We start from the raw sequence: 72,089 nt of genomic DNA, 5'->3' as shown, positions 1-72,089 counted from the left end.
TGTAAATTGAGAGTAAGTTGGGCACTGTGATGCCCTGGCGGTCCAGCCTGCTTGCCGGTGGTGGGACTCTTACAAAGTCATATCTGTCACAATGACTGTTTCTTGGAGTACTGAATAAATACTGCCACAATATTACTCAAACACAACAGTTCTTTTATTGAAGAAACAAGTTGGATACACTGGTTTCTCTTTGGTGGAAACAACAGATTGGACTTGCTAAGCTTGACATTTCATTCGGTTCTGACCACTTAGCAGTCACCCCCTCGGCAACTCTACTCCCTGAGCATGCAACACTTCCAGAAAATAGGCAATAGTCAGCACTCTTTACAAAGCTTGATTTGTTTTCCTCTCACCAAGCTCCTCCTCGTTGAATATGTACTGCGATAGTCTAAGACTCGGCGCTTCCTGCAAACACACTGCTTTATGACACAACAACCAACATGAGAACCCAAACATCGCTATATCACATCGCACTACAAAACCTGGTCCATCATACTCTTAGCCATGTCTGCCCAGTCATTAGTGGATCAATATGTCAGTATGTCCATACATGCTCCTCAACCTTACACACTGTTGACTTGCTCATGCAGGTGCCATCTGGGAATAGCAAATATGAACATTGGGTCCTGCAAAGTACCATTTTCATATCACCATCAGATGCTACTACACAAGGGCCTTTAGCTTGTTCCCCCATCCCTTGAAGAGCAGAAAAGAAGCTGATCCTACTGTTTATGGCTTTCCAATGTCATGGTGCCTATGGAGAGTGGAAAGGGGAGTCCTGGGAATAATAAATAAATTGAGCCCCTCACTCTCCATGGATCCCAAGGACATGTGTTTCATAGAGTCTATACAGCTGCTACTTGGTCTCTTGAGAGATCAGGTTAGCTGCATAGCTTATTCTAATGAGTGGTAAGAACTTGAACAGGGATCCCCTCTCTATATGTCCTACAAGAAAAGGGGGACAGACAAGTGCTTAGCGCTCCTGCTCCAGGTGTTTAGGGATGGGTTAGTGTAAGGGGGTACGGTTACTAATGATGGCATGATGTTGTTTCTCTTTTGTAATTGTACTGTCTGTTTAAGAAGGGGCACGGACAGAGAAACAAAGCTGATCAGGAACAAAGGACAGGAAGTAGTTGAGAGAGCTGCTTTGCGCAGAACAGAGGTTGAAGCAGGAGTCTCTCCTGGTGTACTGGAGGTTGAAGCAGGAGTCTCTCCTGGTGTGTTGCAGATACAGTCCTAAGGACGGTTCCCGCTGAAAAGAAAGATATACAGCTATTGAGAAGATTGCAGAGTGTGCAGAAGAGCAGCAAAGCTGTAGATGAAGGGGAAAAGGAATCTCTCCCAGTTTGTGCTGCGGTGTAGCAGTTACAATCTATGGAGAGTGTCCTCTAGGAAAAAAAATAACAGGTTGGTCAGAAAAAGTCAAGATGTCTGAAAGGCTCAAGGTGCAGTTCCTCTGTTCCCTCCCCTCTGACGACACTGAACTTGTGCCAGAGGGCCTGGAAGAGAGTCAGCCCCGTCATCCGGGCGTAGAGTTGCTACAGGTAACCTGGATTAATGGACCTAGAAACTGTTTAGTAAGACAATTATCATTTATTGCTGGTCAACAGGGCTAAAACTCTGATTAACAACCCTTCATATAGATTCTTAAACTTTATTGACAGACTTAGATACCCCAGAGTACCGGGTTACAAGTTACCTTCTTCCTGTTTTACAGTTAATAAAACGTTTGCTTAGGAATGGTGACTCCTGTGCCCTACTGTATGTCCATCAGGTTGACATCAACCCAGAAAACTGGAAAAGTCCGAATACGCTGCCTGCAGTCCTTCACAATAGTGTTAATCAGCGCCAAAAAGGGGTCACAATTTCAATATTTGCTATGGGGCCCCTTCATCTGCATGTATGCTGCCAATGAACCCCACATCAGCTCCAGGGAAATCTTTACATTCTCTATGATTCATAAACCCTTGACTGTGATTTTCTTTGTTTGAGATGGGAGTTAAATGACTAATGTAGCTCTTTTGTTCATTTTTCCCCATCTGGCTTGTGTCAAAAACTTCATTTTTGAGGGAGAAATGGTCCTATAAAAATGGAGGAGCCTGAGTTTCCTCTTAATTGTCTTTGATGGAAAAACACTACAACTGTACACCAAGCTGTATAACAATGTTTACTTAGAGTGAAACAATGCCCTTTCTGTTCGGCTTTATTCCTTAAAAAGTCAGATTTTCTTTGGTTTCTATGTTCCTGCGTAGGGTAATTTTCTATTTTCTTTTCTTTTTTATATGCAGTTATGACTCAGAACAGATAATACTTCAATTTCTCCTTATTTTATTGAATATTCAAAACTCCAGAAATCAGACAGGCAATGGGGAAACTACATGAAATGTAATTACCAGGACAGTGTATTTAAAGGGGTTGTAGCAAGAACGACGAGCACCTATCCATAGGATAGACGATAAAAGTTTGAATGGTGGGGTTCTCATTGCTGAGACCCCACCGATCCCAAGAACCGAGGTCCCATGTGCCCACTGCGCCTCCCCACTTGCTCAGTGAACGCCCTGCAATGAGGAGGAGATTGAATGGAGCAGCGGTCACGCATGCGCCGAGCCGCTCCACTCATTTTCAATGGCACTGCCATAGATAGCCGAGCACTTGCACTCGGCTATTTCCATCAACTCTATTAAACTAACTTAAATTAACGGTGAGACCCCCATCTATCAGACTTTTATCACCTATCTTGTGGATAGTTGATAAAATTCATTCTTGGTACAACCCCTTTAATAGGTTACTTCACTTTTAGCAAAAATAATGAAAAGTTACACAATATACAACTTTCCGGTATAGGTACTGTATTCATTTCACATGGTTTTCAAGATCTCTGCTTCTTGTCATTCCATAGGAACCTCTATTATTTACTTCTATTGGATACAAATGTGTCCTGGACATGTGATGGACAAACAGGTGCATGGTAACAAGCCATGCACCTATGTGATCGTCACATGACCATGGACAGATTTTTATTTACTTGAAGCATAGTTTTTTTCTGCATTTGGCTTTTCATTATAACAAGACATTACCTGCTGCACCTAGCGGTGAGGTCAACATCCCTCGGCTTGTGCCACAGCCACCGCCAGGCTCCCCACAGCAGCACATGTGTGAATGACATCTTAAAGGGACAGGCACATGTCAGCTGATGGTGCTCTGCCTTTGGCTCAGAATTTACACATCTTGCCTAAACAACAGGATTCCTTGATGTTGGATTTGATCCAGGCTGCTTTTTGACTATGCATTTGGATCACTGTCTGCCTTGACCAACCTGTATCTGTTTATTCTAGGCATTTCTATAGCGCATGCACAATCTGCAGCGCTGTACAGTCATCATTTAGAGTTCTTTTTTACATGGGCCGATAGTCACTCGAGTGATCACTCAAAAAAGCGATTATGGGTTACTGTCATCCCATTAAACATGGGACCTGACAAGGCAAGTGAGTGAGAGTCGCTTACTTCTTGGAGCTCACTTAAACTATTGGCCCGTGTAAACTCTGCCTCTATTCACTGAATGACCATCGCTTCAGTATGGAAACACAGGAGCGATAATTGTTGGTATGGTCATCGGGGCGCTTAAGTGTCCAACAGTCGCCCCATGTTTCAGTACCTTTACATTGGGTACTGCAATCTAAATTCACCTATTAGTATGCTTTTGACAGTATAGGAGGGAAACCCAAACTCCAAACTGATGTTGCCCTTTGTTGGACTTGAATCCAGGACCCCAGTGCTCTAACCAACAGCGCTAACCACTAGGTCATGTTGCATGCATTTTGTAAGTCTTAACCTTGGCTTTGTATGACCACTCTATATTTATTGATTCTGATACCACACTTTGAAAATATCGTCTCTAAGCTATCAGAAGTTGCTATTAGAGACTACTCTAGTGTGGTAACCTGGGAACTCTCTGTAAAGAAAAAGTTCCACAAACTAGATCACAGCACCCCACACCTCTAGTTTAGTTCTAAGCCAAATCTAATTCTCCCAACACATACTTTCAACATAGGGCAAATACAATGGGGGACATTCATAAAACTTTTTACAACAGTTTTTAGTGTAAAAAGTCGCAAATTCTTGTGCAAGTGAAGAGTTGCACAAAAATTGGCAACTTTTTGCTTTCTGCGTTGCCATCTACCACTTTCTTGTTGGTAGGTGGCATGGCCCCCCGGAATGACTCATTGATCACATCTGGCATTCATTTCTGTGTAGGCACATGGAGGTGCCAAGATGTGCCGAATACATGGAGAGCTGTACGCCTCATCATGTGTTAAACTCATTGTGTGCCAGCAGAAATATTATTAAAACCTACACTTGAGATGCTGGTCTTAATTTCCCCCAATGTGTGAGCAGAGCCTTATCTAAAAAGTTCTTCTGATAGACACTAAGGGGGAAGTTTAATAAGATTGGCATTTCAAACACCGGTTTTAATATAATTTCCGCTGGCTTACGATGCAACTACTAAATGAAGAGGTGCACGCCTCTTCATATATTAGTCACATCTCGGCTGCTCCATGCACGGACATAGAAATCTACACCAACTAGGAGCTGCCGTAGATTCCTGCTATCATTTACACCAGTTTCTGGTGTAAATTAAACATAAATGTGTCAGTCTGGACCGCCACGCCCTCTCCTGTCAAGACCCATCAACTTCTTTACAAAAGTGGTGATGGTGGCGCAGGAAACAGAAATATCTGACATTTTTTGCGCAATTTGGACTTTTCTATGAAAAAAAGCCCTTCGTAAATGTTAGGCATGTGGGTAGGTCAGATGGCTATCACTAAGTAAGGACTTGTTCCTACTAGCGCAGCAATCGCTGAGCTCTGTTACTGGCTGCTGCCCCTGTGATGTCCCCTAAACTGGGTATGACTGCGGCCCTAAACAGAGAAAGAGCGGGGGGCCAAGCTGTGGCGCGGGAGACAATGGGAGTGGGGAGCGGTGAGTATAGCACTAATTGTTATGTTAGTACAGGGGAAAGGGGTTGTGCCGAGATGTTACAACTGGATCAACCCCTTTAATAATGAAGCATATCCTGATCTTGCCAGTTCAAAAGATTTGGGCTCTTTGGACTTTACCAATACCTATCCAAAATGGGCTATTTTTTTCAAAAGTCTTCAGTCATGGTGGGGTGTACTTCAGCAGTAGATGACTCCTGCTATCAGTCATGGTGGGGTGTACTTCAGTAGTAGATGACTCCTGCTATCAGTCATGGTGGGGTGTACTTCAGCAGTAGATGACTCCTGCTATCAGTCATGGTGGGGTGTACTTCAGTAGTAGATGACTCCTGCTATCAGTCATGGTGGGGTGTACTTCAGTAGTAGATGACTCCTGCTATCAGTCATGGTGGGGTGTACTTCAGTAGTAGATGACTCCTGCTATCAGTCATGGTGGGGTGTACTTCAGTAGTAGATGACTCCTGCTATCAGTCATGGTGGGGTGTACTTCAGTAGTAGATGACTCTTGCTATCAGTCATGGTGGGGTGTACTTCAGTAGTAGATGACTCCTGCTATCAGTCATGGGGGGGTGTACTTCAGCAGTAGATGACTCCTGCTATCAGTCATGGTGGGGTGTACTTCAGCAGTAGATGACTCCTGCTATCAGTCATGGTGGGGTGTACTTCAGCAGTAGATGACTCCTGCTATCAGTCATGGTGGGGTGTACTTCAGTAGTAGATGACTCCCGCTATCAGTCATGGTGGGGTGTACTTCAGTAGTAGATGACTCCTGCTATCAGTCATGGTGGGGTGTACTTCAGCAGTAGATGACTCCTGCTATCATGGAATCACTGTTATTTCTTAGCTATGACTATATTTTTGTAATTTTTTTTCCTTCTGCCATTTCATTTTGTCGGGCATACGGAGCTAATTGGGAAGAAGAGATATGGTGGACGAATACACAAATGTGAATGCTTATTTGATATTCATGGTGGGTTTTTCTTTTCCCTAGTGTTTCGTTGGTTGTTGCATTGTTTAAGCCACAGCAGCGGTCAAAAATATTCAAGAGTTTGGAATTTTGTAGGTCGAAGGCAGACTTGCCAGCCAGGACAAACCGTGACACATCGCTTTGACTGAATGGAATGGTGTATACCTTTAATGGTAGCGCAAACTGATTTTGAATAAAGCTGTGGCTGACCCCAATACACAAAAAAATCACATTGTGTCTTTATTTAAAATGCCATGAGCAAATGTTTGGTTAATAGGTGTTGGGTCCCTGCAGTCTAAAAAGTCCTTAGTCATGGTGGGGTATACTTCAGTAGAAGGAGACTCCTGCTATAACAGAGTCTCTATTACTTCCTAGCCTTGGCTATATTTTTCTAAACTTTTTTTCATTCTGCCATTTCATTTTATCGGGCTTACTTGTGTGTTTTGAAGAAGGAACCAAAAGCAGCGATAGATTAATGTAGCAGGAATGTTTAGCCTAAAGACAGATTTTTAGACGTCTCTAGCTTGTGGTTGTATTGCTTGCAAAATATAACTTTCAGCGAGTGTGTGGTTCCATGGATGAGATGTGCTGTGGAGATACTGACGGCACATTCATGTGACCCAAACTTTCCTTTTTATGGCAATAAGTAAACCTTGAAAAAAATGATAAAATGTAAAGGAGATAAACAGAAATTAATATTCTTTGAGATTCATGTCCTGAATTTAGGCAGGGCCGGGTCAGAGTCTACAGAGGCCTCTGAACAAAACATTATGTGGAGACCCTTAACCTTTTTTTGTAAGTAGATGAAAGGAAAAAGATCAAAATCAACAGGACAATCACAAAAAATAGTGAGCAAAAATGACCAAGGAAGAGCAACATGGAGAATCCAAAAAATGCTACCACTATGCCCAAATAATTCTACAGCGCCCTAGGAGACACAGATAGCAATGCTCTTGTCCCATTTGTTAATCCAGGCATCAGAGACCAGGAGTTGGGCGCTCACGTTAAAGTGACAGTTCGGTCCTGAACAAACTAAGATGTCCGCACCAGTTCTCTGACTACTTGGTGCACACTGTACATTAGTATACATCACTAGTAGAGATGAGCGAGCATACTTGCTAAAGGCAATTGCTCGAGCGACCATTGCGTTTAGCGAGTACCTGCCCGCTCGAGACAAAAGGTTCGGGTGCCGGCAACGGGCAGGGAGCTGCGGGGGAGAGCAGGGCGGAACGGAGGGGAGATCTCTCTCTCCCTCTCTCCCCCCGCTCCCTCCTGCTGACTGCGGCTACTCACCGCTCCCCCGCGCCGGCACCCGAACTTTTCGTCTTGAGCGGGCAGGTACTCGCTAAAGGCAATGCTCACTCGAGCAATTGCCTTTAGCGAGTATACTCGCTCATCTCTAATCACTAGTATTAGACACTACACTCTGCTTTGATTGGCCAGTGCTGCCCATGTGACCACAGCAGCAAGTAGTGTCTTAAGGTGCATTTAGACACAAAGGTGATCGCTCAAAAGATGGCTTTTGAGCAATCATTTTCTACTAATTGGTACCAATGCCTATTAGTACCAATTAGTAGCATGTGAGCAGCCAGGAGCTGAATTTATTAAAAGGACCACCCGGTGTTGACTGAATAAATTCTCCTTGTTCTGCTGCACTGATTACAGCTGAGACAATGTAATCAAATGATATCAGTGCTTCCTGGGCAGAACACAGCGTGCGGTCCATCTTATCAGCTGTTCTCCTGAACGATGGATTTCAAGCCGAACTGAAATCCATCGTTCGGCAGAAAACCGAAAGATGGGCACATTTACATGCAACGATTATCGCTTAAAAGATGGCTTTTGAGCAAATTGTGAGCGATAATCGTTGTGTCTAAATAAGCCTTTAGACTACCCTTTCCCATTGCCACTGAATTTTAAGTTAGCTCACTTGCCACAAATTACGCCTTTGGGTGCTTCAGCGGCACATCATGTGACCTGTATTGTCTAGTGGTCACATGCGCTTATAGTAGATAGTCCAAGCACAGGAGACTCACTTCAGCTATCAAACGATATCACTACAGCAGCCAATATAAGCAAAGGCCAGAGGTCGGAAAGTAGCGACGGCACTGAATCACCAGGCGTTATTTCAGGTAAGTAGTTTAAAAAATATATATTTTATATCATTTCCTGCCATGGCTACTGGTGTTTAACAAATCGGACAACCCCTCTAACGCTGTTTGATATCATCATACCGGTAGCATTAACCTTGACAAACTACATGTTCTATCATATTCTTGCTGGGAGTTACTGTTCTCCAACAACCTCTGAAGATCTCAAATTGCTGTCTGAGACCATGCTAAGACCCTGCAACAGATGTTGAGCCACAGGTTGACTGAGTTTCTGAACTACTGTGTGATTTATAAATCCCGATGATTTAAAGTAGGGGGTTACATTATCCTATTAAAAGATATTTATTCTAAGCCGCCATGTCAGGGACACAAGACAGTTAAGAATCCCATGTCCCCAAGTAGGTTATTAAAGAAAATAATAAAACCCTATAAAGGGTAATATATCACCGCGCTCCGCGCACACATACAGCACTGTACATACAGTATAGGAAACGTGAGCACTTACTGGGCTGGCAAGGTGTTGAAGAGGTAATGTATTATACACGTAGGCTCATTTATAACACTGCTTTTTTTAACTGATACATATGTGGCCTTTTCATCTCGCTCGACCTGCGTTGCTTTGAAATGCGTTTCATGACCCTTTGGGATTTCAGAGGTTTAGCTGAAGTGCCAGAGAATAGTGCGAGTCTTAAGAGCAAGGGGCATCCCTAAAGGGGCTTAGGCTGAACAGATTTTTCTGCATATCGCTCTGTCCTGTATATATTTTTATCTACTTTTTTTACCTTATTTAGTGTTTTATGGCTTTGAACATTTATGTAAACTACATAAGTCCAGAATTCTATACTGATTAGATTAATTTCGTAATAAATCCTTAAAGCAGTCGGAACTTCTTTTTACTGATAAGGAGCTCCGCATCCCCTGTATCGACATACAGTTACAGCGACTCTCCGGTAGTAATATTACCTGGTGCCCCACATTTGTGCTTTTTTGCCACAGCTCCACCAGATCTTTATAGCAATCGGAGTTTCTTTTTACTGATAAAGAGTTCCAAATCCCATCCATAGACATACAGTTAACCCCTTAGTGACATGTCCAACTTTGGCCATAAGGACGCAACAATTTTAGGGGGGTTTTCGGCTCCACATTTCAAAAGTTATAACTTTTTAATTTTTCTGTTTTTTGTGTGGCAAACTGTAGTTTTTTGTTTTTTTTACCATTTCGTGATACATATAATGTGTTGTAAAACTTTTATAAAATTTTTTGTAGGGCAAGGAGAGAATACATCAATTCTGCCATTGTTTTCTTTTTTTTTTTACAGTGTTAATCATGCAGCATAAATGATATATTTTGTCTGCGGGCTGCTACGATTATGACAATATAAAAATTTATTTTAAAAGTAATCGACTTTTGCAGAATTAAAACTCTGCTTGGAAAAAAATATATTTTTTTTTTACATTGTTGCATGCAAAGTCCCATAATTTTTTATTTTTTCATGGGCAGAGCTCTGTGAGGGCTTGTTTTTTGCGTGACGAGCTGCAATTTTTATTGGTACTATTTTGGGGGTACATGTAGCTTTTTTAATCACTTTTATTGCATTTTTGAGAGGCAAAATGAATAAAATAAGCATTTTGCCGTAGTTTTTTTAGTTTTCTTTTAATGGTTTTTATCATGCAGGATAAATAGTATTTTTAATTTATTTTACAGGTCGTTACAGATCTGATGATAACAAATATGAGTTTTTTTGAATCTCTTTATTTTTCTCATACAAACAGGGAAAAGTGGGCAAAAACGTTTTTTTACATTATTTTTATTTTTCATATTTTTTATGTCTCTGTAGGGGACTTGAATCTTAAAAACTCTGATCGCAATAATAATGCATTGCAGTACTTCTGTAATGCAGTGCATCATTGCTGATGGTAGAAATCACAGGCCACGGCAGGCTCAGACACCAGTGTATGGCATTAGGTTACCATAGCAATCCATTGGCCCTCCATGATTAAATTGCGGAGTGACAATGATGTCACAGAAGAGGGGCTCAGTAACTGGTGGATCCATGACAAAATGGCACAAACGAAGAGCACTAGGTAGCATCACTTCTACCCCAGTCGCTTTAAATTATAAAAGTCAGCCTGCCTGCAGCCACCACTAGGGGAGCTTAGGAGCTAACAGTATACAGTTCTTCTCTTGACCCTATGATCATGATAGAGGATTTGGAGCTCTGTATGAGGAAAACGTATATTAAAAAATTAATCTGCACAAAATTTTTGACCTGTTTAGATATTAATAGAAATGGTGGACATTGCCCTTAAAGGGGTTGTCTGGGCTCATTTCAGCTGATGACCTATCCTCTAGATAGGTCATCAGTAGTTGATAGATGGGGGTTTGCCACTTGGGACCTCAGTCCATCAGCTGATCGTTCTGTACACAGTCCAGTGTAGCAGGCCAGACCTCATCCTCAGAGGACAGGGGTGGAAATGGGGACGCGGGCTGCACTCCTATTGAAATAATTGCTCCTGTTACTGACATCCTGTCCTGGGCAGGAAGTGCAGCAGCAGCACAGCCCTCCCATTGATTTCCATAGTAGTGAAGCCGATGCCCGCACTTCCTTCCTTGTCCTATGATGACAACGTCTGGCCTGCTGCACTGGACAGTGGGCTGTATGATCAGCAGATGCACCTGACCATCATTCCAGTAATAATCACTCTGGTGCTTTCACACAGGAGCAATCATCGCTCAGTGAATGGAAGTGGAGCGGGCCAGAAATCATTCCAGCCACCCATCTCCATTCAAAGTAAACAGGCAGTCATTCATAGATGAGCTACTGCCTGTTTACATGGGCCAATCGTTGTGCAGTTGTTATAGATGCAGAAACTGAACGCCAAATGAGAACCAAACATATTATCGTTCATCGTTCAATAGCCGCATGCATTTATACTGGGCGATAATAGTTTAGATTTCCACGATCCAGCGAGAATCTCATTGGTTGTCAGCCCATGTAAAAGGGCCCTACGTGTGTCATTAGTTAGGCCTCCTTTAGATGAGTGGTTTATTTTGCCGTGATAAAATGCTAGCTGAAAATGGCGACCATCTGAAGCATTGGATTCCTATGCATCTGTTTAGATGGCCGATTTTCCAGCACGTAAAATCAGCTGGCCGGAAAAGATAGAGCATATGGCGCGCATTTCAACCAGATATTTTTACGCGCGTCTGGAAAAGATAACACTTGTCACATTTTTTGCCGGAATACAGCGGCCATTTCCAGAGACTCCTATAGAAGCCTATGAGAGCCGTCAGAAAAGGTAAGTGGGAGGGAGTTTAGCAGTGGCTCACATTACTAAAGTCCCTTCCTCTCCCCTTGCCGGCAGCTCCCATACACTGGGGGGAGATTGGAAGGGATTTAACATGGCAAGCATTGCTAAAGTCCCTTCCCCTCTCCTTGCTGGCAGTTCCCATAGGCTTCTATAGAATCTTATATTGCCGCAATCAGTCGGCGAGGGGAGGGGGAAGGAGAGAGACTTTAGCAGTGCTAAGGTCTCTCCCCCCAGCCCACAGAATTCTGGGCTACAGCGTATATACACCGCAGCCCGGCTGTGTGAACGGGCAAAAAAACGGGAGATTTAGCCGCGACTTAGTCAAAACTTCTGTGTGAAATAGCGCTTAGATAGTGTTTGTCTATAATTGTGACTAAGCTAACAATCAGACCATATTTTATTAGTAATCAATGCAGAAGTCCAGGTCATTCAATAGGGGTTGCATACATTTCTTGCAACTGTAGCTCTGTCATTGATTAATACTGTCTATATAGTCAGACTGCATTTTCTTGCTGTAATCATTTATTTTTCTTTTTTTTACTGCATTTATACTGGCAGAGTCAGGAAAATGTAGTTGCTACTTGGAAATCATTAATAACCGGGCTAGTTGCTGTTGATTGATCTTATTATAAGCTTACAGCGTGCATGAATACTCAAGAGAGCTGCATTCTCACTGAGTAGGGCTGGAGGCGGTATTAAGACCCGGAGCACATTTACAGCATAATGCATTAAAGTACTCAGTAGAGACGTATGCAGTAATATGAATATGATAGATCTATCAACAGCAGCTTCCTGACAGTTTCCACATAGAAACAGGATATTGTTTTTTTTCTACTTAAAGTGACCCTTTAGTTTCCGGGCAAAATTCTGTTTCGGTACTGGAGGGGTATATTATCTGCAGTTGTTCTTTTCCGTCCCTCAGATCCGTCATTTCCGAGTTCTACTTCTGGCCTGAAACAGAGGCACTGCGGCAGAGTCCTCCTCCCCAGGATCGGGATCGGCTGATGGGTGTTGTAGGGGGATCAGATGGTCAGCATAATTTTCACACTAACTAATCTCCACATTGGTAATGTTAAACTACCAATACAGGATACCTGCTCTCCGATTGGCCAGACTTGCTCACGAGATCAGCACTAGCCAATCAGAGAGCAGTGTACAGTGTGCATTAGATAGTCAGAAAATATCTCCAGCCATTTTTGACAGCTGGAAATAGGGTCCAGAACTGGCAGATTGGAGGGGTGGAAGAGAGGAACTGCAGTAATATACCCCCCTCACCTCCTGTCTCGGGACAAAATTTGTAAACCAGAGGGTTGATTTAAGACTAGAGATGAGCGAGCATGCTCAGATAAAGCAGTTACTCGAGCGAGCATCGCTGTTCTCGAGTAACTGCTTACTACTCCAAGCAGGCTCGGAGGGGCGGGGGGAGAGTGTACATTTTTAGAAGCAGCATGCATAGTAGCCCCAGTTACAGGTGAAAATATCCCCTGTAGTGACAAAGTGTCAATAGTCATGTAAAGAAGGACTGGCAGCATGTCAAGATGCATCTTGACATGCTGCCAGTCCTTCTTTACATGGCTGAATTTATTGGAGGCGTTGGTTTGAAGCTTCCCGCTGGCGACTGCATGCAGGTCTGACCCTAAATAGGGTAATAGCAAAATGTCAGAAAAAATATCTGCGCTCAAATGGAGAGAAGAGGTAGTAAAAGGAAAGTGTGTGAATCACACACACAGAACAATAACTCGACACTTACTTAAAAAGGAGGGGGGCATGATGCACAGAAGCCCCCTCCTCCGAGTGTCATCCACGAGTAACCGTGCACATGTGCTTCAAGGTATACAGTAGACGGAATACTTTATTCTGGCGACGCGTTTCGGTGCAAGATACAGCACCTTTCTCAAGGCAGGCCTTGAGAAAGGTGCTGTATCTTGCACCGAAACAAGCCCCACTCACTTTTCAAAAACGTGGTGGAGCCTGCGCAGGAGGCTGAAAAGTTGCAAAATCTGTATGCAAGCAACCCTTGTGCATAATTTTGTGACTTTTCTGCACCAGAAAACGGACATATGTAGTGGCCCGAATGGGCCCTAGAAAAGCGCCTTGCCTTTCATATTTGGTATTAATAATCTGCCAGGTGGACAGCTAATTTTGATTGGTTGTCAGCAGATTGAACTATGATTGGCTGCAAGCCAGTGGAGGGATAGTTGGGAGGCAGTTGATTGTGCAGGTCTGGGGCATGAAGGGAGAGAGAGGTAGGAGAGGAGTCGTGTCGTAGTAATAGTGAGACATGAGGCTGAAAATAAGAATAAGCTCACCTGTCCTGGACGCTGCGGGTCTCCCCTCTGTTGCGGGCGAATCTTCTTTCTTCGGCCCGGCCAGGTATTTAACTACCTGCGGGTGTCTAATGCATCCCTATGGGGCACGGATCCGCGTGAGGGAAAAACGCTGCGGATTTTAAATGTTAATTATGCAGTGGACATGAGGTCTTAGTCAGTGTGATCGTGTTTGTAGTCGAGAGGAGTTAGTCAGACAAGTGAGAAGGTTAGATAGTGAAAGTCTGCGGGTGTCCATCAGAGAGAGAGTGAGGGACAGTGTTAGCGTGTATAGAGATTGAGTTAGGATTATCGGGAGAAGAAAGATCCCTGTCAGTATTGCAGTCAGGGAGCTGCCAGAAGCTTCCGGAAGAGTTGTTGGATCCGGAGGTGAGTTGTAGCTTGTCACAGTAGAGTCCCTGCGAGGTGGCCGAGACATGAGGAGTAAAACACAGAAGTATACATTTTACCATGAGGAAAGGGCCCCAAATACAGAGCACAATTATAATTGCGGACACCAGAGCCACGGAATACCCTCATAACCTGAGCCAAAACAAAGGTGTATACTGCTCACAGTTCACGCCACTGATGAGCCATTAAACTGGCCCAAGGAAAACTAACAGCACCGCCATATGTCACCCAGAGCATCATCTCTGTCTGTAACCTGAAGAATCTATGTACATTATTCCTGTTAATGATACTCCTAACATGTAAAGAGAGTAACCACTTTTAATGAGAGGCTTGTATGTGTGCACTGATATATGATCGCTGCTGGCATCAACAAAGAAATGGAAAAGAAACTTATTACGTTTTAAACCCTGGTTCTTGTGACTTCTTCATTGCATCATATTTAACATTCTTGTGCCAATGGAGCGCTGGCGTCACGATTTACTACTAAAACAAATAAAATCGCAATAACGCCACAAATCGCTTCATAGCACCTAAGTAACCGCCTCTTACACATAAAGCCTTAATAAATGTCCCCTATATGCCCTAACAGAAGACCAGAAGTTGCCTACGCTACTTGTGGTTCAAATTTGCCCAAAAAATCTACAGTACTTCTACTTGAAAAAAACCATCAGCAAGCAGGCTATTTGCTGTTGACGGATCTAGTCATAGATTTATTTCTTTTCGACTTACTTTATCAAACCTATTAGACGTGTTTGATACTTTGATAAATAGGATCCACATTTGATACGCCATACTTTTTGCGACGATTGATGCGTGAGCCTCCTTTCCTAGGCTCCACATCTCTAATTGCTTTCATATTTTCCTAGCAGCGTCTAGTCACATAAAACTCAATATAATAATGGTTATAAATGACACGGTGACGTTACCATTCCTTTATATTATACTGTGGTTTTCACAGACTGCTGTTCTTAGCGCTATTTGCAAATTTGCGTGACCCGGGCCTCATACTTGTAATGGTGCTGGGGATTCTGTCAAGCGTAAGCTTACTGGTAAATTCATTTTATACGCTGGGCCCGAGGAGAGGAACGATCCTTCAAGAGGGGATCGGATTTCAGAAAAAAACATGTAATGTTCTGTCCATTTGTCACCTGGACAGGCTGAGCGCTCTCTACATGAGATCTGCGCTCTTAAAAGCAACTTTGAAGGTATTTTATAAGCACTTGTGGGTAGGAATTCCTTTTGCCATAGTGTGCTTTCCTGTTACGACTCCCCGTCGTGCAATGTCTGTTTTGTGAAGCTCTGTGTACACACTTACATACCAACCCAGGACTGCAGCCAGTAGTCTCCGGCTTACAATAATACTGCCCTCGGCCCCTTTAATGCTTTTATAGGGTGAACCACTGCTGTCCTGATGGAGTCCATCTAAGCATGAGGTAGTGCTGTTTCCTTAAAAATAGAGTTTATTAAAGAACATTTCCCTTTAAAAACATAAAAAAATCCCTTTAGACTTAGTTCTATCCCTTTCTTGGAAAGCTGGATGAAAGCCATCATGGCTGCTACGGTATTACAGCTACCACTAGAAATTGGCCTTTCAGGAGTCTAGGACAGCACAGTGAGAACAGTAATGGCAGCCATGTTGGTTGTGATCCAGCTTTTCCAGGAACAGAACTGAATGTTTATAAGGTATTTGTGACCTTGTACATATCTTGTTAAAATAAAAATAAATCTTGTTATTTCTATAGGGCCAACTTATTCCGCAGTCCTTTCAAGCAATTTATTTATTACCCCCCCCCCCCCACCAAGCTGGGTACTCTTTTTACCGACCTCGGAAGGATGGATGGCTAAGTCAACCTTGAGCCAGCTACTATGCGGGGATTAAACTTACAACCTTCCGGTCATGAGCGAGAGCTTAGGACTGCAGTCTGCTGCCTTAACACTGCACCACACGGGGATCAGCTGAAAATAAAAGTGCTGTGGTGCTCTAGTTTATGCTGTGGCCTTTTAGTTGGCATCACTATTTGATTCCCATTTCTACCAGTGAGCCATTAAAGTGGTTTTCTGAGCAAAACTATTGATGACCTACCTGCCACTTGGGATCCCTGGCGATCAGCTGATTGCCAGGCCCACTATCAGTGCAGCAGGGCTAGACGTCATCATCGAAGACGGGTGGCAGAAGTGCCATAGCTGGTTTCACTCCCATTGAAATCATTGGGAGCGAAACCAGCTATTACACTTCTGGCACTTCCGCATTCAACTCTGAAGTCGTACATGGAAGGTAATAGGAGGCTTCAGTTCCTGTCCCTAATTATGACGTCCAGCCCCGCTACACTGAGAGCAGGTCAGGCAATCAGCTGATCACCAGGGATTCAAAACAGCGGATTCCCGGCAATTAACTATTAATGACCTATCCTGAAGATAGGTGATCAATAGTTTTTACCCAGAAAACTCATTTAAAGGGATTTTCCCACCGCACTGCCTGTGATGATGACACATGCTGTCTGTGTAAGAAAGGAGTTGCTCTGATTTCCGCCAGGAAAAGGACATTTAGAGGCCATCTCTTCCTGTCCTCCAGCTCCACCTCCGGCCGCTTGGACTGTCCTGCTGCGAAAGTGCAAGAGTTTCCAGTCAGTAACTGCACATGGCGAATAGATTCTCAATGAATTACCAGCCCCTAATGTGGCCAGTACAAATTAAATACCGGCATCCCGGTTAAAAAAAACGGTTGAGCGTCATTTACCGGCCAGACACCAACCCCAAAAATCGTGAGAGCAGCGGTAGGCGAGTCTTCTCTGTGAATCGAGCAGCAGTGTAAGTGTTTGCTATCACTTCATACATGTATCCCAACTCCAGTCCTCAAGGCACCCCCAACAGGTCAGGTTTTCAGGATTTCCTCAGTGGTGCACAGGTGATGTAATTACTGTCGGTGCCTCAGACATTGCCACAGGTGTTCTTACTATAGGATATCCTGAAAACATGACTCATTGGGGTACTTTGAGAACTTGAATTGGGAAACACTGCTCTATAGCGATGGACACTGCATTTAGCTATCTCCAGCAGTCCCAAAGTAGTCAATGGAGTGGTGGTGACATATGCACACTACTGTTCTCACACATGGAACTCTGGGATGGCTATTCTTGTGATCGGTGCAGATCGCAGGGGTCGGACCCTGAGTGATCCTCTGGATAGGTGATAAATGTAAGTAAGGGAAAAAATCTCTTTAAGGCCGCCTGCAGACAGCCGGGTCGGATCCGACCCGAGCGCCTGCAGAGAGCAGCACGGCACTCACCCGCTCCCGCAGCTCCAGCTCTTTCATGTGCCGGTGCATGCGCAGACCGGAGCCGGCGGCCGGGGAGTGACATTTCTGCGATCCCCGCACAGAAATAGAGCATGCCGCGGTTTGTTTTCTGCGCGTGATTTCACACAGACAAACCGCGGCCGTCTGCATAGGATTGTGTATTGTAATGCAATCCTATGCAGGCATGCACAGGGGGAAATTCTGTGGGGAATCCCGCCACGGAATTTCCGCCCGTGTGCAGGGGGCCTAAGTGTTCACATTGAAATAAATGGAAATGTATTGCCCCACTATCTTCCCTCATTGAAACCTCCAAGTGAAGCTACCTGAAGTCAATGAGGCATGCAGCGACTTCATATTGGCTATCAGTGCTAGTAGCGGCATAGCAAGAGGAAGTCTGGCAGAGCCTGGTGGAAGGGATGTTTTTTGTTTATTGTGTTTTTTCTTACTGATTGACCCGATGTTCGCTATGCCAACATAAAATGTTTGGAAAAATGGTTGTAAATGTTTTAAGAACTGTTGAGCTGAGGATTCGGCTTGAACTGTTTGCCGTCCACGGCTTGGTCTTCCACGTTTTGGGGACATGGCAACAGTCAAACTGGTAAGCACTTGATATGAATGGTGCTGAGCAATGCTTGACTCTCCCTAGCGGCACTGATGGCTGAAGCACAACAGCGCCGCTAGACTTAAAGGAACTGTGACCTGGCCTGAATCAATGTATCAAAGTCACATTTTATGATTTTACAGCGGTTGTGAGGATGTCACAAATCTAATGACACCAAAATCATCCACCAAAGGTCAGGCGAAGGGGTCAAGAAAAAGCCTGCAAGCTTTTTTATATTAGAATGACAGGGTTCCTTTAAGAAGGGAATCACCAAGTAGGTAATGGAGGCATGCAGCTGTACAGAGACACAGGGCAGGGCTCTAACGAGGATGGCCTCAAGGAGACATAAATGTTCTGTGTAGTAGGAGAGTGACATGGCAAAGAAAATAGAGACTAAAAGACTCTTATGAGCTGCCGCTATGTAGATTGCTAAGGTCCAGCAATATATAACAAGTAACAAAGGAAGTGCCCAAAAGGCATTCCTATAATAGTTAGCTGCCATCCACCATCGGTTGCATTTCCACCAACCTGAAGATGAGTGTACCAATAGAACTGTTTCTCAAATAAGTTATTTGCAAGCATGTGACCTGTTCCTGATCCCTTACCGCCTCATCGCCTGATACCACCTTGCAACCACGATTTCTTCAGGCTATAACCAGTAGGCAGTAGCAGTCCCAATTTCCAAAGTGGAACATGCACAAACCCCACCTTCCTCCTTCCAAGTAAGTCCATGGAAGAACCTGCCTGAGTTTTGCTCTTCTACCAAGACTATACATCAGTGTTTCCCAACTGCAGTCCTCAAGGCACCCCAACAGGTCATGTTTTCTGAATTTCCTCAATATTATACAGGTGATGTAAGTATTGTCAGTGCTTCAGACATTGCCACAGGTGTTCTTACTATTAGAATATCCTGAAAAGACTACCTGTTGGGGTGCCTTGAGGACTGCAGTTGGGAAACACCGCCCCACATGCGCATCAGGTGCTGCACACAGTTTGCATTGGCCAGAATTAGAGATGAGCGAACGTACTCGTTTAGAGCGATTTTGCAATGGAGCACCGCTTTTTTCGAGTAACTGAATACTCGGGCGCCGGGGGTGAGCGGGGGGTTGCAGAGGGGGGGGGGGGGGGAGGGAGAGAGCTCCCCCCTGTTCCCCACTGCTACCTCCCGCTCCACCACGTCGCCCCCCGAATCTTTTTGCCCGAGTAGTCAGTTACTCAAAAAAAGCGGTGCCCGATTGCGAAATCGCCCTAAACGAGTACGTTCGCTCATCTCTAGCCAGAATATTTACAGGGCACTGAACTGAATCTTTGGCCTGGATGAAGTAAACCAAGCTGGGTGCTGGTCCTGGCTCATGGAACCCAACCAACTCAGTAGTGTCAGAAAATGCTAATATCAAAAGTGTGGGACGTGAATTCTTAAGTCTATCACATTGACATTTTTTAGTTGAACACAGTCTATTGCTCTCTGTTGTCAGTCATTTCATCTCTAGAATTACTAATAAGAGAGTTTCCGCTCCTTTAATACTTCATCACAACTTTATCTCACTCATCTCCTATTGGGAAAACCTTCAAAAACATTTACATAGTGATGTATGAATGACGAGGACAACTTTTGGTATATTATAAGGGTTAGTGCTTCTTTAAACCCCGCAGGCTTATGATGAGTACTCATGTACATTCCCTGCCAATTAGCTATGAGACGTACGTGAGTCATGTATGTGTTACTGATCTGACACTCCCACCTCTTTTGACGTGCATGAAAAGATGGTCGCTAACCCAAGTTGATCCTCAGAGACCCCTGGCATTCCTGAATGGGTGAGTCTCCTCTTGGCTTAAACCTACCGAGACCCCTAGAGAATGTTCCAGAAAGTTGCTTATGGCAAAGAAGAACAACTGGTTCTCACAAAGAAAATAAATATTTCTCTTTCATTTACTCGATGTAACTTCCCATTACCTACAAAATACATCATGTTCTTTGATACCAAATATGTTCTTTCTTGCTCATTTGTGAGACGGAACCTCAGATTTTTTCCACTTGCATGGCGGCATACAGCGCTCCACTCTTATTACATCAAACAATAAAAAAACAAAGACATCCAAATCGGTCCAAGGTCAATTTTTTTTAGCAGCACATTTTTTTTAATTAGAATTGGGCATAACTAAAACCCAACATGCACCTTTCATCTATTTTTTGTTACACTGCGTAAAAATAGTTACCCAGTCATAAGCTATATGATTAGTTATATGATTTTCTTGCTGTAGTTTTCCAATCTTGTAAAGCACAAGATTTAAATACATTACATATATAATGGCACAATAAAAAATGGTCAGTCCGTTCAAAAAAAATGTCATCTGTTTAAAGAGGTTGTCCGGGTGTGAGACAACTTTTTAAAAACAGAGCAAAATCTGTTAAAATAATAAAAGTAGCAGTACTTATCCATCCTCAGTGCTGTAGCCTCGCTCCTCCCAGTGTTGTTTAGGAAGGGCAACCATATGACTGCTGCAGCCAATCAAAGGCAGCAATGGTCATGTGCCATTCTCCTGGCATTAGGCTTCCAGCATCTGAACAGTGAAGCCAGGAGAATGGCACGTGACTCCTGTGCCCTCTGATTGGCTGCAGAGATCAGGTGGTAGCTGTTTCTAAACAAAGACTCTGAGGACTGTGGGGCTGTAGTGCTGGATCGCCAGGGGAGAGGATGGATAAGTACCGCTACTTTTATTTTTACAGATATGGTTCTATTTTTAAAAAGTTGTCTCAAACTCGAACAACGCCTTTAAGTCATTCAAGTCAATGAAATCCAAGGACAGATCCAATTTTTTTTTATAATTCCAAAAAAAGTTGAATATAATGAGAGAATGATTGAGGTTGGCAGTATTAAAGCTATAACATCTCTTCCGAAGCATAGTTTGAAGCTTATGTGCCATGGCACAAAAGCTATACACACCCTATTACCTAATTGCTTTTCATGTCCTGTGTCACCATATGTGATGACGTCACACTTTATAGGATTTACATATTGTATAATTGGGAAGTATTCGTTGGTATAGTGATCATTCCAACTTTATACAATAGCAAGTGATGCCCGTTCACTCGACATTAATGATGCCACTGTACTCTTACCTAGGAACCCTCCACCTAGCATAAAGGCCCAGTTGCAACCCCTATGTCACTATATTATAGTGCCCTCCTATGAAGGCAAAGTTCTAGTATAAAGCTATCTACATATATACATTAGATTCAGATTTTCTCCAACGGCAGAGATCACCAGAGTTCTTTGGCTTCCACTTAAACTCCATCCAGGGCTAGCTCCAGGTTCATCTGGGCCCTCGGGTAGGAGCCTCATTTGGCCCATTTGCAGTGTGCCATGACGAATGCAGCGGTAGAACTGCAATAGTGTATTTCACCGCTGTTGGTTCCTACTTCTTTTAGATGCTGAAGAAGAGGCATGAAAGCAGTATTAAAGATATACAGACTGCCGGTCCGATGTGGAGAGCATGTGATTACAGAGCTAGTAACAAACACTGAGAGGAAGGAGATCAATAAAGTTGAATTAAAAGTTTCCCTTTTCAGCAGTCTTTCCTCCACATGGCCCACCGGATCTCATCTCTGAAACTGGCTCCCAGAAGCAGTGGGCCCCGGCACCTGCCCGAGCTTGCCAGGTTCTGACGATGGCCCTGGCTCCATCATTCAGTTATCCCAAGACAACCTAATAGATGCGAGAGGGGTATCAGAAGGGATGACCCAGATCCATCCACAGAACCCTACTAAGATCTAATACCACTTCAGAAAAACTATGGGGATGGGGAGTTGGTGCATGGCTTTGGGTCTTATGACTGTTGACCTTATGTATGTAAGATTAGGCCAAGGGATAGGTCTTGCTGCAGTTTTCAGATACAATGGCCATCTTGTATAAAGCACCATGCTTTTGTGTGGAAAGAAGTGTTTATTGTGTGTGTTATAGTTCTAAAGTATTTGTGCCAAAAATATTGGTTGGCTCGTCCTCATTTACTCATCATATAGAATGTATTCTTTTGTGTTTTTTATACGTATCGTCCTATGGCCAAAATGTTTAAAAAAATCCCCAAAACTCAAGATTGTGTGTAAAGTTCTGTCTTCTGAAATTAACTAGCGCTAAAGTAAAATTAGAAACCGCTCGTCTAATTACTTGTGTACTGTTAGACTATCAAAGTCATCATAATCTGACTTATTCAAGCTGATCCCTAAACCAAACTCATGTGTCCCTTCACCTCCACAGTCTGACAAGAGATTGAAGGCTCCTGTTTTCTTGCCCATGTGCAGGGCTGGTTTTCATTAAGAAGTCTCCACACTGGATGCATACCGTGGCGTTTGTAACTGCAGAGAGGGGCCTAATTACCTCATTAAGACGAGATCTGTTTTCCCAAGGGTCCTGACCTGGAGCTCAGTGGAGGAGTCACTTAGGCGGCTAGGATCTGATTGTGCCTCTGAAGCCCCTGTCTGCTGCACAAGGCTTGTGCCAGAGATGCAGACCCCTCACCCCGTCCCTTTTTGTACACCCCCTCCTCCCGTCCTCATCATATATGATCACATGTATAAAGACGAATATTATAGCAATCAGTGAATTTCATGCATTACGTTTTTTCGCATTATGTCATCCAAAAACATGACGGTGCTGCAAGCCCTGTTTTCCATTAAAGATACATCAAAGGCATACATGTTGACACTGAATTAAATGGGTTGTTCACTTTGTTTTTTATAAATAAAGGTCATTGGAAAAAAACATGTACAAATTCTTCTATGCGCAAAAAGGTCTCCAGAGTGGAGAACTTGCAATTTCCCCTCAGAAACCCAATAATTGCACATGGTAAATTAGGAGAACTATTACATTATCCGCTTTATACAATCAGGAGAATGTACAGTGCTTTTTCCAGTTAGCTTCTTTAAATGATAAATGGACAGCCCCTTTAAGGCCGCTCCCACACAGGACGCTTTTTACCGCAATTTCAATGGGGCCTCCAGATTAGCGTTCGAACGCTGCGATTTTAAAACACTATCTGCTCATTCTAGGGCTTTTTAATGCACCTCATCACCCATCACAGTGATGGGGGCGTTAAAAAACGCTGGAATATGCGTACGAAAATGCCACACAAAATTGCAGTAAAATGCCGCGGTTTTGTGTGGCATTTTCTGAATGCACGTGTGAGAGCAGCCTGAGGCAAGCGTAAATGTTATTGGGGTTTTCCAGGCACGAATTATTTATGACCCTACCTCAGGATAGGTCATCAATAATCGCTGGGGACCCGCCGCTCAGGATCCCAAGCGATGAGTTGATCACCCATCCTGCTGTCAGTGCAGCTGGCCGGACGAGCATCATAGGGAATAGGAGTGGAAGTGCCCAACTGACTTCCTCCCATTGAAATCACTGGGAACTGAAGCTGGCTGCTACACTTTCATCAGATGCGAAGGTGTAATAGCTGCTGAAGCTCCCATTGATTTCAATGGTAGTGAAGCCAGTGAAGCCAGCTAGGGCACTTTCAATTCTGTCCACTATGACGCACATCCGGCCAACTGAACTGACGGCGGGCCGGGCAATCAGGTGAATACCGGTAGGGATCCCAAGGAATCCTAAGGATAGGTCATCAATAGTTTTTGCCCAGAGCACCCCTTTAAAAGAACACCCATTTAAAATTGATCCAACTTCAATATAGTGATCAGATCACTACTACACAATTTTTAACTAAAACAGGCGCATCAGGCCACAGGTAACAACACTGATGCCTGCAGTGAATTGTTTCCCCCGCCAGTCTGCTGATGTCATGGAGATATGATACAAGGATTTATCACAGCTAAGATTTAGGGCTTATTCACAGAGCGTATATCGGCTGGCATTTTCACGGCAGGCTGATATACGCTACCCTGTGATGCACAGGCTCAGCGTATATGCCGTCGGGCAGGGGAAGACAGCTCACCTCCTATTTCCTCCCCTCCGGCTGTTTGCAATGGTAGGGGACAGAGCTAAGCTCCTGCCCTCTCCCCACCCCTTGTCCGCAGCCAGGAATGGGAGGGGCAGGGCTTAGCTCCCTCCACCCCCTCCCATTGCAAACAGCCAGCAAGGGGCGGAGAGGAGAAGAGAGGGGTGAGTTTAGCAGTCGCGCTGCTAAACTCCCTCCCAGTTCCCTTCTCTAGCCGCTGTCATTGACTCCCATAGAAGTCTATGGCAGCAGCCGTAGTCATGCCAGGAAGATAGTTCCAGGACTATCCTTCCTGCCCGGCGTGAAAGCGCACGTCTGTGTGATATGATGCATTGAAATCCAATGCATCAGATGGTAGCGTATATTGTCCGGCCGTGAAAACGCCGGCCGATATACGCTCGTGTGAATAAGCTCTTAAGACTATAAGCCCTTACGCCGGAAGGAACTATCTTTCTGCCTGGAATATCTCGGCCTCTGCATAGACTCCTATGGGAGCCAATGACAGCGGCCAGAGAAGGGAGGTGGGAGGGAGTTTAGCAGCGTGACTGCTAAACTCCCTTCCCCTTCTCTCCTCCTCTGCTGACTGCAGATAAGGGGTGGGAGCTTAGCCCCCCCCCCCCCCCCCCTCCCATTGCAAACAGCCAGAGGAGAGGAGAGAGGAGGATGAGGTGGGGAGAGGGGAAGACAGCTTAGCAGAGCAGCTGTCTCTCCCCGCCCAATGGCCTCAGCATATATGTCCCGGGCCTGGGCCGTCTGGACAGGCACACAAACGTTAGGTTTGTGCGCCCGTTAACGCATTTTTACGGCACCTGCACGTAAAAATGCCTACGGCTGTGTGAAAGAGCCCTAAGGCATACATGGAGGAGGGGAAGGGAGTCAATTTCCATAGCAGCCAACTAGCATTCAATTTTAAAGTGTCACTTGGAAATAGTGATCCGACTGGTTGCTGTAGACAACAGCTTTATAGGTTGCCTGCCTTATGTTTTTACATGGAGTCCAGTTTTTTTAGAGTTTATCTTAAAGAGTAACAGTTTGTTCTTGTTTTTTGTTATTCAGTTTTTCATGACCCTTGGTGACTCTAAAGACCCATTTAGACATGACGAATGTCGGGCAAACGATGCCCGCCACTTGTCCCCGCATACACTCGTTCCCGTGCTATTGCATGGAAGCTAGTATCACTGGCTCGCTCACAGAGCGGCCAGCAGGAGGGCTGGGAGGCTGCAGGAGATTTCTCTCCTCGTGCTCCCCCGCCCCTCTCCATTGACTTAATATAGCAGCAGTTCAATACTGAACGGCTGCTATTTACACTGAACGATGATCGTTAAACACATCATCCATTGATTATGCAGCAGGACTACACGGAAATTTCTCAAGATTTCCACGGCAGAAAGGCAGTTTCATAACCCGCGCCGTCTGGCATGGGTTTTGAGGCGGCTTCGCCACTTGTATTCTGCTGCAGCCATCCTTCCCCATAGAGAAGAGAGATGGCCGCAGCGTACACGCTGATACAATTGACATGCCGCAGCTCTGAATTCCGCATGGCATGTCAGTTTCAGCACTGCTTGGCCGCAACATGCCGCAGCATGTGGACGAAATTTTTGCAAATTCCACGGCAATTCCGCCCTGTGTGAACCCAGCCTAAGGGCTCCCTCCCTCCATGTTTTTCGGTTTTGCACTGCTTCTTTAAGTTGTGTGATATCCATGCCAGTATCAGCCATCGTGTCTTTTGGCGGCCAGATCTTCTTTTGTCACTGATCTGTCAAAGCATTATAGGTTTTTCTAGCTCGCATTACATGGCCAAAATACGTGAGCCTGAGCCGGGTCATCTTCCCCTCCAGTGATATATCAGGTTTTAACTGTAGTTTTTAAAAAACTTTTGACGTCAGAGCGACATGTCAAAAGTTTTGATCAGTGGGGGTCTGGGTGCTGAGACCCTCAGAAATTGCTGAAACATAGCGCTTGCTACACTCACCCGAACACTGTACCTGTTCAGTCGTCTTTGATGCTTGTTGGCTCCTCTCAGCAGCTGAAGATGGATACATAGATTTTTATACACATCTATGCGTCTGTCTTCAGCTGCTGAGTGGAGCCTACAGGGAACGATGATAGCCAAGGGGATACAGAGCTCAGGTGAGTGCTACAGCCCCTTGTTTGGACCTGTAGTTTTAGTTTCTTCAGCTTTATGTTCTTTTGGGTATATTGTGTTATATGTTGAGTATGTGTGCGTGCGTCAGTGTACGGTAGTGGGAAAAAGTCTAGATACGGACATAAACTGATTTTTACTTTTGTTTGTGGCTCATGGACCATGGATGAAGGGCTCCTTTTACCGTGTATGGTTATGTTATTGTTATTATTAGTTTGTATTTTTGTTATGTTTTCTACTTTTCTAATAAAAAATCTACAGCCCCTTTGTTTTAGTGATCAGCATGGATCTCAGCACCCGGACCCCACTGACCAAAACTTTTGACATGTCACTCTGGCATGTCAAAAGTTTTTAAAAAGTGCAGTTACTTTTAAAGGCTATGGCTACATAGCGAGTCGTAGTCATACAAGACATAATTTGAAGACTATGATGGCAAAGACGCATGCAACATGTGGTCTGCATAGGAAGTCCAGCAAATTTGACTTTTTATGCGTGACTACATTCAAAATTATTACTTGTAGTGCCGCAATGCGATATTGTGATATTCAGGTCGCATGACCAAAGTCACCATGTAACCCCATCCATAAAGGCTCATTTACTTGAGCGTTAAAGGGGTTCAAAATCCATAACATATTTCGAATATACAGTGGATTCCGTCCGGTATTTTGCTGCACCATGTGGATGAGATGTTTTAAACTCTTTCCCAATTGCTTGTAGTGTAAATGCTGCGGATTTCCTCTGCAGAAATCCTAAAGCATTTATGTCCTCTATTAAGCCACTGTTAAAAAACTGCAATATCACTGACAGGTCGTAGTCTATGATGAAAGCTGCACATGGCCTGCAACCAAAAATCCAACAGTTTGGGATTTTTTGTGACTGTTGTGTTGCAGTCTTGTTAGGTTGCAGGACACAGCGGGACCTCATTGACAATCATTAGGTGTAATATAACACTGCAACATTGTACACTTTATGTCATGCAACCAAAGATGTTGTGTAGCTGAAAGCTCCATTCAGATGGGACGAATGTCGGGCAAATGATGCCCGGCACTCGTCCCCGCACATACTAGCTCTTGTGCTGCTGCACTGGAGCTAGTATCGCTAGCTTACAGCGGGGTGGCTTGAGGAGATTTCTCTCCTCGCGCTCCCCCGTCCATCTTTATTGACTTAACATAGTGGCCGTTCAGTACTGAATGCCTGCTATTTACACTGAGCGATCAGCTCCTCTTCCATCGTTAATACATCATAAACGATGGACGATGAGCTGATTGCTCAGTGCAAATAGCAGCGGTACAGTATTGAACAGCCGCTATGTTAGGTCAATGGAGAGGGGCGGGGGAGACTGAGGAGTGAAATCTCCTGCAGCCTCCCCGCCCCCCTGCTGGCCGCTCTGTGAGCAAGCCAGCTCTACTAGCTCACGAGGACAAACAGGGACTAGTGTCGGGCATCATTTGCCCAACATTCGTCCCGTCTAAATGGACCCTTAGTCTAAGGTGGTCATAGATGTGGAGATAATTCTGCTAATTGAAGCGATTATATTTTTAAAAGGAACTGTCATCAACTATAAGCATCATAAACCAAATTATGGTGCTCATAGTTTATGTGGCGGGGCATCCAGGGAGCCTCTTTTCATACTCACCTGGTCCCCTGTTCCAGGGGATGGGGTGAGTATGAGATAAAACTCCCTGGACTCCACATCACCTAAACTATGAGCACCATAAGTTAGTTTATGACAGATTCCCTTTATTATCTTATTAAAATCGCATGTAGAGCAATAGAAATGCTCTAGAGACAATCTGCAAATAATATGGATCATTCCTATAATGTACATATGTTATGGAGTTGTAATATATGCAGTTGCCTCATATACAAGCATAGACGTGAGCTGGAGAGCCACAGCTTAGACACCAATGAGATATAGAATGTGTTAGGATATGCTGTATGGATAATAATCAGATCCCATATTTGTTTAGAGCACTCAATGCATTGGGGGCGACGTTAAAATAACATGTTAATGCTCAGCAAACAAAGCCGAAGCTCATAAAAGAAAATACTTAATGTTTCTGAGGATGTATAGTAGATAGAATATGTATTTAACCCTTGTTTGGGCAATCCTTCGGGTGCTGTGATGCTGTTATAAGGTCATTTATTTCAATATAAGAATTTATGGATCCACCCCAACCTCCGGAGGTCACCTCATAAGCTCTAAGAAAATCCCCACTCTTCATATGGGCACTTGTTGATAGAAGCACTTAACCTCACGTTTTGAAGCACTAGGACACATCTTGAAGAGCTGAAAGAAAAACACTCTGACCATCTAATTTTCCTCTTCTTTTTCTTTTTTTTTTACTAGGGGAAAAAAAAGGAAGGGGGGTCAAGGGTCAACGCTGACAGAGAAGGAGGGGGCGTGTGGAAAGATTTATCCAAGAACTAGAGAGAGAGAAAAGAAAAAGGGAAAAAAAAAAGTTCTGTTTTCTTCTAGACGTCAGCAAAAGGCGTTTTTTGGTCACTTGGCTGAAAGTGCATGTGAGTGAGAGTTGGTCCCTGCCCTAGAGGGGGAGAGAAGACAGGGAGAGTTAAGGGGAGAAGAGAGGGAAGGAAGCAAGATAGGAGACAGCAGAAGAAAGTCAGAGAGTGGGGGAAGTCAAGTCAGTAGAGGGAGAGACACAAGAGATAAACACAAGAATTGGAGAGACCAGGATAAGACCCAGGGGAAGGAGAAGACAATAGTTCAGAAGTTTTTGAAGACATTTTTGTTCAAAAAGTTTTTTTTAGGAAACGGGAAAAGGGGCAAAGGGAGGTGAAGGGTGCAGGGCAAGTGGCATGGACAGGGATCTTGGCCTGGATAAGTCAGGACCCCCCAGCACTATGCGGATTTTGGAGACTCCAGAACTTCCTCACAGCAGGAAGAACTTTAGTGTCAGCCACCTCTTGGACCTGGAGGAAGCGGCGGCCGCAGGGATGCAAGGCTCCCGAGATTTGCGGCCACCAAACGAGGAAGAGGACAAGGACCCGATGACAGGGGGCAGCAGTGATAGCGAAGTGACAGTACAGGAAGGTAAGTCTCTCCATACCGGCAAAAATTATGGGACATCTGGGCTGCACCCATGAGATGCTTCCCAGAGATGGGGAGGGGTCAGCGTTCTTAAGGGGGTGTGTGAATCTCATGTCCGGATAATTGTTCAAATTAAAAAATATTTTGTACCTCATTGTGTTTTGAGATACAGTGATAACATGGTGTTATCTGTGATATGCAGCAGAGCTGAGTTTGTTGTGCAGCACATCTCACTGCGCATCCTCTCAACACAGAGTTATTACAATGCATCTGATTAGGCCAAGTGGCCTAGATGGGACAATGATGAGGCAGATGTGACATATATATAATAGCTTCTGATGGAAGCGAAGACATCCTATGTACGTGTGCCGCAGAATAGGTATAAATGTAGCAGAGCTGATTTTGTCAGTGCAGTAGAGTTTGTGATATCCAATGCGTATATCTATGATATAGTCACAGTGTACAAAAGAAACAGCTAAAAGACCAATTCAGCTCTGCTATATCTGTACATCCATGTTCTAACATCGCGGTTAGCGCAATACACCCTATCAAACTTTTCTTGGACTAACCTACTGATTGTATATGATAGATGGGTCTGATGAACTATTGAGTTAATTTTTATACCCTCAACATATTCGGCAGCACTGTATTGGCTCCTGTGTCAATTTGGGCCCATAATCCCCTTTACGTATAGCACATATTAGGGCCAATTTCATAGTGGGACAGTTAATCTAAGCAAGTTTTCGGGGTGTGGATATCACATATATAGAGGTGGTGTATATATGCATATAGTCAATATTCAATGTATTGTCTATGCTAGTGGGAAAAAAAATACTGCAGATTAATCAGGGGCTGCGAGGTTTAATTTGCTGTAATATTGTTTCCTGTGCCCCCCTAGAGAAAAGTTAATTAAGACTGTAATCAGATTTCTGTCAATATCTTGTCAGGACATTTGTTCTGCAAAAATTGGAATAAACTGCAACAAAAATTCTCCAAATTTTACATCTGAGACGTGAGAAAGGCCACACATTGGCTTTCAAAAACTGTGACATTGTATGAGAAATTCCTTTCAGTCCCTAAGGCCGCCATTGGCTGTTATGGGATGACAAACTATTAATAGTCCTACAGTAGCCTTTAATTAAAAAAAAACAACTTTTAAAATGTAGAGTTACAAAATGTATCAAATTGAAAATTCATAAAATATTAATAACAGCAGCTTAATAACCTATGAGAAACATAAACACTACAATAACTAGTTTTTTGAAAGAAAAAATAAAAATGTGGCCATTCAATCAAAAATTTTAATTTTTTAAAAATTTTTTTACATATTTCCCCAAATATTTGGAAAAAAAAAATTGTCGGCGAAAAATTAATCACACCTTCCCCTCCCCTGACGCTGACAGACCCTGGGGGATCATTTTCAATTATAGCAATGGATCATCCGTGTACATGGACGTGTTTTATGTTTTTAATGATATTTCCGCATTTCAGTTATTCCCGATGCAGGTTTTAATTATCACAGTGACTTTGAACCAATTAATTAGTGACGGTTTTCAAGGTGCTGAGGCCTAATGGCTGGGTGGATGGAGGATGATTGGCTGGAGAAGAATAAACCCAACAAAGAGACATTGATAACATATAGAAGTAGTTTAAACAAAATGAAACTTTTTTTTTAAAAGTTTGTTCTATATTTCAATGAATCCAACTTTCTGGAAGGGGACGTAATGTCACGTAACTCACCGATTTCATTAACTTAGAAGCTGACATTTCATTTCAAAAGTTGGATTTGGGTTAAAAAATTAATGACGGTGACAATAATAATTATAATAACAATCAGTACGGTAATTCTTAAATATTATTAAGAGATTGTGAAGCCAATTAATTTGCAATCATTCAGTTTCACACAAGGCTGCAATTTACTAGTGTAAACCCTTCTTTTTTTAAATCTTTCCTCAATCTAATTTCCACTTAAGTGTGTTGATTTATACTAAGTACCCCATAAACTGCATTTGTTTATACTAAGTGCCCCCTACTAGTGAGAGATAACAAAGTTGCCTATGAACCTACAGATGTAGCAGAGCCAATTTTGTCAAGCAACTTTATGAGGCTGCATTGTTTATGTACCTAGCGAGTTAAGATAACACACTGCTGATATCAACACCAGTTGAGTCAAATGACATACTCAGCTCTGCTAGAGCTATCTGAAAGTTACTCCTAAGTAATAGGAATCATAGAGAAATGCAAACCTTATGATTTGTAGAACTGGTGCCTCATGTAATATATATATATGACAACTAAAAAAATGCTAAACTAAAATCGACGCTCTGGATAAATACCGACATTCAATTTGAAATAAGTATATAAAAATATAATTAATTCTACTTTTCTTCTAGTGCGGCATTTCTGTATGTTGCCCAATGATAGATAGATAGATAGATATGAGATAGATAGATAGATATGAGATAGATAGATAGATATGAGATAGATAGATAGATAGATAGATAGATAGATAGATAGATAGATAGATAGATAGATAGATAGATAGATAGATAGATATGAGATAGATCTAGAAATTAAACGTTAAATGTAGCAGAGCCAACGAAACTAATGTTACAGGTTTGTCATTTGGCACAACTCTTTGCGATTTCACAGTATATTGTCTGCGGTCTTCCAAAGGATTGCAGGTAAACCAACTACATCATTGTTTGAAGGCCTTATTCCTGGTCCTCGGAGAGCCGATATTACATATTTTGATCATTTAAAAAAAAAACAAAAAAAAGCGGTAAATGCGTCGTTGAGATCTCATTCCACTGCACTAATCTCTTGACATCACAAACCAGGAACCAAACCATGACAGATCTTCGCCCAACAGCTTCCAATCTAGTTATGAAGATAGAAAAAAAAACGACCAAATCTCCTGATCTGAGCCAAGCTTCTCCTTTCCTAATTGTACCCATAGCGGTTCATCCAAGCACATGTGTAGTGTATGTGTAGAAATCCTGATCCCATTACAACACGTGTGCCTTGTATGTGTTTTATTATAGGATGTCCCTTTTTCCAATTACCAGCCATTAATAGTTAGAAAGTGGCAACAGAAAAAGATGAGTAGTGAGAAGACATTAAACAGTTCATCCTCCACAAAGCTACTGTCATGGGTTCCCGGAATACGGTAGCTTTATTAAAAGGCCCCTCGAGTCATTAAATAAATCTGCATATTTTTGATAAGTTAATATATTTTTTGGGTGCAATTTGGTCTAAAAAGTCACAATTTGTACTTTATTTTGTTCTTTGTTCATTTTTTTTGCTGCACAATTTGATTCCAATGCCATGATCAATGCATAGAATTACTCTAGGCTAGGCCCAGGTGTATGAGGAACTCTCCCTTGGCACCAGTATCTATATGTGATGCGGAAGACCATGTAAGTGGAGCTGTAAATTAGTGTGACTTTGACTTGTTTATAGAAATTATTGCATGTCATGAACGATTTCAAGATGGAGGATAGGTGCGCACATCATGATGGCACATCCCATAATGACAGAAGTGCCTCGGTGTATCTACATACACAGAGTTCATGCCAATGGTCATATTTCAGCTCTGAATGGTACAGAGCCATATTATGGTACCCATACAAGTCTATAGGGCTATACTGTACACGGACATAAAGCATTTTTTATGTAAATGTATACATACCGTATCTATTAATTATGTGGAACGCTCCTTCAGATACCATATTATGGAAATGGAGAATATATACATATTATGGTGCCAGATGACTGCACCATATAGCGGCACTTAAAAGTAATAAGCACCCACAGGGACTCAGTGTGCCAGTGTATAGACTCCATATCCACCTCTCCCCAATGTACATGACACCTCATTTCCAATTCGTAAAATAAACAAAGTAAGAAAGTATGTTGCTTTGCATAAGGAAACCAAATCCACAGAGACCCCTAGTGGCCAACAAGTCATGAAAAATTCAAATCGTAAAAAAAAAAAACCTAAATTTTTCTATGCAGTATCCACAAATAAAAATATAAATATGAGCACGATCTTCATAGTAATTACCTGCCAGCTTATATGTGATCCGATACAGAGATCTGACATGTTGTTTGACTGCAGACCTCAGCCAAGGTAGCTGGATAATTGCAGAGTGGTGTATAAACAGGGAAATAGTAGATATAATTGATGTCCCTGTTTATAAAACACATCACAAGCTATGTTATCATAAAAGAGATTAGGTTTCCACTATTTCCCTGTTTATACAATGCCTTACAAGTACCAGTGACCTACAGGTCTGCAGCCCCGCACATCAAAGAGGTATTGGGAGGGGGGGCTAGAAATGACACGTTATTTAGGCCTAATTAAGACTACTTTGTTTCCTGGCCCATAGCCCTTCCATACATTGGTTTTATTCATCCACAGAACAATAGTGTACCACTACAAACAGCTCAAGGCCTGCGCTTTGTAACTGTCTTCTGGACTCATAGGACTTTTATTTCTTTCTTTCTCAACTTTACCCAGTTATTATTTCTGGCAGCTGCTAGTGTTGTTTTTGTATCTCCACCCTGCCCAATACAGGCACATGGTTCTTACAAAAGGGGGTGGGGGGCAAAAGATGGAGAGATAAAGGGAAGCAAAAAATTATCAATCAACACTGGAACAAAGACTTCATAAAAGTTAATACGTTCTATCGAGGACCGTTAGGGATTACAAAAATTGTGAAGGAGAGACTGTAGCGGTAAACTGCAGATACATCAGTCATTAATAAGGGACAAGGAATTATTAAGGAGGACCTTTAAGAATCTACAAGAAATTTACAATAAAGTAAAAAAAAAAAAAAATGAAACTTGTTTGCTTTAATTTCTTTACTTTTTTTGTTTTTGTTATAATTGCTGAAATCGTGTAATTTTTTTAGTTTGTTTTAAATGTGTGCAATTGGTTGAATTTAAGTAGCTAACTGTAAAAAAAATGAAGGGGCATAAAAAGGTAGAACTAATACAAACCTCAAAAGGTGAAATTGCGTTAAAAAAAAAGCACTAAATTCTCCATTGTGGATTTTCTTTATTTGAAATAATCCCAATTCATAAAGGGAAATCCAAGAAAACTGGATTTTATTGGGAAAAAAATGTTAATATACAGAGAAGAAAAAAAAAAACATTTGGGATTTAAGAAATGTAAAAAATCAAAACTACAAAAAGGTAAAAACGGGGACCTTCGGGAATGCTTTTGTCGCATTTGCATCTGACTGTAAGCCTATCGCCCCCGGCTTCAGTAAAATACAATACGTGTAATACATAAAAATTAAGACATTTGTCTTTGCTTAAGTCATTAGTTGTACATTTTTGTCTTTTATTATGGGAGTGGCCAGTGTGACATTTTTATTAGTGTCTAAGGGCAGAACTGTGGAGCCCATTTACGACAGGTCAGCTCGGAGCTTGTGCCAGTCTTTATTGATAATCTGCCCCACTGTGCTTTGTCTGTGCGGGGTTTGACATCTCCATCCGGCAAACATGGTCTGATTTAGAGTTAGTCACCTTCTTTTTGACAGATGCCAGAGGACAGAAGGCGGAGGGGGGGGGGGGCTTAAAAGGAGGGGGGGTGTTAATTTTAAAAGATCAAATGCTAAAGAGGAAAAGAAAACCCAGCATGCCGTATTAACCTGTCTCCTACCAGAGAGTAGTGGGATACATCTGGTTCCAAAAGGGAACAATTAAATAAAGCAATTTTTGCAAGACGCCAATAGCCGAAATTGAGATTTTCCACACTGTTCTGGCTGGCCCTACTTCTGAACATGGGAATGTACATTCTAATCACCATTTCAATATACATAAATAAATTAAAGCTGGGGCGGAGCAGCATGCCAACACTGACTGCCAGGTATTATGCCTACCTCCCAGGGTGACATGGCAAATGCTGTATCTGTGAGGTTTAATATCTGAGCCAATGTGTCATACTTCACTGTTGTATCATAATCAGACATCCTGTTGTATTTTGGGGGAATTTTGGGGAAATCAGGGATTTTTTGTAATTTTTTTTTTATTTCTGGGATATTACAGCAATTTCTCTTTCAGTCTAGGCAGGGAAGAGAGAAGCTCTTACAGCCTTTGTCTGTGATGGAGCCTGTGGCTGAGTAAAGGCGCCAGCATCTGACATTAAACCAGATGTTGGGAGGTGCCGCTCACACGCAAGGAAAGTACAGCCACATGGGCAGGAGAGCAACACAGGAGGGGCCTGTATAAAGTGTGCCTGCAGGCAGGAATCAAGAGTGGGGAAACGTAACCAGAGAAGTGGCATCAAGCATTCAAATAGGGGATCTGAAAAGAAACAAGGGAGGAAGGGGGGTGGTAGTGAAAGAAATGTAGAAAGTGAAAAGAGTGGTAAATAATCCGAAAGTAGAATAGAAAAAACTGCCAAAATAACAAAAACGTCTTTAAGTCCTCTTCGTCCGGCAACTTGATATCTGTTTCTGGAAAGTTGGGTGAACATCAATGTACATTACATGCTGTTACCAAACTTCTCTAGAATTCCAAATGTCAAAACAACTAGTAAATTGTCGATATATCCTCTTTTTTTAGAATGTCTTTCAGGGCTCTAGAAAAACTGGGTGAAAACTGATGTAATCATCAGAGGCATAATGTGGGTAGCGGCAGATTGGGAACTCAAAGTGGCCATGAAAAGAAATCTGAAAGTGGCCCCATGTTTTAGGTAGGTCCAAATTAGCAGTAGGCGGGACCAACTCAAGTAGCGGGATCAGCAAACCATTAACCATACCAACATTTGTGGTAGGTGGCGGCAATGCAAAAATACAAATGGTAGGTGGAGCCTTTGCAGTAATGGGGACTAATGTGCAAGTAAGAAAGGCATAGCACTTGAACACTGGGCCAGTGTAATACAGCGATGGGCATACCAAACACACAAGTGGGTGGAGCACACTCATATCTGTATGGCCTGGCTAGCACAGTGTTAATTACACTATTATCTATCGGACTTGGCTGATCCATGAGTAATGTAAAGCTGTGGATGCTCCTTGTAGAAAGTTAAGCAGAGGTTGCATCTCTATAAAAAAAAGAAAGCACTAACCAGCCACCTAAGAAAGCAGCCACCAGCCCACCGGAAATTTACCGGTAGAATACATTACCAATCCACCCCCCCCCCCCCCAGCCCGCTCCTGGGCCTCAAGAAATATCTGTGACAGGGTCCCCCCACCTGCCACGTTGCCCTTTCTTATGTGGTAGAGGGGCCTTTAGGCACCCTTAAGTACCAATGGCAGGGTGCAACTGCTACCTCTGCATCTTCCATACCTGCGCCCATAGCCTCCATATAAGTTGCCACCCAACTTTCCCTGAAACACATATAACTAAGCAGCAGCCTAATCCAATTTTTACCAATTTGACCCCATGTGACAACTCATCAGGGAAGATTTATTAAAACGAATGCAATGAAAAAGTGGAGGTATTACCCAAAGCAACCAATCAGATTGCTTTTTACATTGTCAAAAGGGCCTCTTAAAAATGAGAGTTGGAATCCGATTGCTTCCTATGGGTAACTACTCCACTTTTCCCTTGTGCTAGTTTTGACAAATTTCTCCCGATGGCTGACGGATGTTTTTCAGAAAGACGAGAGCCAGGACGTATGATAAAGAGTTAGAGGCCAAGATCCAAGAGAAAAAAAAACACAGGATTCGAGGCGGCACCAAGACACTAATTGTAACCACATTGGATTGTTGTTGGTAATGGGGATGAGAGACACGGTGATATGAGGTCAGCAAATGTTATGATCATCACTGAATGGGACTGGGAAAAGCTTTAGAGAGGGTCCAGCTCGGCTGGCGTGTGGTATAAAAGGATAACCGCATGGTTGAGGGGGGTGGGGGGAGATTGAAAAAAAAAAGTTCTTGCGAATAATTTCCATTCCTGAGAAAAATTGCTTCACCACAAACTGAATCGACGCCTAAAAACCACAGGCCCCGACTGACTAAACGGTGCTCATCAGTTAAAAAGTTTGCAGTCAAGAGCATAAGTATCATAGAGGCAGCTCAGACTGGCCCCATATGTGAATCTTCACAGGGCCCCTCTACGCTAGCAATGCCAATATGCTAGGAAACAGCTCTCTGCCCTCCTACTGTGGCTGACTCAGCCAATAGCAAGAAGAATCCCCATTTGGATGTTTGTCAGTTGCCCCCCTTCTCTGTGCACCCCCGGTTTGTGGTAAGCCCCTCATCCTAGTGAACAGATGATCGACCGATCTCGCTGCTATTGCAAAGTACCATCTATGGGGAACGTGTCGAGGATCTCATTGTCTGTGCAGTCTGATGCCGCAGAGCTCATGTCGATGGGTGTACCGCCCCAGCCGTATTCATTACTTCATGCATCGGACGTCTCTTGCTGTAACTACATGGCAGAGTTTGCGCCGATTTATGAGAACAGTCTTGTATAGATTGGCGCTGCAGATTTCACCTCTTCAAATGAGGGGGGAGAATAAACGGCGAATTTGTACAAAATCTGCTGCATAGAATGTATGAGCAGGGGCGTAACTATAGAGGATGCAGGGGATGCGGTTGCACCCGGGCCCAGGAGCCTTGGGGGGGGGGGGGGAGGCCATAAGGCTCAGTACTATGAATAAAGCATTATAGTTGGGGGCCCCGTTCCAGGTTTTGCATTGGGGCCCAGGAGCTTCAGGTTACGCCTCTGCGTATGAGGACTTTGTTGCATACTTGTTGCGGATGTCTGCAGCGGTGAGTCCATTGCGGACAATGTGGCAGATCTAGCATTCGAAATATGACAGTTTTCTGGCACCAATTGCACCAGGAAACAATCTGCCATTCTTTATGCCACAATTACTATTGGCACAATTTTTGGCGCAAACTAAGCCAACTAATACGTTGTATAAAATTAGAATAGACAATCATAAAATGTGACGGATTTACCATCCAGCATAAGTTGCTGTGATGAATCTGGCGTATATTAGCACTGTCTTACACTAACGTTTTAACAGTATTAGTAAATGTGCCCCAGCATGTCCTGAGTACCCTAAAATTAGCTTAATCATGGTTTAATGTAACATTCTAAAATACTTTTGTATAAATTCTTCACATTTTCAAGATCTCTGCTGGCTGTCAGTGAATAGACATATTCACACGTGTCAGATTGGACATGGATTTTAAGCCAAATTCCGCACCATAATCCATGTCAAGTCTGATGCCAAGCCACATCCACAGGTGAATGGAGTTTCTGCCGACCTGTTCACTGGCAATGCAAAGTTTCTGAACAGATTTTGGATGCGGCTATACAAAAGCATCCACCATGGGAAAGTCAAGGATTATCCCCAAATTATGATAATGGGGCTAACCCTTGTGTAAATATGCAGCAGAAATCCAAGTCTAAGGCTGGGGTCACACAAGGCGGATTTGCCGCAGCAATCTCGCAGTTTCGCCGTAGCAAAAAAAGAGAGAATTCTGCGGGATAAGCGCAGCTTCAAAACCCGCGGCACTTAGCCGCAGGTTTTGAAGCGGCTTCGCCTAATGCTTTTCCATTGCGGCCGGCTCTCCCATAGAGAGGAGCGAGGCCGCAACGGCAAAAAAAAAATTGACATGCTGCATCCCGGGAATCCGCGCAGCAGCGCGGCTAATGCCGGCTTTGCTGCGATGGATTGGCCGCCCCCTGTGGATGAGATTTTTGACAAATCTCATTCACATGGCTGGCTAATTCCGAGATTATCGGCCGCACGCGGATTTGCCGCTGCGAAATTCCGCAGCAAATCCGCCCTGTGTGAACCCAGCCTTAGGGTAACTTCAGACAACTATATGCGCAATTGCGCATGCTCCAGAACAACGTATTTGCGCTGTGAACAAGGTTGATTAGGTAGATTCGTGCACGAATCAGCGCATAGTACTGTCGTTTTTGCGCACGCAGGGCTTATTCACATGTGTATATAACACCCCACTGTTGTGATTTATAAGGCTATTTAGCCTAATGAGGTCCAGATATATTCTTTTATCATTTGCACACCTCCCATAGACTTCTATGGGGCTCTTGATGCGCAAATACGCAGGAAAATAAAGCAGGTCCTAGTTTTTCCATGCGTATAGAATGCACGCAAAACACGTTCATGAAAAGGAACGCATTAACATCAATGGGCACTATTCTCTGCGCATTGTGCACAAAAATGCAGGTAGATGCAGTCGTCTAAAGAAGCCCTGGCATCTCATTCCTGTGGCGGAAAAACACATCAGGATTTGTACTTCTTGAAATCAAATTGTATCTAGTCTAGACAATCATCTGTGAGCTTAAAGAGGCCTGTCCATGCTGTAAAGCCAGCTTTGCAGCCACAGCCCCACTGACTATCCCTGTTTTATTTTGTGATACTTACCTCCCTTTGCCCAGATGGACTCCTCTTCGGTCTGGCTCCTGGCGCTGTCAGTGTGTCAAGTGGGCAGCCCACACTCCTCACTGTCAATAGGGGACACTGAACTTAATTGACAGTGAATGAACATTGTGGGTCATCCGGAGCTGGACCCAACAAGAGACTGTCCAAGCGAATGGCGGTAAGCATGAAGAACTAATTAGGGATAAAGTCAGCAGGCTGCCACTGACTTTACACTACTGACAGGATGGAATACATTTTATCTACACGGATACATTGTAACAAACTATCAGGACTGGAGCAACATCTGCTATTGATATGTATTACGCCGCTTTTAGATGTGCATATTATTACTCCGTGTTTTGCGTACCGTAATATAGAGCTAATGTAATTCTGTGTATCTATTTACATGGTCCGTTTTTGCATTCATTGCTATTATTTCCTAACGGGCAGATACAGATGTGTATTTGCTCTGCAGAATATATAACCAATGACAGCAAATACAGAAGCAAATACTGACCAACTAGTGATGATTTATGGCTGCAATGTCATCTGTAACAGGTTCGTATTAAGGATCCGTATTATGGACGTGTGACAATACGCTCGCCTGAATCTGGCCTTATTTTTTAGTTTCCTTCTACAATGTCATGCCCTAATAGCGCAAATGAAGAGGAGCTGTCCAAGCCAGAAATTATAATACTCCCCACCAGTGTTCATCCGTTGTTCAAACTACATGTACATATTACACAGTGGTCGCACTGACACCTCTGATTGTGTGATGTCCCTACATTATCCACATTATCCATAAGGGCCTAAACAGATGGGCATGTTAACGGGCCGAAATGAAACCATTGACTTCAATGGTTCTGTTTCCACTCTTCGGATTCTCGCAAGTTAATACTATGCGCAAGAAAAGATAGGACTTGCCCTATCTTTCGCGCATGTAGTTAATAATACGCACAAGGAAGATAGGGTAGGACCTATCTTCCCGTTTGTTGGTTTTTCAAACAAGTGCCTGCCATACTATTTCCCCAGTAACAGAGCCAAATAGCACCTAAGTAATACCGTCATATAGTGCTAAATAACAGTACTATATAGTACCTATATTATACTACCCTGTAGTGTCAAATCACAGAGCCATATAGCAGTCACATAATACTTCTATATAGTTCCTATGTAATGTAGTGCCATAAAGTTCCAAAATAACACTCTGTTCATGTATATATGCCAAACACACCCATAGCGCTCTCTAGTAGGCACCACAAGCTATTTTTGGTGATGTTTTCTGGTTACATATTTTTTGGCATTTTTTTCTATAAAGTAGTCTATAAGAAGATGCCAGAAAAAAAACGCCATACCTACAGCATGCTGTTATTTACCAAAAAATAATGCCATGGATCCAAAAAAGCACCAGAAATGAGAACACGTATTACAAAAAAACGGCACCATTTATACTATGTTTCTTAATTCCCTACTGACCTACAAGTTCTGGATGTTTCATTTTTTGGCAGAAAAAAAGTGGCAAAAACGGCAGTGTAAAAACTGCTAAAAATGTGGTAAAACTATGTGTGTCACCAACCTTATTCTGATTTTCCTTTATGTGATTTCTCCAGTGAATCTGCTGTGGATCCGTACCACCTGGCATTATGAAGGCGCTTAGAACTAGAGATGAGCGAATCTACTCGGTTCGGGTGTTTTTGAACTCGAGCACCGCTTTTTCCGAGTAACTCACTACTCGGACAAAAAGATTTGGGGGGTGCCGGGGGTGAGCGGGGGGTTGCAGAGGGGAGTGGTAGGGGGGAGAGAGAGCTCCCCCCTGTTCCCCACTACTACCCCCCGCCCTCCGGTGCCTCCCAAATCTTTTCGTCCGAGTAGTGAGTTACTCAGAAAAAGCGGTGCTCGAGTTCAAAAACACCCGAACCGAGTAGATTCGCTCATCTCTACTTAGAACCAGTCAGGTGATTCCTCTTGGTTAATCCATGAACAAGGATGTTCTGTTCTAGATTTAGAGCATATATCCATACCCCCAACTGGGTGTTAAATGGGTTTGTTCCATGTATACCGTTGCACTCAATAGGCTAAAGGGTTTGCACCAAAATTTATTTTTATCACCTATCCACAGGAGAGGTGATAAAAGGAAGGGGAAAGGGACTTGTTATTTGTATACCGCCAACTTATTCCGCAGCACTTTCAGGTAATTTATTTATTACCCCCCAGCAAGCTTGGTACTCATTTTACCGACCTCGGAAGGATGGAAGCCTGAGTCAACCTTGAGCCGGCTACCTGAAGTATGCAGGGATTTAGCTCGCAACCTTCAGCTCGTAAGCGAGAGCTTAGGACTGGATATAGCTATCTTAACACTGCGCACAATAGGGGTCTCACTGCTGAGACCCCCGCTGATCCGAGAACGGGAGTCCCATGCCCCCTTTCCTCCTCACTGCAGGTTCACTGCACCATCCGCTGCGAGGAGGGGATTCAATTAAGTGGTGATCGCACATCTGTTGTGCCGCTAGATTCATCTTCAATGGGGATGATGGAAATAGCCGAATATAGGCACTCCATTTCCATCAACCTCCATTAAGATAAAAGCAGCAGCACCGCTCATGCGCGACCGCTGCTTGATTCAATCTCCTCCTCATCGCGGGTGATGCAGCGATCCTGTAGTGAGGAGCAGAGACGAACACTGGGTGTCGGTTATCAAGCTTGGCGAGAGTTTCAGTGGTGAGACTCCACCTATCAGACTTTTATCACCCACCTATCCTGTGGCTAGGCGATAAAAATCGATTCTGGTTAAACCCCTTTAAGCTACTGTAGATTCATTTCTGAAGATGGTTGTAGAGACGTTGCTGGAAGCTCCAGGATTGTGATTTAGAATCTGTTGCATCTCCTAGATAACTGGTTCCCTTTATACCGTAGTAATGATGCCATTTATTGCTCCTCAGCTTGGCAGCACCTGTAAATATGTAACCCCCTATAGTCACAGGTCAATGGTTGATAGTAGAGATGAGCGAGCGTACTCGGGTGTTTTTGCACTCAAGCACCGCTTTTTCCGACTAACTGACTACTCGGACGAAAAGATTCGGGGGGCGCCGTGGGTGAGCGGGGGGTAACAATGGGAAACAGGGGGGGGGGGCTCTCTGCAACCCCCTGCTCACCCCCGGCGCCCCCCGAATCTTTTTGTCTGAGTAGTCAGTTACTCGGAAAAAGCGGTGCTCGAGTGCAAAAACACCCGAACCGAGTACGCTCGCTCATCTCTAGTTGATACTGATACATTGTGCATATATTTCATACACGATCAGGTGGGTAAATTGTGAAGCTTGTTGGGGATTTCATGTTGGACATCTCCAACCACATGTAGGGGCCCCAGAACAGTTTCTGCTTTTGCGAATGCTTTACAAAATAGGAAATGTCACCAAGATGGGTGCGATCAAAGGTGTAACTTCAAGTCCCTGGATAATCTCAGGGTCTCCCACCTACCATGTGCCTTTCTTTTTAAGTTACAAAGCTGTCTTTTGGCCCTTTCAGGCATCTGGTCTGTGTGTAAGTGTGACCTCTTCTCCTCCTATAGCTACACCTCTGATGCAACATCAACTTCTAAGGGTGCTTTCACATGGGCGGAATTTAGCTACAAGACGCACCACAACACACAGAACATTCCGCACCAAAATCCAGATGCCTCCGTGCTGATTGTGATGCAGAACTGAAAATAGCTTAATTCTGCTGGCAAGTCAAAATCCGCAATTAGCCGTGTGGGTTTTGTGCGGATTTCCTCAGCGGCGCATTCAGCTGCATGTTGTGGTGCATTTTACAGCCAACTTCCACCATATGAAAAAAACCCTAAAGCTGCCTTCACACATGCAGGATCTGCTGCAGATATTCCACAGCATTTACAAGCCGATTAAACGAGATTTTACCAAACTCCTTCACTCGTTGCAGATTTTTTTCAGCTGTGGAAATGCCAGAAATTTGAAAAATGTTGCAGATTACGAATCCGTTTCTATTAGGGAAATGCACTGTTTCCGCTTTGAAATCTGCGTTGGTTGATGTTTGAAAATAAAGTTTGTCAGTGTGAACTCCCACTGCCATGCCACAAAAACAACATATTCTGTAACCGATAATCCACATGTAAAAATGCAACTACATGTTCAAAGCCCTCAACAAAAACTGCATAAAGTTCCGTAAAGATCGTTCAATCAGCCCATCTACAGAAAAGCATCAGAAATTCTGCAGCAGAACTTCCACAGCTCAGATGCCATGTGTGAAGGTAGCCTTAAGGACCATTTTAGTGTTGATCGGGGGGAATATTTATTGGATGGGACAGAAGCAAGCAGGTTAATCATATCAGGGTGCTTTCACAACTACCAGATGTTATGCTGTAGAATATTCTACCATGCAGAAAAATCTGCACCAAAACCTGCAAGTCTAACATTCGGTTTAACCCTTTGCAATCCAATTTTGGATTCAGGGTCTCCTAGGGGGCTTTCTCTTTCGGCTAATTATACAATGGCGCCATCTGCTGGCTAGAGCTACTACTGTGGTATGGGACATGCTGGAAAGGCCCCCAACAACAGAGCGGCCAGTAATCTACAGTAAGAATACCCTGCCGGACATCTTCCGACATCAGAGCTGTACAGCCTTCAATCAGAATGTCTTCAGACGTCAGACAGTGGATTGGAAAGCGTTAATTTCACCATGCAGATTTTGGTGTGGATTTTGACTGCAGAATATTCTGCACGGTATTGCAGAATATTTCAGTATGTATGAAAGTACCTTTAGGGACCTATCAGCAGGAACAACTGACTATGTAATGTGTATAGTAGTTCCCAATCATCTACTAAACTTCTGGGAAACAAGGGTTGGATACGTTCCTGATCCGTTGTCGCTGCAGGAGATAAGCTGCTGCCAGAGGTAACTAACATTGGGTTATTCCCCTCTCCCCACTGATGTGAACATGCACGCTCGGATGAGCTGAGCATGCATGTTTATAGTGGTATTGGGTGAAAAGCGGCGTTTGGCTGACAGCGATCGCATGCATATGGCGGACTTGATAGAAAAAGCAGTCAATCTTGATGACACGCCCTGATTGTGTGCAGTGGGCTCCACCAACGGCCCTCTTGTTTTGTTGATAGGGCTTTTGGTTAAAAATAGGGTCCTTCTGTTGTGAATGTGAACATATAGGTTGCCTAGTACAGAACCTCTGTGTTGTACAGGCCTGGCGGCTGCCACCATTGCCGCGATTCATAGCTGGCCACTTTTTGTACTGTAAATGTTGCTTTTACTAATTGGAGACTAGTTCCAGCAAAAGCAATTATCATCAAGTGTATTACAGGCATCAGTTGTGGTCCAGGTATAATAAAAGCTGTGTTTCCCTTAGAGCAGCTGTGGTGGCAGCAAAGGTTTTAGCGGGGCGGGCAGTCATTCCTGTCAGCGGCTCCATTCCCCTCACGGCTAAAGAGGTGAAAAATCCATGAGAACATTTTTGTGCAACATGATCACTAACCCACATCCCCTTCCTTTCAGATTCATTAGTCTGCAAGTCCAAGGCTAACCCCTTCCATTCCAGAAAGGCCTCCGAACCTGGTGGCGCATAGGACAACCTGGTTTGGTCACACGGGTGGCTTTTCCCCAGGTTGTATTTCCCAAGCAGGTACCTTGTACGAAGGTGGGGTTTAATTCATCATTCAAGAACTCTACTTGCTCTCAATGAATGGAAATATTTGTTTACATTCAGAGATTGAAATGTTACCCCTACCCAGTTCTACTTTCCCATAGCTACAGTTTCCTACAATGTATATGGGGAAATGATTGAGTCAGGGGCGTAACTAAAGGCTTAGGGGCCCTGATGCAAAACATGAGCTGGGCCCCACCCTCTATCTGTATCTGTACCCATACCCATACCTAAACCATGCTGCACAGAGACATAACTTGAAGCTTCTGGGCCCCAATGCAAAACCTGTATCACGGCCCCCCACTATAATGCTTTATTCATAGTACTGGGCTCCCTATATGGAGAAGAGAGGCCTTATGGGCCCCCTAAGCCTCCTGGGCCTGGGTGCAACCGCATCCCCTGCACCCTCTATAGTTACGCCCCTGGCTTGAGTCCATAACAGGGTAGAGATCTGTGCTCGCCGACAGAATTGTAGCTGCGTGACAGTAGGAGTATGAATGTACCAATCCTCTACTTCTTGATGTAAGCAAGAATGTTTTCACTGACACCAAGGAGAGAATTAAAAAATGGTGAAGTCCCTGTGTTGTGGGGCATTAAGTGGTTGTGTAGTGTATGAAACCCATTTTCAAATACCTTACTAGGAAATTAATAATGGGGGTCTTCTATTCAAGAAAAATTAACATGTTGGGTTCTCCCCCAGATTATAGTTGTTGATTAAGGTGGCTTTACACAGGACAACCATTGTCTGAGTGATCACTCGATAGAGCAAATGTAAGTGACAGTTGTTCCGTGTAAACATGGCCACCAACCGGGTGACAAGTGAGAATTCGTTCACTAGTTGCTTTCTTTTAGCTCACCTAATAATAATTGCTGGTGGATTCATTATCATTTGGTGCAAACAGATAATCATTGTCTTTTAACAGCTAGCCAACAACTTTGCAGGGAGGTGTGCCTGTTCGGTGTGCACCTCCCACTGAATTCTGATTGGATCCTGCCATTTAAAAAAAAAAAAACATTTTGCCCTCCCACTTAAAGCTCATTGGTCCCAAAAACACATAAATATGTGTGAGTGATCCTCTACTGAACAGTCCCGGCGGGTCTCTGATAGAACAGTCACTGCTGCAGACTCTGGATGGTTTTGAATTTAGAGGACTCGGAAACCAATAAGAGTGTGTTGGGGAGGGATTGAAATTTCAGATACATGCCCACCGAAGACCCAAATGCCCCCTAAATAGTTGATGAACAATATTTTAGCCCGTGTAAACGCTTCTAACAATTTGTTCAGCGTTCATAAAGTTGAACAACAATCACTCTGCGGAAAAGCAAACAAACTAGTCATTCATACGCCTGAGGGACTATTTCCAGTGACTATTTCGATGGTAATTGTCCTTACAGTTGCGGGTCCCAGCAGGGACTATATGTCATGATCTCATCTTCAAGGGACTCTTCTAACAAAAATGTATTCTCCAAAGTGGACAATTAATGGAGACTTCGGTTTCTAATGTTAGGGAATTGCATTCACAGCAATTACCTATGCGGTGAATCCCTTCTCTTACAAGGGGTCATAGTTTGGCTAACCAAATTCAGATTCCCCATGGCTGTTCTTGTTGCCATCAAAAGAATAATCGGTATCTGCAGTTTCTCAATTAAAAGACTAGAAGCCAATCAAGATGTGCTGACCACCACAGCATTGCCTTTCTGCTCTTCATTGGCAGAATATAAGCTCCATAAAGAGCAACTGTATCCTGTTGACTGTGCCAGGGAGAACAGTCATAGGGAATGCAATTCCTTAGTATATAACTTTGTTGTATGATATTTCTGTAGGGACAGTTCATAATAATTTTGATGACTACAACATTTCTATATAGTAAGACAAGGCCAGCGTTTCCCCATCCAGGAACATTAGCCATCATGACAAATGGTTGTGAGTCAAACACTAAATTAAGATTATAAATAAAAGTGACATTATTTATCTCCTGATGCAAGGATAGCACTTCACCCTGTCAAATAAAAATACTTTACTGGCGGAGCAGTTTATATAATATATAGCTGCACTTAAAAATATCTCCCCCACATCTGCTATCTGATGTTTCACTGTATCATGTCTTCAAGAGGGTTGTAAACAGCGCCACCCTTGTCCATGGGATGTATCTGGTAATGCAGCACAGCCCCATTGACTAGTATGGATGAGATGTAATACTAGACTCAGCCAAAAATGTTCCAATTTTTGCTTCCAGTAGAAGCTCCACTTAAATGAGGATGAGCTGTGAGACCAGACACTTCCCACAGACAGGCTGTTTCTGGAAAAAGCAGTACATTGTGTCCAATCTTGGACAACTCGTTTGAATAAAATAAAAGTTACTCAAAGGTTAATAGAAATAAAGTGTGTAAGGCTGAAAAAAAAATTATATCTATCCAGTTCAGCCTATTAGCCCCATTGTTGATCCAGAGGAAGGCAAAAAAAAAAAACAGTAAGTAGAAGCCAATTTTCCTAATTTTAGTTGAAAATAATTTCTTTCCGACTTTAATCAGGCAATCAGAATAATCCATAAATCACCGACCTTTCTGAAGTAATCAGTGACTATAATATGTAATATCATTACATTCAAGAGAGACATCAAGGCTCCTCTTGTACTTTTTTAGTACCATGTCCTCAGGCATAGTGCTCTATGATCTCACTGCTCTTACAGTAAAGAACCCCCTTCTATGTTGGTGTATAAACCTTCTTTCCTCTAGACACAGAGGGCGCCAACTTGTTACAGTCGCATGTAGATTGTAACAATGGGAGGTTATAATTTTTTTTAAAATGTGGAGTCTCCCTTTAAATATTGTTTTTTACATATGTATTATATGACGCTAGTGAATCATGTGATACAAATTACCTCACAAAGTGCTGTATATATTATTGACACCAACCATAGGAACCAAGAAAAAAATATTCAATATTTGTAAGTATTTCCTAAAGTCCTACTAAATTTGAGAAAATATAAGCCCATTGCAGCCAATCAGATTTAAGCTCTTACATTGCATGTGAAGGTTTGGAAATATAATCATACATCTGATTGGTTATTAGGAACAATTCCAGTCACGGCTCCAGGTATATATGAGGGACAGAGTCACCGTGGGCTCTGCGTTTCCTCAACCATCAGCTTTACAAGTGTAGGACATGGGCCCCCAAGTCACGGTTTGCCTGATAGCATCCCTTGAGAATAGCATAGCATATTGCCACCACTGTAACAGGAAGGCTCTGTATGTTATATCACACACAATAAAAGGGTTCCACTTTGGACAATCCCTACTTGTTCGAAGGGTCTCTTGACGATAAGTTGATTATAGTATCCTCCTGCTGGGATCTTCAATCAGCTGTAATTGGTGGAGATTTAGGAGACCCCACAGTATTATGGAGAGGGTACAAGGTCTCGGGGATCTGGGCAGGGGGTTGACCACATAGTAGTCGCTGTTCACCTTCTCATCAGTGTCTATTGTCGGTCGGGCTCTTTGGCTGGAGAAGTGAGCCATAGCCTCTTTTGAATCAAGGGAATCAGATTATCCACCGGCCATGAGGCCTTGGCGCAACTTCCTAAGTCTCTTATTGTGGCACTCAGTGGGCAATTCGTCTGCTCCAAAGCAGCGCATACCAGACACTGCCCATGCAGCATTCATTTGGCTGCCTTTTAATAACTCCATCTCTTGCAAGGCTTCCCCATTGCATCTCTAGTATTTGCTCCCAAGCACCTAGGGGTACAATACAATAAACAGGAAATGTTAGACCAGCTTTAAAGTCAACAAAGAAAGCTATGGTAATTATCTCCCTCTTACAGAAAAAAACTGGCAATGAGTATTCAATTTGCATGCAGCACCCCAACAGGGGGAATGAAGTATTACACAGTGGTCATTTGGGCTGTCTATGTAATGCAAGATAGGACAGGTCCTCCAGAGAGAGAAAGATGCTCTTTATATCAGCTCTCCACTCTGGCACAGTAATGAGGGTCCTGAACGGAGGACCCCCCTCTATCAACTCACAATTTACTATATGAAATGAATATTCTAAACCGGATAACCCCTTCAGTAATACAAGATCTTACAACAGAAAAGTTTTCCAAAGGGCTTTAAAAGAGGTGTTCCTAAGCGGAGTGGGTGAAGCCTAAAATGTCCCGCAATTTTGAGTTGCAGTAGTAAGGAGTATGAGAACAGGAAACCTTAAAAAGATAAATTAGTTTCCTTTTTACAAACTAATATCTACATGATGATGGGTTTTACTTGCTTTGCCTCATTTATCAAATGCTTATAAGGAGAATAGGCCTTGTGACCTATAGCAACCAATCAGAGCTCAGCTTTCATTTCCTATTCCATTGCGGGAAAAATTAAAGCTGTGCTGTGATTGGTTGCTATGGACAAGCAAGGCTTTTTCTTCTGCAATTTTGGATAAATGAGGTCCCATAGGTCAGACCCATGAGTCTAAATCACACATGTCGAAAACAATGCCCGAGGGCAGAATCTGGCCTGCTACCTCATTTTATGAGGCCCCCAGCCATCCACTCACCCAGCCTGCAGCTCCGATCTTTGACCGCTGACTTCTACCCCCTGGTGCCTGTGTGCACCGTCCGAGGGTAGAGGTTAGGCTCTGCACTGCTGCTCCCAGATCGGAATCGCTATTACTAATGGGGATACTATAGGGGTCACTATTCCTACTAGGACTACGATTGAGGTCCCTATTACTACTGGGGCCACTATGGTGGGGTCACTATTGAAGCCCAATTACTATACAGTATTGGGGCCCCCAGGAAAAGTTAGTTTGACACCCCTGGTCTAAATAGTCTTTGTCCCTAGAGTTGGTCGTCTATACTGCATTACGATTAACTTATGCCGCCCATATTTTCACATTATTTGCAGCATACAGATTATTACGCCGCCCTCCTTTTCTCCGACATGAAGTGGTCACCTGACCAGGCCGTTTCATGCGAGCTCCACGTTGTGTTAATTTGTAAAATTCTCAGAGAGAGCTTATTTTTCCCCACCTGTCATCGTCTGTGATCGAATTTCCAGTTTATTTTCCACTGGAGCTGTTAATTAATTAAATGGCGGATCTGGTGACGGGTTAAAGATGGAAAGGGGGGCGAGCGAAAGGGCACATTATACCCTCATCACCTTCAAGAGAATAATAAACACTGAAATACACTCCCATAGCGCAGTCCGGCCGCTGCTTATTTATATATTTGGGGAAGATTTATAGTTTTTTTCCTCTCCCAGGACCCTACGCAGATGACAAAAAAGCTTGCCTTAAAGAGCTGTAAATAGTATGTGTAACCCTTTCGGCCATGTTGCATTACCCTCAGCCCTTGCACAGGGGCTCAGTGTCACAGTTATTCCGCAGGCCGTCTCACTGGGGTGTTGTACTGAAGCGATAATTCCAAAGGATTAGCTATTATTTATAGAGTCGAAGTGTTAACATAGCCGAGTCGAATAGCTACACTTTCAAGGCATTACCGTTTTATACACCAAAATCTCTCACGCAGAATGTCCCCGTAGTATTGAACAGGTATGGAAATCCTTTCAGCGCCCTCGGTGTTAACCCCATAGCTGTTCCTTCACATTTTTTATTTTTCTCTATTGAGACGAATAAAGGCCACACGCACTTTTAAGGAAAGAAAAAAAATTATACGTACATTTTTTTTTTATTTAACAAAACAAAAAAACTTTATTTGGTGCAAGGTCCAATTATCCGGCTGTAAAAAGCAGCTGTCGGGATAAAATATCCCGAGGTTATTTCACACTTCTTGTAATTATGCAATTATGCTGTTACATCATACTATAAAAATTAGGAACAAATGTATGGATTTATAATTGAGTACATTATGTATTTAGTGGATTTTCCATCTTGGGTACATTTACCTAGTCCGGTGTTAGCAAGATGGAGCTGTAGTATACATTAATTGGAATTCCCTGTATCACCACCCAGTGGCCAGAATAGGGTATTGTAAGGGTAGATGTGAAATTACAATATTGCAATGTGATCCTGTAAATCATGGGATGACAATCATGATATTGCTAGAGTATCAGTTTCTATTCTAGACCCCCTTTTGGTTGTCACCCTTCATCCTTCTGCTGATAACGTCTGCTTCTGCAATTTGAACTTCTAGGTTTGCACCCTACAATTCCCAGTCGTTTTCTTCTAACCCACCATTGGTTGCTGGCAGGAACCATATTTTGCTTGGATTAATCAGTTGTCAGGCTCACTGATTCTGCCTGGAACATTTGGATGAGGTGTTCAAGATATTGATCAAGCATGGATTGAAAGTAAAACCGCTTCTTTACAAGGGAGTCAACTCTGGAATATCCCATTCCCTAGATGCCAAGGTCTCATTCAGTAGAGTCTACAAGATATAGATTTAGTCTGAAATGGATGACTATAATGCTAACATCAGACTTGAAGTGGAGGACTATCTTAGCTACATCTGCCTTAAAGGGATTGTGCCAAGACATAATGTTATCCCTTATAGGGGTAACTTTATAATTGACTGCGTCTCACATCTGAGACCCCTGCTGATGGAAAGAACGGGGGTCCCAAAGATCCCCACATTAATGGAAAATGCAAAAGCATGACACTGCTATATTCATCTCAAAGGGGGTACTGGAAATTTCCAAGTAAAAGCGTTGGGTAATTTTTGGACCCCACCGTTCATAAAGTTCTCCCATATTCTATGGATAGGGGATAACATTATATCTTGGTACAACACCTTTAACCCTTTCCAATCCGCTGTCCGACGTCTAAAGACATTCTGATTGAAGGCTGTACAGCTTCCAATGTCGGAAGACGTCCGGCAGGGTATTCTTACTGTATATTACTGGCTGCTCTGTTGTCGGGGCCCTCTCGAGCATGACCAATACTGCAGTACTGGCTCTAGCCAGCAGGTGGCGCCATTGCTTAATAACTGAAAGAGAAAAACCCCTAGGAAACCCTGAATCCAAAATTGGATTGCAAAGGGTTAAAGTAGAGGACTCTCTTAGCTACATCTGCCTTGAAGTATAGAACTGTCTTAGCTACATCCTCCTTAAATGGAAAACCATCTTAGCTAAATCTGCCCTGAAAGTGGAGGTCTACCTTAGCTACATTTCATTTAAGGTAAAGAACTGTCCTCCCTACTTTTGCCCTAAAGTAGAGAACTGTCATAGCTTCTTCTTCCTTAAATATAGTAGTATTTTAGCTACATCCTCCTTGAAGTGGAGGACTATCTACTGGAGATACATCTGCATTGAAGTGGAACGCTATATTAGCTATATCTGCCATGGAGTTGAGGACTATCTTAGCTACACCTGATTTAAAATGGAGGACTGTCTTAGATACCTCTGCCTTGATGTGGAGGACTACATTGGCTACATCTCCCTTGAAGTGGAGGACTGTTTTAGCCACCTCTCGCTGGAAGTAGAGCACTATATTAGCTGCATCTGGTTTTAGGGAGCCCCATTGTTCTTACAGCAGTGCTAGCACAGCCTTGACTAGAATTAAAAGGAGCTTTGGGTGAGGAACTTGGCCTCCTGAAGAATGAACTTTGGGAGATGCTCTTACTATTTATTGCAAAATACCTAGAGTATTAGGTTAGCTGTTTATATTAATATTCTTGGGGTAAAGGACTTACTGCATATTAAAATGAAAATCTAACGTCAGAGGTTCAGAGTGGAGCATTAGGGAGTTATTAGTTTTTGAGCAGAGGTGGGGGGAAGATGTATTATGAATGCTGGCCAAGGTCAGGGAGGCTTAATTCACCCCTGCTCACCCCCATAAAGCAGTGAGGTAGGAAAACCTTCCCTGCAGCTCATAACACTTACATTATAACTCCATCAGTGCAGACTGTGGAATTCAATATAACGCTCTCCGGACTCAAAGCTGGAAGCATTTAGTGAAGGCAACAGTGTTTCCCAGAGGATGGATCCTTCCAGCTTTTTTATATGGAATGTAATGTATGCAATGGATGTAATTTGGCTACATAAAGCTGAAAATACACAGCAAGAGGTTTACTAACACCTACATATCACCATTATCAGCCCCCTCCAACCCTATAGGTCGGCTGCATAATCACAGAGGCTTTGAAAACCATTTCTTTAATACTGAGTTCCCAGTACTGCATGATCCTATTATTATTATGATCGACACTTTAAAGGGGTTATATGAGAGTAAGTGAAAAAGTTTGTTATTTTTTCCAGAAACAGCACCTTCCTGTCAACTGGTTGTTTTTGGTATTGCAGTTCTTCCCATTCAACTGACATAAGTGGCGCTCTTTATGAAAAATATACATAAATAAATAAACCTTAGGCAACCCCTTTAAGCAAGATTCACCATTAGTTACATTAATTGTGGTTTGCTAGAATGTCAAAGACGACAAAACAAGAGTGAGATAGGTAGACAACTCCCGCCTTCAGAAAACCACCATGAAAATTGCAATCTACGGGAATGGGTAATGTCAATAATTAATACATAAACGTTATTACACAATATTAAAATATACGGTTGGACATGTATTGGAATCAACACAGCATGACCAGTAAGATCATTAATGCATACTACACCGGCATCTGCTAACTTAGCAATGGTGTTGGTTACATGAACTGGTGACAGATGCCGATGTAGTATGCATTAATGAGATTAGTCATACTGTGTTGATTCTAATGCATGTTCCACCATATATTTTAATATTGTGTAATAGTTTGCTATAATGTCCCTTCTTGCCTGTCTATGATAATATCAATCCATCTTGTTACTGGTCGCTTTCTTTTTCTTTTGTCTTCACTTCTTCCATGCCAAAAATGGAAGAAGTGAAGGGATTCTGTCATGTCATATGAGAACCATAAACCAAGTTTATGGGCTCACAGCTCACAGGACAGGAGATATCGAACCTGGGGTGTGTTTTTGTGAGCCTGGGGTGCGCGCACACTGGCTGCAGTGAACAGTCTGATGCATGTACCAAGCACTGGTTTCTAACTGACAGAGAAGGAACAGGGAGCCAGGCAAGTCTAATAAACACACCCTGGACTCCATGTACCCTGTCCTATGAGTCCATAAGCAGTTCATGGTGCTCATACAACGTGACAGGTTCCCTTTAATATTCCCCCAATCAGAAAAACTATGACTGGTGCCCCAAAAGAATTGGTCAGGATTATAGGTTATATGCTAATTTTTGTATAAGTGCCATGGAATGTGCCACATGACACTTAGGCTATGAGCCTAGGGGATAGCGTTAATTAGCATACGTTATACTACAAGACAGGTCCTCTACTGAAAGTTTGAGGTTCATTCAGTGGGTACAAAAGCACTCACCAGCTTGGTTTTATAAGGGTATCTAATAGATGGTTAGTATAAAAAGTCATTATGTATTATAATGCACTGTAATCAGGAAATGACTTCAGTAGTTATGAGCAAACTTTTTAAAGTTCAGTTTGGCTGTTTGTCCAATTTTGACAAAAAGTTTGGTTCGGTCAGAATTAGTTCAAACCGAACCGGAACTTCACAAATACCCCTATAACTGGTGTATAACACTGCCTAAGTGCCATTAAAGCCTTGTATAACTCTCTTAGGTCACCTAGAAGTGTATCTAAGCACTTGTGAGCTGTTTTTTATGAAGAAAGAAGAAAAATAAAAAGAAGAAATAGGAGGAAGAAGAAGTTAAAATAAGGACAAGAAGAAAGAAAGAGAAGCAGAAGGAGGAAAACTAGAGGAAAAAGAAGGATAGAGATTATATTTTTCCTTTTTTTTTCTTTCTTCTTTTCCTTCTTCTTTTAGCAATGTTCATCCCAAAACTTGGTTCTACTTTTTCTGTTTGTACAACACTAGTCTTCAGAGTCATTTAAAAAGAAGCTTACAGAATAGAGATGAGCAAACGTACTCGTTTAGGGCGATTTCGCAAGCGAACAGCGCTTTTTTCAAATAACTGACTTTTCGGGCGAAAAGATTCGGGGGGCGGCGTGGTGGAGCGGGGGGTAGCAGTGGGGAACAGGGGGGAGCTCTCTCTCTCTCCCTCCCCCCCACTCCCCTCTGCAACCCCCCGCTCACCCCCGGCGCCCCTCGAATTTTTTCGCCCGAGTAGTCAGTTACTCGAAAAAAGCGCTGCTCGATTGCGAAATCGCCCTAAACGAGTACGTTCGCTCTTCTCTATTACAGAACCTTTTACTTCATACAAAAATCTAATTACTTATATATATGGTTTTCACACCCAACTTCATGCCAATGCATCTCTGTTTGGTAGTTAGGCACCACATCCCCTGGCATCCAGCCTGTATCACATTACTCAGGTGTTCAGCTCAAGCCACTGTATTGATGGCATAAAGGGGACAGTGATGCTCGATATTACTAAAACCAGACTTAGTCAGATTTTTAGAAAAAGTTAAGTAATTTTCACACGGGGTTTAACCCACAGCCAGGATAATTTGGTACCCAGTTTAAAGTTTTAAGAAGTACGAAATAATCTAAAAAGTTTCAATATATCTAGTCTTACAATGCCGTCTCTTGCGGCCATTAAATACAACTGTCCCCTGTCTCTTCCGTTGGGCCCTCCTCAATGGTTTGGTATTTGCATCTGGTAGTTCTTAGAGATTGCATATAGAATTACAGGTACAAGGAAGAGTTGCTAACGCTCATGCTATAATGCGTCTTATTATTGGGATAATAGCCCCAGCCTGAGCCTCCTGCCAGGGATATACGTAGCTCGAGATGACATGTCGCCTTTCCTTTCTCTGCATCCTGATTGTAATATGTATCAGATGTGAAGTGCAGACAACTGACACTGCTTTGCACAAATCTTCAGTAACTCAGAGATAACGTGATGCTCGGGGAGTTTGGGGATGTATAATCCCAGGAGGGGGAACCTGGAGACATTATGTCATAGCTTAAATTGTAGGCATCAAATTCCAAATATTTACTGTTGTAATTGCCGAATGTTGTAAAAAGTCTTTGGGTGCCGATAGAGGTAATGGAAGCTCTTCAAGAGATGATAGAAGGAGTGGCAGTATTACTTTGTACTGATTTAATTAAAGGGCCGCTGGTGATTTAAAAAAAAAAAAAAAATTTCCACATAGCTATCTCCCCAGTATATATAAGTCGGCTAGGGTTACCTTGGTTAGTAATTTCTTTCTGTCTGAATCTCTCAACCTCTTTCTCCTCCGATGGTCATGTGATCTCAATTTTGACCAGCTCAGATCTACTTGGGGTTATGATGTCTGAAACTACCATAGTCAATTTCTCAGTTTGTATGATGCTATTACATGATCCCTACCACAGAAGCTGCCTAGAGGGGAACACAGGTACCCCTGTCACAGTTATAAATGATGATCACACAGTTCCTGTCATACATTTATAACAGAGGAGATCACGGCTCATCCTCCTGACTGTATACTTATGGTCTGTAGCTTATATAGGCGAATATAGAAGGTAATGCGAATTAAACTACTTCCCCCAGCAGGCAAAAATGGTACAGCCTCAGCTTTTGCTATGCTGATGCATGATGGAATAGATGGGAAACTGAAAGTAAAAAATCTCAGCCTTAAAGTAGTGACTGATAAGTATCAGACAGGCGATCAGTTGAGTGGGGAAGGGGTGGAAAAATGGGTTTTCGCCGGAGTGGTCCTTTAAAGAGAAAGGTAAAAATGGAGCAGTTGCCCATAGTAACTCATCGGGTTTCTGGTTTATTTTTCGTAAGGATCTCAGAAAAAGGAGAGCTGGAACCATATTGCATGTCATGAGCGTGGGCAAAACAAGTGCTTTACCCTTTGCGCTAGTTTTGATAAACCTCCCCCTACATGGTTTTTACCCGCTGAAGGCTTATTGACATTGAGGAAGATATCAACTGTCTTTATATATGTGGTCACAATTTGGTTGTCAATGGAAATTATACTGCAAATGTACAATATAACCACGGTTTGAGCATAGCCTAATTCTATATGAAGGTGCAGTATTGATGACCTAATCTCAGGATAGGTCATCAATACCAGATCAGTGGGGGGGCTGCTGCTCAAGACCACCGCTGATCAGCTGTTTGAAGTGGCCTCTTCAACGCATACCAGGCACAGTACTGTACATTGTATAGCAGCTGTGTCTGGTATTGAAGCTCTATCCCATTCACTTGAATAGGCCAGCTGCTCACGGGCCATATGACTGATGAATATAATGTCACATACCTTCAAACAGCTGATCATGGGGGGTCTGCCACTTGGGACCCCCGCTGATCTGCTGTTGATGACCTATCCTTAGGATAGGTTCTCAATAGGTTCCTTGAATTTCTTAAAAGGAGTATTCCTATAAAACAAGACCAGTGCGGGGCTGATTTCTGATTTACAAGAGAGATCAGATCATCGTATGATTGCAAGATGCCCACTGAAGCTTAAGGCTCATCTATCTACTGATGGTACATAACATTTCCACATACAGTACTGTGCAAAAATCTCAGGCATGTGTGGAGAAAATGCTGCAAAGTAAGAAAAAATAGAAGTGTTAATAGTTTTTTGGTCAATTAACAAAATGCTAAGTGAACGAACAAAAGAGAAATGTAATCACATCAATATTTGCTGTGACCGCCCTTTGCCTTCAAAACAGCATCAATTCTTCTAGGTACACTTGCACACAGTTTTTGAAGGAACTCAGCAGGAAGGTTGTTCCAGACATCTTGGAGAACTAAGCACAGATCCATGGATGTCGGCTCGCTTAGATCCTTCTGTCTCTTCACATAATCCCAGCCAGGCTGGATGATGCTGAGATCAGGGCTCTGTGGGGTCATATCATCCCTTCCAGGACTGCTTGTTTTTTTTTACACTGAAGATAGTTCTTAATGACATTGTATGTTTGGAGTCACTGTCCTCCTGCAGAATAAATTTTGAGCCAATCAGACGCCTTCTATTTTTGAAACTTTGCAGCATTTTTTCCACACCTGCCTAAAACTTTTACACAGTACTATATAACATATGCAGCAGAGGTGTAACATGAAGCTTTGGGGCTCCAATGCAAAATCTGTACTTGGGCCCACAACTATAAAGCTGTATTCATAGTACTGGTCTCTTCATATGGTGAAGAGAGACCTTAGGGCCCCCAGGGCTTCAAGGCCCCTGGACTATGCAGTGCATAGTTATAATATACCTCTTAATTCCTCTTCTGCCTCACAGCTGCGGTACTATTACTGCTGTAGAAGTTTGACATTTGCCTGTTGAGTTGCCGGATGGGGTGCATGGTGTACTGAACATCTGATGCCTTGTATACATGTTCAGAACAACGAAAAATAACAGAGAAAAACAATTTTTGGAAATAACAAAGGCATTGTAAGAGTTCTGTAAGAAGAATGGCATCTGAAGGCTGGGCGAGTTCTAGTTGCGTTGTATATGGAAATAAGTCATATTACAGGAAATTAATGTACTCGGCTGCAGCTCAAGTTTCATGGTAATTCTTTTTTGTGTACCCGAAACAAAGAAAATTAATGTCCGTTACATAAGAATTTGATATGTACTGGGCCAAAACTGCTGCCCTCTGCTGGTGGAAATAGAATAGGTCATCCATTTTTGATTACAATGTCTACATTTTGGAGAATTGCAGGCTATGTGGCCTACATATATTCTGTTTGGCTAATATCACACTGATCATTAGCTTTTCATTATTTCACAGTCATCCTTATTAGGTTGTAGGAATTTACCACAGTCTGCTTTCTATTCCAGGTGATGGCGCCATCTCGGGATGTGCAAAGAGTGCCCGGATAAAAAAGAAGCAGAGAAGGAACAGGACAACTTTCAATAGTAGCCAATTGCAAGCCCTAGAGAGAGTGTTTGAGAGAACTCACTACCCTGACGCCTTCGTACGAGAGGATTTGGCGAGACGGGTTAACCTGAGCGAAGCGAGAGTACAGGTTAGTGCTTGGGACACCATTAGAGAGCCAAAAACACAATACCCTGAAATGCTCTGTGCTGCTGAAAACCTCAACTCCTTTCATTTCCTAAGGGCTTATTCAAAAAAAGTAGGTCCAATTTTGTTAGCATTCCTTATAAATAATCCTTGAGAAATATAGCACTCACAGATGTCATCCAAGTACATTTTGTATTTTCTGTGCACCCGATGACTTGAATGGGCGATTGTTGTCCAAGAAATTGGATGACACTGGGGCATGATGCAATTTTTTTTTTTGTGCAGTCAGTGTGCATGCAGTTGGAAACACAGACAGCACTGAGAAGTGAAAACTGACCGTGCAAATAAGCTCTAAGCCTACTACTGTGTTTACCCCCCAAATAAGACCCTGTCTTATATTATTTTTTGACCCAAAAAGGCACAGGGTCTTATTTTCTGGGGATATCTTAAACTCACCTAACAGGCGGGTCCGGGTCCCTCCTGCTGCTCTCCGGCATTCCTGCAGGCTTCGTGTAGTTGTCAGCGCTGACAGAACATCCCTTGCTGGCAACAGGGTTTGAAAACCCCACCTCCAGCCAGAGATTGCTTTGATTGGTTCTCAAGTGCCGCGACTCAGCCAATCAGAGCCAGCACTCGATAAACCAATCATAGCCATTTTCAAACCCCGTTACCAGCAAGAGATGTTCTGTTGGTGCCAACAACTGCACAGAAGCCTGTAAGAACGCTGGAGAGCAGCGGGAGGGACCTGGACGGCGCCTGCTAGGTGAGTATTGCTTTTTTCTCCCTTCAAATAGTGTAGCTAGGGTTTATTTTGGGCGTAGGGCTTATTTTTGATGTGACTGTTACAGGGATAAACCTTCATGTATATAGTCCTGAGTGGCACATAGACTTTATTGCCTTTCTACAGTAGTATCATTTATAAAGTGACTCTCCGGTTTCAGGACAAATCCTCTCCCGGTACCAGAGGGGGATGGTGGTATATTACCTGTTGTGGTTTTTCTCTGTTGTCCCTCCAATGCACAGATTCTGGGTTCTGCTTTCGGTTTTCCTAAATGGCCAATGCAATCTTCAGATTACCTAATTCCAACAGTACATTGGTAGTGTTAGACTACCAATACACTATACCTACTCTCTGATTGGCCAGAGCTGCTCACGTTATCAGCATCGGCCAATCAGAGAGCAATGCACAATGTGCATTAGAAAATAGCTGCGGCCATCTTGGACAGCCAAATATCCCTGATATCCAATGTACATCATTATATAGTATACGACTACCCCACCTGACTTGTGATAGTGTATTGCTGCACTAGTATCAGTTGTTGCTAATAATGTGTTCCATCTTTATTCATAGGTTTGGTTTCAGAATAGGCGAGCCAAATTCCGTAGAAATGAGAGGGCCATGCTAGCTAGCCGGTCTTCTTCACTCCTAAAATCATACAGTCAAGACCCCATTGTGGAGCAGCAGATCAGTCCCCGACCAACCAGCCTGGCACCAGAATTCCTGTCTTGGAACTCAAACAGCTACAGGTAACAACCCTGAATTTGGTGAATTAACATTATAGGGGTTTTCTGGAACTCCTATATTGATGACGTATCCTCAGGATACGTTATCAAAATTAGATTGGTGGGGGTCTGTTGCTTGGAATCGGCATGATCATCTGTTTGAAGAACGCTGCAGTCTCTTCTCAGGCATGTGATGTCACATTCATTGGTCACATGGCCTAATAGCTGCTCAGTCCCATTCAAGTGAATGGGATTGAGTTGCTAGACCAGGCACAGCCACAATACAACGTATGACGCTGTACCTGGTATGCACGCCATGGACAATTCAAACAGCTAATCAGTGAAGATCTCAAGCAACAGATCCCCACCAATTTGATATTGATGATGTATCCGTGAGATAGGTCCTCAATATCTTAGTCTTGGAGAACCCCTTTAAGGTTACTGGTTACCAAAAGAATAAAATGTTCTGAACTTGGGTGGTTGGAAATACCTTCGGAAAAGAGGGCTTCCTTTTTGTAAGACTTCTTATTTTAAATTAGCTTTTCTCTTCTACAATCTTCCCTCATGTCGGAAGAGATCATCGTTGGAGATATCCCACTGATTGCTTAACTGAAGAGGTTGAAAGATCTTTAAACTAAAAGCCAATAGGGAGAGCAGCGCAAGAACTCTCATTCTAATGATCAGTGTTGGCCCCCCTTCAAGACATTTTCTGGCATGTCTTAAAGAACAATCACTTAAGCTAAGAACCTATATTGTCCATACAGGCATTATGGTCATGGCTTTTGGAAGTAGATGTGGATGGGCCATGGCAGGGGCATAGGTCAGAACTTTTGAGCCCGCATGCCTACTATGTTGCATTCATAATAATGGTGTTTTCTTATATGAAAGAAGGGACCTTGAGCCCCTCTCGGGCACCAGGGCCTAAGTGCAACTGCTACCTCCACACCCCTATAGCTACACCCTGCGCAATACTGAGAACCTCTTGGGTAAAATGTCAAATTTAAATAGTCTAAAATAACATTTGTTCAGCTTTTCTTTTAATTGTGTGTAAGATAATTATCATGAGCTTCTCATTTTGAATATCAAAAAGTTTCAAATATTTTGCATATATGACTAACAACCTTTTGTGTCCTTTAATTCCATCAGCGCCAGTTTGCCGCCTTATAATCCAAACACCACCTCTGCTCCTACAACATTGCCTACCCAGGGAGTCAATATGGCTGACAGCATCGCCAGCCTACGTCTTAAAGCCAAGGAGTTCAGTCTGCACCACAGCCAGGTGTCCACTGTCAACTGAACCCTGGTCAGATAAACAGAAAACTATAACTTAGCCAGCCGCGAGGCACAGGGTGTGCTGGACACGCCACACACGAGCCCATGGCCATCTACGAAAAATTATGTGGCTCCATTTCCCAGCTCCTGTTACTGCAAGAAGATGCTGTGCTCTATGTGACAATCCGACTGAAGTCCAGAGAATGGTCACCCGCCTGTTATTGTGTCATATATTTCAGGACGGGCTTCATTCAGGCCGAGCCACGTCTAAGGTCCAGACATTGACCACGTGGACAAGACTCTTAAGACTTTTTTTTGTGACTGTAGATATTTTATACTTTAGACTTTCTTATCAGTAATCAGAATTTTTACCCATCTTGTTCTACCCTCCTCATTACTCCTCTGTTCTTCCCCTGTGTCTTGGTGTCATCGGTACGCACTGTATATATGTAGATACATACTGTGCTTTGTATATATATCATTTTATACAATATTCTGTGACCTTGGGGCAGGCAATGTACACGCCTTGAATAGGGAAAGTGGCAGAAGTTTTCGTTTCCCTCCATGTTTCATATCTTATGATGTCTGGCATCTCAAACATTACCATCTTGTATTACTGTCCAATGAAATATTCCTAAGGGTATATAATGTATGGTGGTTGCCCCTGTGGCTACTATGGGGCCCATGGTAAAGATAGGCCACTCTCAGTTTTACCCCATTCCCCATGGACAAGTTGCACAGTATGCCCCTCTAGAGAGTTACCAAATAAGGGGCAATTTGCACAGGATTTCCATTCTATAGAGGTGACTTATAACGTGAAGGCAGGTTCAGGAAATTGGCCTGCTGTAACGAGCGCCAATCTACAAAGTATGCCGATCGGCGCTCGCTCATTGCTGATCACAGATGGAAGATGATCGCCTTTATGGGGACGATGATCGTTAATACAATCATTCATCCTCACAGATCTGTCGGTCGGCTATACAACTCCCCATTCAAACAAGATGTACCGCCAACCAGTGAGATCGGCCGAGGAAGGAGTGAGCGTACATACACTTGTACATTGGCTGATCTTTTGCGCATTTACATAGGCTGATCATCGGGGAAGCAACGATCGGCCCATGTAAATGCACTTCAACAACTTCCTGCCATTCAAGGGTTGGAACCGGAAAAACAATGATCTACTGTCCGGGATGAAGTGTGAACCAGCACCAGCAGTGTGACCCCATATTTGTGTGTAATATATAAAACGCCCTCTAATAACATCTGATATTAGTTTTTATACCAACTCCACTCTTAAAGCCAGGTCTTTTTGTATTACACATCCCATAATCGAAACTTAGTGGGAGCCATATTATTCATGGGCCCCTGAATGGAAGCACTGATGCAAACCATTAGGGGCAGCCATTTTGTGAATTTCCATCTTGGAGATTCTGCTAATGCAGGTTCATACATATTCAGAGAGCTCGTTGCATCAGTGAGTATGAGGCGACTATGATTATTAGAGGGTCGGCTTCATTGCCTCACAGCTCACTGATGTTTCTAGATACTTTTATAATGGCCGCCTGTGTTTGAGAAGGCCTCCTGAGGTAAACCGAAAGCATCTAATCTGCATTGGAGAATTCATAGGGATTGGTTGCTATGGGTAACATGGCTGCTGGGCAACGGCTGTGGAGCCTGAGGCTGCAGATCACTGCTTTATGAAGTAAAACCTGCCACAAGGCTCAGTGCTGATAGAAAGCAGAGCAGTCAGAATGTAAGTCAGTGTATGACGGCAGCCATCACTGCCGCTTCCAATACGACTAAGGTTGCCACGTGGCCGGTATATGACCGGCCCAGACGGCATTCAGTCGGGAGGCAGGTGCTGGTATTTTATTTGTACCGGCCGCATTAGAGGCCAGTAACTACTTGAATGTACATATTGCGCCCGCACAGAGCGTCAGACGAGGCTTTTGCACCTGCACAGGGGTTGGGGAGCTCGAGCGCAGCCAGGAAGAGGGGGCATCTTAGGGCTCATTGCCACGAACGTATTTTCACCACGTACTACATGCTCGATGTACGGGTTACGCAATATATAGAATACGTAACGTAGCTATGAGACAGAGTGGGAAATTTTAAAAATGAAACTAGTCACACAGCGCAAGACAGCGTGCGTGAAATACGTTATCATGCGCAGTGCCCATCGGCTGCCATACAAAACGATACCCGGCTCACACAGCAGTAAAACGCTGCATGATACACGCAGTGTTTTACACGTACAGATGTGGAAATGAGCCCTTTCGGCTGTGTTCACACAGGGCGGATTTTCCGCGGAAATTCCGTGCGGAATTTCGTCGCGGCAAATCCGCCTGCGACCGCTAATCTTGGGATTAGCCAGCCATGTGGACGAGATTTCTCAGAAATCTTGTCCACACGGGACGGCCAGTCCGCTGCGGTTTCAGAATATGCAGCATGTCTATTTTCTTTTTATTTCCGCCGCGGCCGCGCTCTCCTCTATGGGAGCGCCAGCCACAGCGGAAGAGCGAGCGGCCGGGCCGCTTCAAAGCCTCCGCGGCGGTTCTCCCGGCGGAAATCTCGCGGTTTTTGCTGCGGCCAAACCGCGGGTTTTCCGGTGGGAATACGCCCCGTGTGAACCCAGCCTTCTAGTGGGAAGACTCGGCAGCCGGCATCATGCTCTCAGCGGCCGCGTGCAGTTGGGGATCTGGTGGCATTCGCTCTCCTTCCTAGCAGACGCGCAGCAGGCCCAGACATATCAGCAGAGACAGCCAGGCCCAGATTAGAACTATCCAGGGTGGCCGACCCTGGAAATCTGCTAAGTAGAGCTGGAGTGTGCACAGTCTCAGTGAACAGGCCGCACCTCGACCTCCCCAGTTCATCCATGCATCCCTGTATAAAATCACGCATTGTGATAAGCCACGCCCCAAAACAGTGAAATATCCAGATTACAGAATATTTCTGTTTACATCTAGAGGCCGGAATGCTTTATACTTCTCACAGCTGAGGGTTTGCTACAGCAGTATACATCATAGACAATCCAGTGTCAGCTAAACAGACTACGGGTGCGTTCACATCTGTGCTAATCATTTCCGTAGTTCTGCTTCGTCATAGGAGCGGAGCAACAAACATGATGGCGTGCTGAATGTGTGACATGATGGACCCCATTGTCTAGACACAGGTCCATCGGGTTTCTGTCACATTATCAGAAATATTGGCACTGCGTGCTGCACTATTTTTACGGTAAATTTAGTAGAATCTGCAACAAAGGCTCCTAATGGAGATGTGAATGAGCCTCAATACATTTTACCTGCACTGATACATTGTAGCAAAAATCATTATGACCAAAGAGAGATTTCTGCAGTTCTTACAGCTAACCGTGGATTCCCGCAGCCGGATGCAATTGTACTGAAGTCTCAGCTGTGAGAATTATTAGCTCCGTATGTATGCAGTCAGCAAATTGAAAAATTCTTGACATCCAAAAATGTAGGGCTCATTCCAGCAGCGCTAGAGATTTCCGTTCCTCTGTTCCGTTTTTGGAGCAGAGAAATGGGAATCAAACGGAATAAAATTTTTTTTTTACAAAAACTGAAATTTCCGTTCTGTTTCACTTCACGAAACAAATGGCGCAGTCAGTGGTGCTGTCTCTGGTAAGAAAATACTTTCCCCCTTTCAACCAGGGTGGGGATAATATTAAAATGCAAATATGCTTATGAATATTCATGTTTGATTATTATGATATCATTTCCCTATACATTTACATGTCCTTCAAGGAATTCTCCACTTTCATCCTTTTTCTTCCGCATGGTTAAAGGTAAACAGAAATTCCCTTGGGTACGTCCAAGCAGCACAACACCCATACCTGCATAGGAGGAGCAATATGTCCCATTGCTGGTATGAATGTAATAAGTGTTCTTAAAAATAATGATTCCGAGTTGACATAAGAAATTAGCGCCACCCCAGGCTGTGACAGGTACTGCAGCCCACAACGCACATGGTGATCATGATGAAGTAGCTTTTTATTCATAAAATTAGTTTTGTTGTTTGCAAAAAAAACCATCTTATTTTATTAAACAGTCAGTATTATGGATCACGCTTGTCTGTTTCTGTATTGTGTAAGATTGTATCTGTCAAGGAAAGTTTTTTTTTGTCTTGTGATAATATTACAGAAAATAAAAAATTCTTACTTTTCCAAATGACTAATAGATTTTGATGCCAAATGAATTTTATTTCTATGCAATAACTTTACTGTGGACTCATGTGGCAGCCACTAGGGGGAGCTGAGGAGCTAGCTGCATAACAGTTTTATTCTAGCTTTTAGTACATAAACAGTCTGCAATAAGGTTGAGACATCGACTGAAAAATATCGATAGTATCGACTATCGCTGAATAAACTATCGATTATTGTAAAATATCGGTGGAAAACTATCGATATTTAAAATGCTGTATAAAAATAAAACAGCTCCTGGGTTAATAAAGCAACAATCAACAAAAAAAATTATAGTTTTCTTTTAAAACTTTAAACTGTTGAATTTATTATTAACTTCTAACTATTAATAATATGAAAATATATTAAAGTTACAAATGAAAATAAAAAATTACAGATGAAACATAGAATTAAAATTAGGTATATGAAAAGAAGTTTTTTATCATTGGCCCCAATAATCGTTATCTAATGAGCCAAGAAATATTAATTAGCTCGCATGCTCTCCCTTCAAAATGCTCCTTCCAGCAGACATAATTTCACATCCGATATCCGATGTCACATGACTGGGAGTGCAGAAAGATGATTGGAGGTAAACACATTGAAACAAGGTCCTGCCAGCTACAAGGAAGCCAGAAGATGGACGCTGAACCTGACGGGATGTGAGCATGATCTCTGTGTGTGTTTGTGGGGCTGCGTGCCCTGAATTTTTTCAAGTTGCCGCTGAGGGGCCAACGGTCTCCATGGCAACTTGTAAACATCGCAGGGCCTGGTAAAGCGAACGCAGTGCCCCGAACGCAATTGTAATTGCGTTAGATGGGTCTCCTATCTTTTCTATGGGCACTGCGTTCGCGTTAGACGTTGAAAACACGACATGTCGCGTCTCCTTTTCTGGACACGACCTTCGTGCGTTCAGCGCAGCCCTCCATCTGCATGTGGAAATGCTTTCATTTAGAAAGCATTGCCTTCGGCCATCGTGTTAGACGCAAGCGTTCAGAGCCTGTGTCTAACGCGATGAACAAACGCATGTGGAGGAGGGGCCGAAGACCCCACTTTTTCTGGGAGTCGTTTTGCCTGGAGCAAACCTTATGGGTGACAAAGAGTCACCTGACACTTTACAAAAGTTTCTAGAACCTGTTTATAAGTTCATTAGTGCCTCGAGCAAAACTACATCCTGACCAACACAAAGGAAAGGGCGGAATCTAAAGAAAGAAAATCTGGTCACCGGACCACAAGACACGTGTCTTCTTTACAAAAATCGATATTATATTGCCCTAAACTATCGATGTTACTGATATATCGGACAGAACAATATCAATGAAAAGTATCGCCAAATCATCAGCGATATATCGATATTTTGATATATCGGTTTTCGATGTCCCAACCTTAGTCTGCAATGATCTCCAGAGCTCCCCTAGTGGTGGCTACAAGCAGGCAGGATTTTATGTTTTCAAACTACTAATGACCACTTGTCAGTTAGTATGTGAGTGCTTCTCATGCTCTGCCCCTGGTGACAGCATCGCTCCGCCCCCTGGTGATGTCACTGAAGGTCCGACAGAAGAACAACACAGTTAGGGCTCCTGGAAGGGGAGGACAAGAATAACAAAATGAGAATACAACTAAGCTGTTCTTATCTCAGACACAACTCAGCGGTCCTGACAGAAGACACCGACCTACCGCCACCACAGAGATCCGGTGGGCTGAAGGACCTGCGGTAACGTCACTGCTATTGGAGGAGCCATTGTGCAGTTTGGTAGAAAGTACTGTATACTGGATAAACCGACGGCAGCTACTACCAGGACCTGTGATGACATCACCATCATGTAATCACCTGTGTGGGTGGAGTCAGGAATGACATGACCAGGGGTGATCACTGTATCCAGGAGTCTGGTGATGTGTGAAATAGCAGAGCTGTGTGTGTGTGAATCAGGATGTAGCAGTGCTGTGTGTGTGATGTGTGGGGTCAGGATGGATGTAAATGGATGTACAATGCAGTAGAGCTGTGTGTGGTGTGTTGGGTCAGCATGCATGTAGTAGAGTTGTGTCTCTAATGTGCTGTGTGTGTAATGTGTGGGAATCCAGATGGATGTAGTAGAACTGTGTGTGTAATGTGTTGGAATCAAGACGGATGTAGTAGAGCTGTGTGTGTGATGTGTGGGAGTCATAATGAATATACAATGTAGCAGAGCTGTGTGTGTAATGTGTGGGAATCAAGATGTACTACAGCTGTGTGTGGCATGTAGTAGAGCTGTGTGTGTAATGTATTGTGTGTGTGATGTGTGGGGTCAGGATGGATGTAGTAGAGCTGTGTGTGTGATGTGTGGGGATCATAATGCATGTACCATGTAGCACAGCTGTGTGGAGCATTGTGCCATCAGAAACACTGGTACTATCATTTTCTAATACTTACTAGCCAATTAATAATAACCAAGTGGCGTACATGTATAGCTTTCATCATGGGATTTAATCTCAGGCTGTTGTACATGTATGTTGTGACATTAAAGCTCCTGCAATCTAGCAGTTTTCAGAGACAGCCCAGGACCCTGAGGAGAAGTCAGGAGTGATTTATAACCATTTTATCTTCTCTTTTTCAGCCTACATGGGGATTAATGATTGCTTGGTGACCCCCGGCACTGCAGAGCTGATGGATCTTAGCAGCCCCAGATCAGCTCTGTCCGTGACTAATGCCACTAATGCGTTTCAGTGTGCACCCAGACTTTCTGCTTCGTGTAAACATACCCTTAAAAAGCTTTTCATATGTCCGAGCAACATGTACACAGTTTTGATCAGTGAGACTCCAGGTGCTGAGACCTCAGCTGATTGTGGAAATGAAGGGGGACTCCAGGGCTCACCACAGCGCTGTGCCCCTTCAGCTGCCATTGTTGCTTGTTGGTTTCTCTGCGCTACGTGTCCGTCTTCAGTTGCCGCAGCGATGAAAGCTGAGGGGCACAATGCTCGGGTGAGCGCTGCAGTCCCTTCATTCCAGCGATCGGGGGGTGTCAGCACCCGGACCCCACTGATCAAAACTTTTGATCAGTGAGGGTCACTCTGATATGTGATTTTTTTATTTTTTTTTTAAGTGCAGTTACTCTTTAAAATATACAAAAATAAGTAAAACATAAGATACAAATAAAGGGAACACATTCTAATACTTTATTTTTGTGCAAATGTGCACATTTACAGCATAAAGAACCTTAAATCTATCTATATCATCTCTCTCTCTCATACAGGGGCGTAACTATAGAGGGTGCAGGGGATGCGGTTACACTCGGACCCAGGAGCCTTAGGCCTCATGTCCACGGGGAAAATCGGGCCCGCTACGGATTCTACATGTAGAATCTGCAGCGGGTCCCTCCTGCCCCGCGGACGTGAGCGCTGAAAATACAAATAAATAAGAATTTACCTTTCCGTAGCGGGCGGCGAAGCTCTGCTCTTCCTCACGGCCGGATCTTCTTTTTCGGCCGGCGGATGAATTCCTGACGCCGGCGGCACTTCGCCGGCACGTCGTCGACGTGCCGCGCGCATGCGCCGGGCACATCCGCCGAGCCGAAACAAGGGAGATGCGGCCGTGAGGAAGAGAAGAGCTTCCCGGCCCGCTGCGGGTGAGTAAATGCTTTAAATTCCTATTTTAGGTCTCCCGCGGATCCGGACGGCTTCCATAGGCTTCAATAGAAGCCCGCGGGAGCCGTCCCCGCGGGAGACCCGCACGAAAATGGAGCATGGTCCAGATTTTTTCATGCTCCATTTTTTTTTAAATCCATTTTATTGACGATCCGCAGGTATTTATCTACCCGCGGGTGGTCAATGCATCCCTATGGGATGCGGATCCGCATGCGGGAGATCCGCTGCGGATCTTAAATCATATTTTGCCCGTGGACATGAGCCCTTAGGGGGCCTATCAGGCCTTTCTTCTCCATATAGGGAGCCCAGTACTAGGAATAAAGCATTATAGTTGGGGGCCCTGTTACAGGTTTTGCATTGGGGCCCGGGAGCTTCAAGTTATGCCTCTGTGCAGCATGGTTTAGGTATGGGTACGGGTATAGATACAGATAGAGGGGGGCCCCAGCTCACCTTTTGCATCAGGGCCCCTGAACCTTTAGTTACGCCCCTGCTCTCATATATACACACACTTTTCGTATATGCCCTAAATGGAGCATGGCTACTTTTAATGACTACTGCAGTCTCAGAATTATGCAACCCCATGAATAGAATCCCTCTGCAGCGGGCACGTGCCACTCTCCTACCATCATGGCTCCCAGCATCTGCGTTGTGATGCCAGTATAATAGGACAGGGCCACTGTGGCCTCTGATTGGCTGCAGCAGTAAGGTGGAAGCCATTCATAAACAAAGACCAGGAGTACCGCGGGAGCTGCAGTGCTGGACCACGGGAGGAACAAGCAGGTGAGTATGGCTGCTTTTATTGTTTTAAGACATTTGCAGCCATTTAAAAAAAGAAATCGTCCGCATTCAGACAACCCCTTTTATTCTTTCTACCTTCACTGATACATTGCAACAAACCCTCAGTTGTGTAAGAAGAGGCCAGAATACGTTTCTGGTTAAGAACAAGAATGTTTCCATTCACTGACCGCAAGTAGAGAAGTAGAGGTCTTGAAAAAAAATGGAATCACAAAATACAACACGATGGTGCATTCACACGAACGTATATCAGCTCGGTTTTCACGCCGAGCCGATATACGTCGTCCTCATCTGCAGAGGGGGAGGCTGGAAGAGCCAGGAGCAGGAACTGAGCTCCCGCCCCCTCTCCACCCCCTCTCCGCCCCCTCTCCACCCCCTCTCCGCCCCTCTGCACTATTTGCAATGAAAGGAGGCAGGATGGGGGTGGGGCTAAGTTCCACGCATTAGCCCTGCCCCCGTCCCGCCTCTCCCCATTGCAAATAGTGCAGAGGGGCGGAGAGGAGGCAGAGAGGGGTGGGAGCTCAGTTCCTGCTCCTGGCTTTTACCCCCCCCCCCCCCCCCCCCTGCAGATGAGGACGACGTATATCGGCTCGGCGTGAAAACCGAGCCGATATACGTTCGTGTGAATGCACCCTAACATTGTGAAGCTTAATTAGATAAGCAGACTGATAAATATTAACCCCTTAGTGAACAAGCCTGTTTGCGCCTTAATGACCAGGCCAAATTTTGCAAATCTGACATGTATCACTTTAAGGCCTTAGTCAGACGGGCGTTTTTTCGCGCGATTTGCAGATCGCATGACGGATGCGCATCCGCAAATCGCGTGACCGGTGCCCGAGAATCGCCCGAAAATCTGCTCCTAGCCGCGTTTCATTAGAAACGGGCCGGAGCTGTCCAGCGCATTGCATTCAATGGAGCGGAAATACAGCCCGCTCCATTGAAAGCAATGCGCTGCGGGCGAGTGTGGGATGAATTGTCGGGAAGGGCTTAAATATATAAGCCCTTCCCTGCAATTCATCCAGCAAAGTGTTAAAATAAAGAATACATATATATTTACCTGCTCCCGGCAGCCGGAGTTCCGCGCGGCCGGCCTGCAGTGGGTGTGAAGGGGGTGTGAGTCAGACCTGCCCCCTGATTGACTCAGCGCTGAGCCAATCAGGGGACAGGTCTGACTCACACCCCCTTCACACCCACTGCAGTACGGCCGCACGGAACTCCGGCTGCCGGGAGCAGGTGAGTATGTATATATTTTTTATTTTAACACTTTTCTGGATGAATTGCAGGGAAGGGCTTATATATTTAAGCCCTTCCCGACAATTCACCCCGCGCACGCCGGCAGCCCATTGCTTTCAATGGAGGCGGCTGTATTGCCAGCTCCATTGAATTCAATGGGCAAACATCGTTCTTCTCTGTCACAGCTGTTACAGCTGTGGCAGAGAAGAATGATTTGTCTTCTATATGTTCTCAATGGGGTCGGCGCTGCTGCCGCCGGCCCCATTGAGTGCATATAGAGAAGAGAACAGGAATCGCAAATCGCACATAGGTGCGCTCGTCCGATACCATTGCAAAGCAATGGTTTTATAAAATCGCTGGACGCATGCACAAATCGCGGCAAAAAACGCCCGTCTGACTAAGGCCTAACATGGAAAAACACCA

General features: G+C 43.6%; 1 protein-coding gene across 1 annotated transcript; it reads left to right on the top strand.

Annotated features, from left to right (window-relative positions):
* Nucleotides 1-28,587: 28,587 nt before the first annotated feature.
* PRRX2 (paired related homeobox 2) lies at nucleotides 28,588-66,012 on the top strand. The gene is made up of 4 exons (XM_066580516.1): nucleotides 28,588-29,149; nucleotides 58,864-59,051; nucleotides 60,399-60,574; nucleotides 61,697-66,012. The coding sequence occupies exons 1-4, from the start codon at nucleotides 28,915-28,917 to the stop codon at nucleotides 61,845-61,847; spliced, it is 750 nt and encodes a 249-aa protein (XP_066436613.1). The 5' UTR covers nucleotides 28,588-28,914; the 3' UTR covers nucleotides 61,848-66,012.
* The last annotated feature ends 6,077 nt before the right edge of the window (nucleotides 66,013-72,089 follow it).

This window comes from Eleutherodactylus coqui, chromosome 10, assembly GCF_035609145.1.
Source record: "Eleutherodactylus coqui strain aEleCoq1 chromosome 10, aEleCoq1.hap1, whole genome shotgun sequence".
Taxonomy (NCBI): Eukaryota; Metazoa; Chordata; class Amphibia; order Anura; family Eleutherodactylidae; genus Eleutherodactylus; species Eleutherodactylus coqui.
Note: the sequence above shows the minus strand (reverse complement) of the source record. Positions and strands in the feature narration are given on the sequence as shown.

Coding starts and splice junctions, on each gene's coding strand:
- PRRX2 (XM_066580516.1), top strand. CDS start 28,915: ATGGACAGGGATCTTGGCCTGGATAAGTCAGGACCCCCCAGCACTATG. Junction 29,150..58,863: donor CGAAGTGACAGTACAGGAAG/GTAAGTCTCTCC, acceptor TTTCTATTCCAG/GTGATGGCGCCATCTCGGGA. Junction 60,575..61,696: donor TGGAACTCAAACAGCTACAG/GTAACAACCCTG, acceptor TAATTCCATCAG/CGCCAGTTTGCCGCCTTATA.